At 43.9% G+C, this 72,089-nt stretch overlaps 3 protein-coding genes across 3 annotated transcripts; 2 read left to right on the forward strand and 1 right to left on the reverse strand.

The window, feature by feature from the left end:
* The first annotated feature begins 330 nt into the window (after positions 1–330).
* On the forward strand, positions 331–20,952 carry chpt1 (choline phosphotransferase 1). The gene is made up of 8 exons (XM_024377207.2): positions 331–802; positions 14,075–14,222; positions 16,288–16,429; positions 16,590–16,674; positions 17,221–17,352; positions 18,609–18,767; positions 19,038–19,163; positions 19,358–20,952. Exons 1-8 carry the CDS (start codon positions 563–565, stop codon positions 19,472–19,474), a joined length of 1,149 nt encoding a protein of 382 aa, XP_024232975.1. The 5' UTR covers positions 331–562; the 3' UTR covers positions 19,475–20,952.
* LOC112217000 (N-acetylglucosamine-1-phosphotransferase subunits alpha/beta-like) lies at positions 20,677–42,781 on the reverse strand. The gene is made up of 21 exons (XM_042300341.1): positions 42,468–42,781; positions 42,279–42,364; positions 42,013–42,132; positions 41,579–41,629; positions 40,912–41,114; positions 40,680–40,744; positions 40,343–40,477; positions 31,719–31,880; positions 31,235–31,414; positions 30,918–31,088; positions 29,181–29,304; positions 28,857–29,054; positions 27,162–28,342; positions 26,703–26,902; positions 26,233–26,452; positions 25,917–26,030; positions 25,732–25,817; positions 25,374–25,472; positions 24,837–25,004; positions 23,510–23,600; positions 20,677–22,802 (listed from the first exon to the last, which is right to left on the reverse strand). Exons 1-21 carry the CDS (start codon positions 42,597–42,599, stop codon positions 22,731–22,733), a joined length of 3,858 nt encoding a protein of 1,285 aa, XP_042156275.1. The 5' UTR covers positions 42,600–42,781; the 3' UTR covers positions 20,677–22,730.
* An 8,728-nt stretch (positions 42,782–51,509) lies between these two features.
* On the forward strand, positions 51,510–55,532 carry LOC112217002 (DNA damage-regulated autophagy modulator protein 1). The gene is made up of 7 exons (XM_024377209.2): positions 51,510–51,848; positions 52,587–52,654; positions 53,433–53,575; positions 54,353–54,530; positions 54,623–54,681; positions 54,827–54,919; positions 55,014–55,532. The coding sequence occupies exons 1-7, from the start codon at positions 51,718–51,720 to the stop codon at positions 55,056–55,058; spliced, it is 717 nt and encodes a 238-aa protein (XP_024232977.1). The 5' UTR covers positions 51,510–51,717; the 3' UTR covers positions 55,059–55,532.
* The last annotated feature ends 16,557 nt before the right edge of the window (positions 55,533–72,089 follow it).

The following is a 72,089-nucleotide window of genomic DNA, read 5'->3' on the forward strand; positions in this document are numbered from 1 at the left end:
GACTCTTACGATCTTCTTCTGTTAAAGATTGATAGTCTTCGCTCTCTCTTTTACTTTCTCTCTTTACCTCCTAACAACAAATTGAGTGTCTCTCCTTTCTCCCCCGGGAGGCTTTACCTTCTCTGAGCTTATGCAGCGTGAAATTACAGTATTAAGATGCTTAAAGAACACGCCATATTAACTTCAGAGTGCACTCAAATGTTGCAACTACAGAATAAAATTGTACAATGTTACGTTCAATGGAGCTATGAAGCTGCAGTAACCTACTGCAGTTGTAGTTCACTGCTCCTAGTGGTCAAATGACTACATTTCATTTGAAATTCCCGGCCTCATTCCCTTCCGGAGACTTGCTTCCTGCTGAAACGCAATTCTCAATCACAAACGGAAAAAAATATCGACATTCATGGTTCCGCTCTAGAAAAATTACTATTCACACGTAACTGCCAAATGAGCAAGTATTTTCTGGGCGATCGCGAGAAGATATCAGTGCCTGAAACCCACAGGAACGTCAAGAGTATCGCTGGGTGATTGGCTACTTTTCGTAGCGCCGAAGCTGAAAACAATGCCACATTTCTTGTGGCCGGAGCCGCTATCAGCCGCACAACTCAAGCGGCTAGAGGAGCACAAATATAGCGCGTCGGGTCGATCCCTTTTCGAACCTCCTTGTCAGATATATTGGAATTGGCTGGTCCAACAAATTCCAACTTGGGTAGCGCCCAATACTCTGACTATAATTGGACTGGTAATAAATATAGTCACAACTGTAGTGTTGGTGTTTTACTGCCCAACGGCAACAGAGGAGGTAAGTGTTTTGCGACCTTGGGGGGGGAGAAACTTTCGAGTAGACATGTAGCAACACCCCATGACAGCATTGTAACGCTCTGAGATCATGTGTAACATTGTTGCAACTCGAATCCATTTACAGCACTTTTGTTATTTTACAACTGCTCAAAGCGTCGGAATAGTTGGTGGACAATGTGCACAGTCCACTATCTAATGTTTTGTTCCTCGGGAAGTTTGTCTAATAGCCTATGGTTGTTGACTTAATTTATTTGCTTGATTAAAATGCCAAATAAGAGTTAGTGTCAAAGTTGCCACCATGTTTGCTCATCCACTCACAAATCAAGTGAATAGTAATTTTAAGGTAACTGGGAGAAAGTCTGGCTGAATGTTTGTTCAAGGAAAACTAAAGTAATATTAACTTTACCTATTGCAAGTTTAAACTTTGATTGGATCATGTAAAATAAGCAAATCGATAACAATAGGTATGCAACTTCAACCATAGTCAGCAAACCAATAACAGGGCGAATACGTAGGTTTTAACAATGCCACGTGTTCATTCTATGACCTGTCATCCCCTTGGTTCGATTCTCTGAAGAGAGAGAGAGAGGGTGTGGGTGAACCTACCCTTTGCCTGTTTGGCTTCTTTTCTGTCCTTTGTATGGTGTGCGTTCAGGCGCGTGTCTCGGGTATTCAGAGACTAGTTACAATATGTTTATGAGTACTATACCTTTGTCCACCCATCCCACAGTACAGATTGGAATCTCACCACGAACACAAAGTCCAGATTCCATCAAGCTCCAGGCAGGTTTGTGCAGCAGACAATTCAACAAGGGCATTTTATGTGCAGCACAAGCTGTTGTGCCAATGCAGCCATGGACTCACATGTAACCTGTCGCCATCTGCATTCTGTACATTCAGTACAGCTTTGAATAACTAGATAAAAGGGCTACCTGGCCTTGACATAAACTGCAGCATACACCACTGTCACTGACCAACTAAAAATATGTCAAGGGTCATCCTGTACGCCTATACTCAATACCGAACTTGCCTGAGAGCCATGCGACTAAGATGACTACCTGTGTACAGAAAGGGCTTTTTTGGGGGGGGGCAGGGGTTACTGAAGAGCAGTTTGTTGTTGGTAGAGGAAGGGACTGGAAAACAGCAGGATATCTAGAAAGAGAAAAAAACTGTCAAAATAGTTGTGGTGGACAAACACAGGCCAATACAGTAGTGTTGTGTTGAGAGAACACAGGCAAGTACAGTGCAGAGAGAAGTTAGACCAGTACAGTACATTGCAACCGCGTGGGCCCGGGCCCACCTACTGGAAAGCCAGGCCCATCAAATCAGATTGGGCAATAAAAAAATACCAATTTCTCTTTGCCCCATGGTAAACATTTTGTAGAATTTCAGAAAGCCGTTTTCATATATATATATATATATATATATATATATATATATATATATATATATATATATATATATATATATATATATATATATATATATAATGGGAAAAAAAATGTCCCACCCAAATTTCTTGAGGCCCACCCACCAACACATTTCTGGCTACACTACTTGTACATTGTTGTATAGAGATGATAAACACTGATTGTTAGCTCACCCTAATGTCCAGATGGCTGGGAATACTTCAAGTCCCAGTGGTAGGAACTCACACAGTTAGGTCATCTACTTTCCTTTACCATACTTTCACTTTTTGTTTCTTACACTGTGTTTGTGGGGGTGTGGGAGGGTCATTCAAATGAATAAGTTATTGAAATGTCTTTATTGAGGTATCAGGGAATGCTGTGTGCAAAGAGATCATCGCTGTCTTGAAAGACTACAACTTGTCCCGACACTTCCAGACGAAGCATGCAGAAAAATATAGGAATATGTCTTCTTGCCAGCATACTTGGGGTCCAACATGCACGCTGCGGAAGTCTTCACGCTTTTTGATGTATTTCAGAATGGCAGTTTTCCTCAGTGAAGTGGGCAGGGCATTATGGATTTCTTATTTTACATCTGCAAGTAGAGTCTGAACTCGAGGTCGACCGATTAAGATTTTTCAACGCCAATACCGATTTATTGGAGGACAAAAAAAGCCGATAGCGATTAATCGGCTTTTAAATTTTTTTAAATGTGTGTATATATTTCTATATATATAAACATTTTTGTAATAATGACAATTGCAACAATACTGAATGAACACTTTAATTTTAACTTAATATAATACATATTATGGGCTTTTGGATGGGTGTTCTTAAGGTGATTCCACAGGTTGGTGGTATTTTTTGATTTAGCCGTTGCTGACCCCATGCTTACATCTTTATCACAAATAAGACACCTTGCTTTCCCTGGTGCCAATTCCATGTCATTGTCCTACACTGCTTTTCTCTGCCATCTGTAAAACACACAAACAGCTCTTAAGTGACAATGATACTGAAGAGTCTGCTTAGGAGACACTTAAACTCTATTTTTATTCAAACAGTTGAGAGTAAGTTACCTGTGATGAATGTTGAAAACAAAAACTGTAACACAGACCTTATTTGAAGTAGATCAAGACATTCTCTATGGAAGACATGAACGGCAAAATAACGAAGGAACCCCTCAAGTTCAGCCGCAACTTATTACAGGAGTCGACTATTTCTCTCTAAACCATATACCTTTAACTATTACGAGCCTGCTGCTGCCTACCACCCCTCAGTCAGACTGCTCTATCAAATATCAAATCATAGACTTAACTATAATAAACACACAGAAATACGAGCCTTAGGTCAAATGGAAACTATCACCTCAAACAAAACATTTATTCTGTTCCGTATTTTATCTAACGGGTGGCATCCATGAGTCTAAATATTCCTGTTACATTGCACAACCTTCAATGTTGTGTCATAATTATGTAAAATTCTGGCAAATTAGTTCGTGGTCCAAACTGTTGCATATACCCTGACTCTGTGTGCAATGAACGCAAGAGAAGTGACACAATTTTACCTGGTTAATATTGCCTGCTAACCTGGATTTCTGTTAGCTAAATATGCAGGTTTAAAAATATATACTTGTGTATTGATTTTTAAGAAAGGCATTGATGTTTATGGTTAAGTACACATTGGAGCAACGACAGTCGTTGATTGATTGTTTTTTTTATAAGATAAGTTTAATGCTAGCTAGCAACTTACCTTGGCTTACTGCATTCGTGTAACAGGCAGGCTCCTCGTGAGGCAGGTGGTTAGAGCGTTGGACTAGTTAACTGTAAGGTTGCAAGATTGAATCCCCCGAGCTGACAAGGTAAAAATCTGTCGTTCCTAGGCCGTCATTGAAAATAAGAATGTGTTCTTAACTGACTTGCCTAGTTAAATAAAGATTAAATAAAGGTGTACAAAATAAATACATTTTAAAAATCTGCAAAATTGGTGCCCAAAAATACCGATTATCGATTTGTTATGAAAACTTGAAATCGACCCTAATTAATCGGCCATTCCGATTAATTGGTCAACTTCTAGTCTGAACATCAGACAGAATGGCATTGTCTCCCTCAATCTGTGCAATGGCTACTGCTATAGGTTTCAGGTGTTTCAGGCTGCTTGCCACTCTCTCCCGAAATACATCATCCATGAGGATCCTCTTGATGCGGCTGTCCATATCGCCAGACTGTGATATGGCCATTTCTTGGAGACTCCTTCCCCTCAAGGAGACTGTCAAACATGATGACAACATCACCCCAACAGGTGTTGCTAGGCAGCTTCAATGTGGTGCTCCTTGTTCTTCTCACTTTGCTTGGTGAGGTAGATTGCTGCTATAACTTGATGACCCTTCACATACCTAACCATTTCCTTGGCTCTCTTGTAGAGTGTATCCATTGTTTTCAGTGCCATGATGTCCTCGAGGAGCAGATTCAATGCATGAGCAGCACAGCCAATGGGTGTAATGTGAGGATAGGACTCCTCCACTTTAGACCAAGCAGCCTTCATGTTCGCAGCATTGTCTGTCACCAGTGCAAATACCTTCTGTGGTCCAAGGTCATTGATGACTGCCTTCAGCTCATCTGCAATGTAGAGACCGGTATTTATGTTGTCCCTTGTGTCTGTGCTCTTCTAGAGTACTGGTTGAGGGGTGGAGATGTAGTTAATTATTCCTTCCCCACGAACATTTGACCACCCATCAGAGATGATTGCAATACAATCTGCTTTCTCTGTGATTTGCTTGACCTTCACTTAAACTCTGTTGAACTCTGCATCCAGAAAATGAGTAGATAAAGTATGTCTGGTTGAAGGGGAGTATGCTGGGCAAAGAGCATTCAGAAATCTCTTCCAATACACATTGCATGTGAGCATCAGAGGTGAACCAGTTGTATACACAGCTCGAGCAAGACATTCATCAGCACTTCTCTAACTACGTTCCTCCATTGAGTCAAAAAAAGTTCTGATTCCAGGAGGACAATTAGCTGTTGCTATCGATAAGATTCATCATCATTTTCACCTCGAATAGAAGTAGAGGGACTTTTGTCAGAGGTTGCTTGTGAGCGCTGAGGGAACTTCATGCACTTGGCCAGATGCTTCTGCATCTTTGTTGCATTCTTCATGCATGATTTGGCACAGTATTTGTAAATGTACACAGCTTTTCCTTCTATATTAGCAGCAGTGAAAGATAGTGCCCGTGGCTTTTTTCTGTAATGATTAGGAAAAAATGAGTTAAATCCAAATACAATTCCATGTACAGATAAATAGTTAAGCAGTTAGATTAAACAACTCCTTTGTAAGATGAATGTTTTAAAATGAAACATGTATGGAAACCGGTGAACACTCCTCAGTTAGCAGGCTCAAGCAAGCTAAAACCCACATGGTAGCAAAAACTAACTAGCAGAAGTTGTTAGCAATGATTTAAACACACTTTGATGTAGGCTACTATTTACTAGTTAACAAAAAATCATGTATGTCATATTAAATATATTCTTCCCACCCAGTATTGTAATCAAAACTTACCAGAAAGCATGTAGTCCTTGGCTCAGACAGTGTAGTAGTGTGGGCTCAATAGTATCTCATTAGTGTGCAAGATCTTGAGAATCAGCTGTACATGTGATGGAAGAATGCACTGTGCATGTAGAGGGTTGCAATTCCATTGAATTTGGGATAGTTTAACCAAAATATGCCACAATACCTAGAATTGCCTTGTGTATCCCACAAAAAAGGTTCACTGTTATAAACAAACTTTTTTTTAAATGAATTTAAGCAAAATACCCCAAATTCAAACCCTTTGCAACCTTAGACATAGTGTGTTGAGGACATCGCAGAGAATATGGAACAACAGTTGAAAGACAAGGTAAAGGATTTCACCTATTTCTCCTTGGCCCTGGATAAGAGCAGTGATGAACGCGACACAGGGCGCAGTTGTTGATATTCTTACCAGGCATAACCCCAGACATTGAAATTACAGAGGAGCTTGCTTCAGCGCAGTCAATGAAGACGACAACCACAGGGAAATATTTATTGAAGGAGGTTAATAAGTGTGTGGCCAAGCTGGGACTGAGTTTTGAAATGTTATCCAGCGTGACCACTGATGGGTGCCCAAACTTGACAGGAAAAAAAGTTGGCCTTTTGGAGAGGACACAAGATCAAGTAGCTGAGCTGAACCCAGATCAGAAAATAATTTTCTTGAATTGCATTATTCATCAGGAGGTGCTCTGTCAAAGTGTTCTGAAAATGAGCCATGTTGTGGATGCATTCACTAAAGTGGTAAACTTCATAAGAGCAAAATCTTTAAACTACATGCAGTTTGTCTCCCTGTTGGAAGAGACCAAGTCGGGTCATGCAGATCTCCACTACCACACAAACGTGAGATGGCTGAGTTTGGGGAAGGTGCTTAACTTCTTATGGCTGCAGGGGCAGTATTGAGTAGCTTGGATGAAAGGTGCCCAGAGTAAACAACCTGCTCCTCAGTCTCAGTTGCTAATATATGCATATTAGTATTGGATAGAAAACCCTCTGAAGTTTCTAAAACTTTGAATGATGTCTGTGAGTATAACATAACTCATATGGCAGGCAAAAGCCTGAGATGAAATCCAAACAGGAAGTGAGAAATCTGAGGTTGGTATATTTTCAACGCAGGCCCTATTGAATTCACATTGGGATATGAATGAGGTTGCACTTCCTAGGGCTTCCACTAGATGTCAACCGTCTTTAGAAACTTGAATGAGGCTTCTGCTGTGCTGTGGGACTGAATAAGAGCTGAATGAGTCAGCTTACTGGAAGTGAGCCATTTTCTGGTCACGTGCATTCCACATGATATCGACTTGCGTTCCATTGCTTCTGTAGACACAAAGGAATTCTCCGGTTGGAACTTTATTGAAGATTTATGATAAAAACATCCTAATGATTGATTCTATACTTAGTTTGAAATGTTTCTTCGACCTGTAATATAACTTTTTGAAGTTTTTATCCAAACGCATGGGCGTTTGGATATGTGTACCTAATGCTAACAAAAGTAGATACTTGGACATAAATAACGGACATTATCGAACAAATCAAGCATTTATTGTGGAACTGCGATTCCTGGGAGTGCATTCTGATGAAGATCATCAAAGGTAAGGGAATATTTAATGTGATTTCTGGTTTCTGTTGACTCTAACATGGCGGCTAATTTGATTCATTTTCTGAGCGCCGTCTCAGATTATTGCATGGTTTGCTTTTTCCGTAAAGTTGTTTTGAGTTCTGACATAATGGTTGCATTAAGGAGAGATATCTATAATTCCATGTGTATAACTTGTATTTCTGTTGAATCGATGTGGCTATGCAAAATCACTGGATGTTTTTGGAACTAGTGAACGTAACGCGCCAATGTAAACTCAGATTTTTTTTATATAAATAGGAACTTTATCAAACAACATACATATATTGTGTAACATGAAGTCCTATGAGTGTCATCTGATGAAGATCATCAAAGGTTAATGATTCATTTATCTCTTGTGTGTTTTGTGACTCCTCTTTGGCTGGAAAAATGGCTGTGTTTTTCTGTGGCTTGGTGGTGACCTAACATAATCGTTTGTGGTGCTTTCGCCGTAAAGCCTATTTGAAATCGGACACTGTGGTGGGATTAACGGTATAAGATATATGTATGTTTGAGGAATTTTAATTATGAGATTTTTGTTTTGAATTTGGCACCCTGCACTTTCACTGGCTGTTGTCATATCATCCCGTTAATGGGATTTCAGCCCTAAGAAGTGTTAAAAGGGTGTAGGACCTGAAGTAGAGTGCTGAGTTTTTGCAAATGAAAGGAAAATATTATGTGGATTTCCCTCAACTGCAAGATAAAGAATGGTTGGCTGACTTTGCCTTCACCGTGGACATCATGGCCTTCCATGAATGAACTGAATTCCAAACTACAAGGGAAGGGCCTTTTTGATGTACAGATGTACAGCCTTGTCAAAGCCTTCAAGGGAAAATTACTCCTCCTGACCCACCAAGTACTCCAAGGTGGCATAGCAGTTCAGACGTCTTTTGTCCTTGTCTTGTCGTGTCCTGTGTATGTATGTATGTATGTATGTATGTATGTATATGTGTATATGTATGTGTGTATGTATATATATATATATATATATATATATATCTCATTTTTCACATTTTCTTTTTATTTTCCATCAACTCATCTTCAAAACACTCTCCTGCAACCCGCCTCACCAATTTATATTTATAAAAAAGTATTATTTACCTCAAATCTGTAATCCTCCAAGAAGCTAGCCTGAAACTAGCCAGAAGCTAATCAGAAGCTAGTTCAGAAGCTAGTTAGCTTCTTTACTGGCAAATCGTTAGTATTCAGCTAACCACGGTTTGTGGTCATCAGCTATCCTTTAGCTCAAATCTATCGCCAGTTCTGTACGGCGCAGGGCGGCTCGGAACGGAACATACCGGACCAATTTTTCTCTCCATGTCCCTGGATTTCGACTGCTCTCTGGACATTCATACCCGGATCTCACAGCTAGCTAGCTGCTATCCGTGTGACTATCGGCCTTCGTCGATTCCGGAGCAAACATCAATTATTCCGGAGCTAGCCAGCTCCGTCAATCACTCCTGAGTTCCATCAATCACTCCTGGGCTGCAGTCACCTATCCGGACCCGTTTTACTGCCTACGCGGAGCCCCACCGGGCCTTCACAACTGGACTGCCAACGTTATCTACCCGAAGGAGATCCGGCTGGCTCCTTCCGTCGCGACGTTACCTGAACGTCTAACCGTTAGCTGTCTTACCGGCTGCTATCTGAATAGACAATCGGACAATTTATTTATTTTTATTATTATTATGTTTTCTTCTTGGGCCTCTAACTATATCTATTGTTTTTATTTTTGTTGTTGTTGTGTGATTTGGATTAATCCCCTCTACCACACGGAACCCCACTAATCTACTGAGAGGTGGCTAACAACAGACCTCCATCCTATGCTAGCTTGCTACCGATGGCCTGGCTAGCTGTCTAAATCGCCGTGACCCCCAACCAACCTCTCCACTCACTGGACCCTTTTGATCACTCGACTAAGCATGCCTCTCCTTAATGTCAATATGTCTTGTCCATTGCTGTTCTGGTTAGTGTTTATTGGCTTATTTCACTGTAGAGCCTCTAGTCCTGCTCACTATACCTTATCCAACCTATTAGTTCCACCACCCACACATGCAATGACATCTCCTGGTTTCAATGATGTTTCTAGAGACAATATCTATCTCTTCATCACTCAATACCTAGGTTTACCTCCACTGTATTCACATACTACCATACCTTTGTCTGTACATTATACCTTGATGCTATTTTACCGCCCCCAGAAACCTCCTTTTACTCTATGTTCCAGACGTTCTAGACGACCAATTCTCATAGCTTTTAGCCGTACCCTTATTCTACTCCTCCTATGTTCCTCTGGCGATGTAGAGGTGAATCCAGGCCCTGCAGTGCCTAGCTCCACTCCTATTCCCCAGGCGCTCTCTTTTGACGACTTCTGTAACCGTAATATCCTTGGTTTCATGCATGTTAACATTAGAAGCCTCCTCCCTAAGTTTGTTCTATTCACTGCTTTAGCACACTCTGCCAACCCGGATGTTCTAGCTGTGTCTGAATCCTGGCTTAGGAAGACCACCTAAAATTCAGAAATTTTAATTCCAAACTACAACATATTCAGACAAGATAGAACTGCCAAAGGGGGCGGTGTTGCAATCTACTGCAAAGATAGCCTGCAGAGTTCTGTCCTACTATCCAGGTCTGTACCCAAACAATTTGAACTTCTACTTTTAAAAATCCACCTCTAAAAACAAGTCTCTCACCGTTGCCGCCTGCTATAGACCACCCTCTGCCCCCAGCTGTGCTCTGGACACCATATGTGAACTGATTGCCCCCCATCTATCTTCAGAGTTCGTGCTGCTAGGCGACCTAAACTGGAACATGCTTAACACCCCAGCCATCCTACAATCTAAACTTGATGCCCTCAATCTCACACAAATTATCAATGAACCTACCAGGTACCTCCCCAAAGCCTTAAACACGGGCACCCTCATAGATATCATCCTAACCAACTTCCCCTCTAAATACACCTCTGCTGTCTTCAACCAAGATCTCAGCGATCACTGCCTCATTGCCTGCATCTGTAATGGGTCAGCGGTCAAACGACCTCCACTCATCACTGTAAAACGCTCCCTGAAACACTTCTGCGAGCAGGCCTTTCTAATCGACCTGGCCGGGGTATCCTGGAAGGATATTGATCTCATCCCGTCAGTAGAGGATGCCTGGATATTTTTTTAAATGCCTTCCTAACCATCTTAAATAAACATGCCCCATTCAAGAAATGTAGAACCAGGAACAGATATAGCCCTTGGTTCTCCCCAGACCTGACTGCCCTTAACCAACACAAAAACATCCTATGGCGTTCTGCATTAGCATCGAACAGCCCCTGTGATATGCAGCTGTTCAGGGAAGCTAGAAACCATTATACACAGGCAGTTAGAAAAGCCAAGGCTAGCTTTTTCAAGCAGAAATTTGCTTCCTGCAACACTAACTCAAAGTTCTGGGACACTGTAAAGTCCATGGAGAATAAGAACACCTCCCAGCTGCCCACTGCACTGAAGATAGGAAACACTGTCACCACTGATAAATCCACCATAATTGAGAATTTCAATAAGCATTTTTCTACGGCTGGCCATGCTTTCCACCTGGCTACTCCTACCCCGGTCAACAGCACTGCACCCCCAACAGCAACTCGCCCAAGCCTTCCCCATTTCTCCTTCTCCCAAATCCATTCAGCTGATGTTCTGAAAGAGCTGCAAAATCTGGACCCCTACAAATCAGCCGGGCTAGACAATCTGGACCCTTTCTTTCTAAAATTATCTGCCGAAATTGTTGCCACCCCTATTACTAGCCTGTTCAACCTCTCTTTCGTGTCGTCTGAGATTCCCAAAGATTGGAAAGCAGCTGCGGTCATCCCCCTCTTCAAAGGGGGGGATACTCTTGACCCAAACTGCTACAGACTTATATCTATCCTACCCTGTCTTTCTAAGGTCTTCGAAAGCCAAGTCAACAAACAGATTACCGACCATTTCGAATCTCACCATACCTTCTCTGCTTTGCAATCTGGTTTCAGAGCTGGTCATGGGTGCACCTCAGCCACGCTCAAGGTCCTAAACGATATCTTAACCGCCATCGATAAGAAACATTACTGTGCAGCCGTATTCATTGATCTGGCCAAGGCTTTCGACTCTGTCAATCACCACATCCTCATCGGCAGACTCGACAGCCTTGGTTTCTCAAATGATTGCCTCGCCTGGTTCACCAACTACTTCTCTGATAGAGTTCAGTGTATCAAATCGGAGGGTCTGCTGTCCGGACCTCTGGCAGTCTCTATGGGGGTGCCACAGGGTTCAATTCTTGGACCCGACTCTCTTCTCTGTATACATCAATGAGGTCGCTCTTGCTGCTGGTGAGTCTCTGATCCACCTCTACGCAGACGACACCATTCTGTATACTTCCGGCCCTTCTTTGGACACTGTGTTAACAACCCTCCAGGCAAGCTTCAATGCCATACAACTCTCCTTCCGTGGCCTCCAATTGCTCTTAAATACAAGTAAAACTAAATGCATGCTCTTCAACCGATCGCTACCTGCACCTACCCGCCTGTCCAACATCACTACTCTGGACGGCTCTGACTTAGAATACATGGACAACTACAAATACTTAGGTGTCTGGTTAGACTGTAAACTCTCCTTCCAGACCCATATCAAACATCTCCAATCCAAAGTTAAATCTAGAATTGGCTTCCTATTTCGCAACAAAGCATCCTTCACTCATGCTGCCAAACATACCCTTGTAAAACTGACCATCCTACCAATCCTTGACTTTGGCGATGTCATTTACAAAATAGCCTCCAATACCCTACTCAACAAATTGGTTGCAGTCTATCACAGTGCAATCCGTTTTGTCACCAAAGCCCCATATACTACCCACCATTGCGATCTGTACGCTCTCGTTGGCTGACCCTCGCTTCATACTCATCGCCAAACCCACTGGCTCCATGTCATCTACAAGACCCTGCTAGGTAAAGTCCCACCTTATCTCAGCTCGCTGGTCACCATAGCATCTCCCACCTGTAGCACACGCTCCAGCAGGTATATCTCTCTAGTCACCCCCAAAACCAATTCTTTCTTTGGCCGCCTCTCCTTCCAGTTCTCTGCTGCCAATGACTGGAACGAACTACAAAAATCTCTGAAACTGGAAACACTTATCTCCCTCACTAGCTTTAAGCACCAACTGTCAGAGCAGCTCACAGATTACTGCACCTGTACATAGCCCACCTATAATTTAGCCCAAACAACTACCTCTTTCCCAACTGTATTTAATTTTAATTTATTTATTTTGCTCCTTTGCACCCCATTATTTTTATTTCTACTTTGCACATTCTTCCATTGCAAAACTACCATTCCAGTGTTTTACTTGCTATATTGTATTTACTTTGCCACCATGGCCTTTTTTGCCTTCCTTCTCACCTCATTTGCTCACATTGTATATAGACTTGTTTATACTGTATTATTGACTGTATGTTTGTTTTACTCTGTGTAACTCTGTGTCGTTGTATCTGTCGCACTGCTTTGCTTTATCTTGGCCAATTGTAAATGAGAACTTGTTCTCAACTTGCCTACCTGGTTAAATAAAGGTAAAATAAACGGTGAGTTCTCGTCATTTTGAGGATTTCAAAGTGTTGGAAAATGACATGGTGTTGGTTTCCTCTCCTTTCACCTTCAATGTGGATAACGCTACCACTGACCTGCAACTTGAGCTTATCGATCTTCAGTCTGATGCAGTGATTGGAGAAATATTGAAAACGATGTCACTGACGAGGTTCTATGCATCTTTCGATGAACAACACTTTCCAAAGGTTAGGAGTCATGCTGAGAATATGTTTGTACTGTTTGGGTCAACATATGAATGTAAACAGACATTTTCAGTGATTAAATATAACAAGTCAAGGCACAGATCATCTCTTAGTGACTCTCACCTCTCAGCAACCCTGCACATAGCAACGTCAGAAACTATACCTGACTTCACTGCTCTTGTCAATGCCCATCAGACTTCACTCCTCACACTGAGTAGTTTTTAAATGTAATTTTGAGCTCTCTCTCTTGTGTTAACAAGAGTTCTGTCCGTGGTGCTGAATGCACAGTATTTCTCCCTCCGTGTAGTTCATTGCATGTTTAATAATGAACATACCTAACAAAATAAGAACATGGATGTGGTTTATTTCTGTGAATGTTAAAAAAAGTCAAATAAGAGGCATATCTGGATGTGATTTTACAGTAGATACATCTGTCAAAATAATTGCCCAAGCCTGCAATATGCTGTTTTGCCTTTCAAATCATTTTGTAGAAAACAGCTGTAGTAAGCATACGTTTTAGGAAATGTTAGAACGTGTCTGTTAGAGAAACCCGTGTTGAAGGAAACTTGTCCAACACAAGCAACTCTCAGTTTTGCAAGAAGTGACTCAAAATAAGATAAACAACTTTCCCCGATGTGTGTCATGGCTTTCTTCAATCTTCACTGATTTGGTAATACACCCTGCATCTCATGTAAACAAGTCTGTTTGTCTTCTGACTTGGAGTTAACAAAGACCGAGATCTTTCTCTTCAACGGGGGATGGTGGAGGAAAAGTTTGTCCTATTTGAAATTGAAACCAGGTCATTCCATCGTCTTGTTTAATCAAATTTCTCTCACTCCCTTTCTCGCTCTCCCTCCTTCCCCGCTCTCCCTCCTTCCCTCCCTCTGTCTTCCTACCTCTTTCCAGGCTCCAGCATGGGCCTTCATTCTGAGTGCGTTGGGCCTGTTCATCTATCAGTCGCTGGATGCCATCGATGGGAAGCAGGCCCGGAGGACAAACAGCAGCTCTGCGCTGGGGGAGCTCTTTGACCACGGCTGTGATGCTGTCTCCACAGGTACGGGCAAAATCATTTTTGTTGTTGCCTGTTTTAATTTGTGGTGCTTTACAGTACCTGACCAAGTGTGTTTCAAGCAGTGGGGCTCCCCTGTACTTTTGTCTAGAGTCTGGACTAGACTGAATTTAGTGTTTAGCTTCATAGCAACCAGTGTGTCATATTGAATGACAACATACATTGTTCTATGCGTCAGAAGTACAGTGCCTTGCAAAGGTATTCATCCCCCTTGGTGTTTTTCCTATTTTGTTGCATTACAACCTGTAATTTAAATGGATATTTATTTGTATTTCAGGTAATGGATATACACAAAATATTCCAAATTGATGAAGTGAAATGTAAAAAAATAACTTGTTTAAAAAAAAAAAAAAACTGAAAAGTGGTGCGTGCATATACAGTGGGGCAAAAAAGTATTTAGTCAGCCACCAATTGTGCAAGTTCTCCCACTTAAAAAGATGAGAGAGGCCTGTAATTTTCATCATAGGTACACTTCAACTATGACAGACAAAATGAGAAAAAAAATCCAGAAAATCACATTGTAGGATTTGTTAATGAATTTTATTTGCAAATTATGGTGGAAAATAAGTATTTGGTCACCTACCTGAAACATTTGACCCAAGTTAAACAATTTAAAGGCAATGCTACCAAATACTAATTGAGTGTATGTAAACTTCTGACCCACTGGGAATGTGATGACAGAAATAAAAGATGAAATAAATAATTCTCTCTACTATTATTCTGATATTTCACTTTCTTAAAATAACGTAGGGATCCTAACTGACCTAAAACTGAATTTTTACTAGGATTAAATGTCAGGAATTGTTGAAATGTATTCAGCAAAGGTGTATGTAAACTTCTGACTTCAACTGTATACACCTGTTCTGAAAGACCACAGAGTCTGCAACACCACTAAGCAAGGGGCACCATCAAGCAAGCGGCACCATGAAGACCAAGGAGCTCTCCAAACAGGTCAGGGACAAAGTTGTGGAGAAGTACAGATCAGGATTGAGTTCTTTTTATGTCTGAAACTTTGAACATCCCACAGAGCACCATTAAATCCATTATTTTTTTTAAAATTCGAAAGAATATGGCACCACAACAAACCTGCCAAGAGAGGGCTGCCCACCAAAACTCAGACCAGGCAAGGAGGGCATTAATCAGAGGCAACAAAGAGACCAAAGATAACCCTGAAGGAGCTGCAAAGCTCCACAGCGGAGATTGGAGTGTCTGTCCATAGAACCATTAAGCCGTACACTCCACAGAGCTGAGCTTTACAGAAGAGTGGCCTGAAAAAAAGCCATTAATTAAAGAAAAATAAGCAAACATGTTTGGTGTTCACCAAAAGGCATGTGGGAGAGTCCTCAAATGTATGAAAGAAGGTACTCTGTTCAGAAATTGAGCTTTTTGGCCATCAAGGAAAACGCTGTTTGGCACAAACCCAACATCTCTCATCACCCCGAGGACACCATCCCCACAGTGAAGTATGGTGGTGGCAGATGTTTTTCATCGGCATTGACTGGGAAACTGGTCAGGATTGAAGGATGGTGCTAAATACAGGGACATTCTTGAAGGAAACCTGTTTCAGTCTTCCAGAGATTTGAGACTGGGACGGAGGTTCACCTTCCAGGAGGACAATGACCCAAAGCATATTGCTAAAGCAACACTTGAGGGATTTAAGGGGAAACATTTAAATGTCTTGGAGTGGCCTAGTCAAAGCCCAGACCTCAACCCAATTTGAGAATCTGTGGTATGACTTAAAGATTGCTGTACACCTGTAGAACCCATTCAACTTGAAGGTGCTGGAGCAGTTTTGCCTTGAATAATGGGCAAACATTGCAGTGACTAGATGTGCCATACCGCAAGAGACTTGCAGCTGTAATTGCTGCAAAAGGGGGCTCTACATCTTCAAAGTAGGCATGTTGTATCAATCAAATGATACAAACCCCTCAAATCTATTTTAATTCCAGGTTGTAAGGCAACAAAATAGGAAAAATGCCAAGGGGGTGAATACTTTCTCAATCCACTGTATGACACATTGTTGCTCATTTAGTTCTCTGTCTCTCTCTAGTTTTTGTTTCCGTGGGAACATGTATGTCCTGTGGGATAGGAAGCTACCCTGATTGGATGTTCTTCTGTGGCTTTGTGGGGATGTTCATGTTCTTCTGTGCACACTGGCAAACCTATGTTTCCGGAACGCTGCGCTTTGGCCTGTAAGTAGAAATGATGCCCAATTATATTATTTGTTTACATGTTGCTGGACAGATAACAACTTTTTTGTTTTTGACATAGTACTTAAGTCTCGTCCATTGTGCTTCATAAAATATACAGTCTTGTTCTGATCTATGAGTTCTATAAATTCTCTCCACCCAGGGTTGATGTGACAGAGGTCCAGATTGCCATCGTTGTCATGTATGTGATGTCAGCTTTTGGTGGCGTGGCCCTTTGGGACTACAGGGTATGGCTTCAATACATTTATCTATCCATGCACACAAACCTAACACACACTCCCATACCCACTCATACACTCTCTTTCTTTCCTTTTCTGTCAACTAAGCCGTAGGATTTGGAGACTTGGACATTTGGCACGATATGACGACAAATTTTACCCCAACATTTGGCACTTTAAGGCAACATAACCAATCCTTAACATGTACTGTATAACCACTCAACCAACCCCACAACAACAATCTACTAGTTATTAAATAGTCCTTTTTGTTTCACTTTCACTCTGTGCAGCCTGTGGAGGCTTAACGACTAAACGTCACAATCAGAAGTAAGAAGGTAATTATGGGTAGCTAATCCATCGTGGCGTAGACATGATCACATGATCTGGCTAGCAAACAGCTGATGTCACCACGCAATATTATTGGCTTCTCCTCCCATCTTGGCCTCAGCAGCATGCCCCGCCCACCCACAGCTTACTGGTGTAAACAACGCTAGCTGCTGTGACAGAAGTTAAGTTCTATTAATTGAAACTCTTGGTTGTTTTACCCTCTTGTAGTTGCCCGTCCTTGGGGTGAAGCTGTATGCCTTCCCCATCATGGGCATCATTGGGGGAGCCGTGTACTCCTGCTATAACTACTTCCACGTCATCCTCAACGGGGGCGTCGGCAAGAACGGCTCCACCGTGGCTGTAAGTATTATTATGTAATGACGTGTTTAGCTAAATATTTGGGTTGATTAGTGTTTTTCTATTACGCTTAAGCCTTAACATCCGACCTGGTAGGAAAACGTTGCATATACAGTGCCTTAAGAAAGTATTCATACCCCTTGACTTATTCCACATTTTGTGTTTTTTTTAAATGAATTTAAAAAAAATGTTTTCCCATTTTTTTTTTTTGCTAATGTATTGAAAATGAAATGCAGAAATCTCATTTACATAAGTATTCACGCCCCTGAGTCAAGTACTTTGTAGAAGCACCTTTTAAAAGAGCTTTCCAAACCTGGATTGTGCAACATTTGCCCATTTTTATTATTTTCTAAATTCTTCAAGCTCTACCAAATTCGTTGTTTTTCATTGCTAGACAACCATTTTCAGGTGTTGCTATGGATTTTCATGTAGATATAAGTCAAAACTGTAACTCGGCCACTCGGGAACATTCACGGTCTTCTTGGTAAGCAAGTCCAGTGTATTATGTTCTTCTGAAATAGACTACATTTTCTTCATATCATGTTTCTTTAGACCTGTCTAAAATAAATAATGGATTTATTGTGAATGTGTAGGCTATATTACATGGATTTATTAGAATATTTAAAATGTAGATGTTCCAAAGGTCTGCATCAGTGGCTTGTTTGGGAAGCCAGAAGATGCTAAATGTGTTTGTTAATTAACAGTCAATTTCCGTGAGGCCTGCAGTTATTTGCTTGACAATCACCGGCTGATGAAATTTCGTAGCGACTAAATGTGGAAAAATTCAAGCGGTGTCAATTTCTTCTGGGTGCTTTTAAGTTATGTACCCAGTAGGTCCCTCAGGTCCTCTGGTACTGGCCTTTCAACTATCCTAAAGCCTAGGACCAAGAGGCATGGAGAGGCAGACTTGAGGTATTATGCACCCAGCCTCTGGAATAGCCTGCCAGAGAACCTGAGGGAGGCCGAAACTGTGGACATATTTAAGAGGTCTTAAAACATATATTTTTAGCTTTGCTTTTCCTTATGGTGCTTTTTAGTTGTTCAGTTTCTGTTTGTTATGAAGTAAATATTTCAGCATTTTATTTTCATGTTTTTTTCTGTAAAACGCATTGCGTTGCATTCCATGTCTGAAATGTGCTGTATAAATAAAACTGGATTTCATGTGAAGGCACTGTACATTTTAGGACAAACACTTTTTTGGGCTTATATTCTAGGTTAACAATTCAAAGTTATTCACTATTTTGCTGTGTGTTCCTTAGGACACCAGTGTGCTGGCACCAGGTATGCACATCGGCCTCATCCTCACACTGGCCTTCATCATCTTTAAGAAGTCATCCAACCAGCTTTTTGAGCTGCACCCCTGCCTCTACATCCTGACTTTCGGCATGGTCGTCGCCAAGATCGCCAACAAGCTAGTTGTGAGCGCTCCATTTAATATAATAGTCTTCACTTTCTTACTTTGCTGTCATCTGTCATCAATCTATTAATATCTCTAGTGTACTGTCTGATGGGAAATTCATGTGTCTTCAATGTCTTTCTGGAGTCTTATCAAGCCAAGCAATGAATACTTTTCCTCCCATAAATGGGACCTCCATATGTAACAGTGAAAGCCGTACCAGTATTTACCTTACATCATTCATTAGCTCTGCTCCTCCTCTAATATCTCTATGTTCCTCTGTCCTTGTCAGGTGGCCCACATGACCAAGAGTGAGCTTTATCTCCCAGACACGGCTTTCATCGGGCCTGGCCTCCTCTTCCTCAACCAGTACTTCAACAGCTTCATCGACGAGCACATAGTCCTCTGGATCGCAATGGTGAGTTCTCACATTCACTATTCCGTAGTTCTGTCATCAAACTGTTTTCGTACAGGTCTGGTGTCATTTTCAACCCACTTCAGTTGATATTTCCACATAGATAGGACCAGAAGTTTCCCACAAACTGCCCGGGAACACCTGCCCTATGTGCATCAAGTCCATTTATCATGCCGGTCCTTGTATTTCCTCCACAGGTCCTATCGTTGATTGACTTGACGCGCTACTGCACAGGCGTGTGCATCCAGATCGCCTCTCACCTGCGCATTCACGTGTTCAGCATCACGGCGCAAGCTGCCCTCAAACGCAACTGACGTTTTGCCCGGCGGAAGGAGGCGGAGGACGCCGCCCCGCTCTTGAAAGCAGACTATGATGAAGAGGTCCCCTCCACCCCAAACCTCAGCAGCCTTGACACAGTGACCACCTCTGACTAAAGGTTGCCTGTAATAACACTAGAGTAATGACAGGAACGACGTAACCACCCCTGATTAGATCCATTGTCAAGGGTAACACACTCTCGTCTATCTCACTGGATGAGTGCAGAGTAGCTGGCATGGAAATAAGTTGGTTGGTTTTTCTTTGTCTCCGTATAGGAAGTAATCACTACCTGAGGTAATCTGAGACTCAGATTTGATAAATATCATCAGACCGGTTTTAACATCCTCCATTATTTTCATTTCATTTAGACTACATCATTACACTATGGGTAAAAGCTACAATAAATTTTTTTGGCAAAGATCAAATGTTTTTCAGTGATCAGATAAAGGAGTTGCTTGGTGTTTTTCCCCCCTTGAATTTGGTTTCTCTCAATTATTGTTTTAACTTACAATTGATACATATTCCTATCTAATTGACCTATATTCAATGCTGTAAAGTTAGAGGCTACAGTACTAGACACATCTGTCTTTACTTAACAGCCTCTTGTTAAACAATGTGATATCATTGTTCAAATTGATATTGTAGCTCTTAATCATTCACTAGTCATGTTTATTTAATGAATGAGACCCAATCTGACATGAAATGAACTCGATCAGGGCTAGGAAATACAAAATAAATCAACCTTTCAACCTCGGAAAACTTCCAAAAGTAGAATGAGACATTCCTAATGAGGTATGGTACGTTAATTGTCAAGGACTGCAGGTGAAGGGGCAAGGGTCTGGGTTAACGCTGAAAAGTGACATTTCTTCTACAAGGGCTTCCATCTGACTGTGAATCCCCAGTGTATCCAGCACCACTTACCCTCTGTAACCTCAACTCTACTCCAGTTGAAGTCCTTGTAGTCATGTTGATGTGTTAACACCAGAGTCCCATCTGCTTTCAACGTTCTTCTCCGTAAAGGGCTAATTCTTTGATTGTACAGAATTCTGTTTGGCGCCTTAAATGTTTTTGAATCCTTTGTTTTCATTTTAAAAATTTGAAGCAGTTTAGGAACAAGTACTAAAATGTTTGTCTTTTCTGCATCACTATGAAACCAGTATTTATGGTTGAAGTATCAGACAATATACGTAACACTGAGAACGTTGTACTGGAACTTATTTTACTGTTTACTATAATTCTGTACTGGAATCCATCTTTTTTTCCCATCACATTTAGGAAATGCATTTGGTACATTGTGATTTATCGTTGAACGGTATGATTCTGAACTGTTTCAGGCCATAGCTGAATGCATTGTTTGACAACTTTAGGATAGACAGACAAAGGGATGCAACGGTACAGATGTATTGCCTCTGCGGTCATGTAACTATTGGAACATGCCCCTAAAAAGGACGTTTTGACTCGCAGATATTTCTGGGTAGAATTCCAATGAGAGCGTTCAGATTACGTAACATTTCAATAACTTTGTCTGGAAATAACAGCCAACCTTAAGTTAGCCACCTGTTTTTGTTCAATCAGGGTGTGAACTCAAACTATGCATTGAAAATGCCACATGCTCAATTTTAACATGGTATTGCACTATTCAATACAAGTAAAACATCTTTATACTAAAGTTGAAAATGATTGTAATAAAGAAATATTTTCCATTCAAGAAATTCATGATTCATGATTCATGATTTAAAGCACAACCAAGTGATTCAGGATTATTTGATTTTGGGATGAGCCAAAGTGTTGACTAAACTAAAATTGTGAATGTGACACTCCATTCAAATGTACATTAACTCAATGTCCATGCATACCACCCATTGTTGTAATTCAACCTAACCATTTTGTTATTCTGTACATAAATCCATGGCACGCCATATGTTACAAATTCCAATTTGCCAAGTATTTAAAAATGAGTTAGTTGCCAAAGAGCCAAACACGCAACCTTTGGGTTACTAATGTTTGCATTATACGCCCACCCCCATTTTCTTCCTTAAGTAACCTTGCTACATGTCCCAGATTTACGCTTGCTGTGTAAATCTGGCACACTGCATACCACAGTTCAGCAATACTAAGGCAGCAAAACATCATGGTTCTACTGCTGCTGGCAATCATTCACATCAATGCACCGCTTGTAAGCGGAGAGGAGAGCTACCAAATGCAGGCAACAAAGGCTCAACAGAGAGACCATAGAATTGAGGGTCAGTAGTAGAACACTTGTGGAGCTAAATTAACAATCAAGTTTCATTCATTAGGAACACATTCACTGAACAATACAATCAGATGCTGCGAATTTCAGACACTAACAGAGCTATATGTACAGTATCCCACAGAGACACATTCTGTGTGGTCTACTGTGTGAAACATTCATGATTTTTTTAAAACAACCGGTGTGCCATTTTTCACCCACAACCCCATGCCTTTGAAAGAAATCACTTATGACATGTAAATACCAAATCCAACCAAGACATTTAAAAAAGGCAAGCAGGGACAATGGGTAAACAAGGTCATACAGTCTGATACTTCAGGTAACACTCTTTAAAATAAGGCACTTGTGTTGAATGTAGACAGTGACATGGTGAAACAGGTCAAATGGCATAATTCCTGTTATTCTGATCAACCCCTTTTTTCCTTCTGTGGAATATAGGTTCAATTAAAAAAAGTGTCCAACCTCGAACGCTTCGGAAGGTTACAGCTCTCATGGTTAAAGGTGCTGTAAACCCACACCAGAGATGGTGTCTCCCGTCAATCGCTTCCAGATCATGCTTTTAACAGTACATCAACCACACTGACTGGACTGGAGCAGTTTAGCACATAGTTGGCTCAGTCAGTGTCCTTCTCCACAGCCTGGCGTGTGGGCGATAAGTCCCTCTGGCGCCCCTGGTGAAAGGGAAGAGAAGTTTCTGGCTTTACAGGCTTTGTCCGCTGGCACAGCATCTCCCAGCCAGGTGATGCCTGTCAATCATCTTATCCACCACACATGATTTACGTTGTTTACCAGAGTCCCCCTCTCCTTGACCCATGCTGACGCAATCCCAGGTGAGGACGTTTCGAGATTTAGGGATAGCCCTCCTCACTCTCCACCTACCTACCCCTGCATGGCCCTCACTTTGAACTCAGCGAGAGGTTGAGGGTGGAGGGAGAGGACAGGTAGCAGGGTGGAGAGAGGGAGGATGCAGAGGGGTGGATAAGGACGTTTTCCCTCGTTCTTCACACACGCTCTGGGTTGACATCGTTGCTGACCCTGCGTCTGGGAAACAGCTTGCGCTTCAGTAGAATCAGCTGAGGGAAGAAGAAAATACCGCAAAAGAACGGTCACAAAAACAAGAGTAAAAAGGAGAAAGTGACATTACTCTGTCAGCATGTGGCTCTGAGCGGAAGCTTTTAGCTGTATTTTTTTTTTACTTTTTACAGATCAGGGCAACAGCATTTCGGGAGAGTCAACTTAAGTCCTGTAAAGTCACCAAAAGTTGGTTTATTGGTCCAAGCTTGAGCCAATAAACCAGAGATGTAAACAGCTCTCCAACTTCAAGAGGCAGTTTACAAACAAAGCACCTGATGCCTATGAAAAAAAAGGAGGAGCGTAGCCTTAGGCCTGAGGAGAGGGGTGATTCTTTTGGACAAAGACAAGACAGCGCCATCAGATTCCTCCATGGCCCAGTGTGGATTGCCCGTTCCTCCACGGTCGCTCTGGTGATTAACCTTTATTAGGACCGCTGAAGGAGAAACTTTACCCTGACCCCCTCGGATCTAATGGGCGTCATGATCAACAAAGAAACCATGCAACCACAATCCACTACTCACGGTCCAAAGAGGGACAGGTTTCAGTCTCATTTCAGTCATTCCAAAGCTCAAGCGATAGTGAGGGATACGTGCCCCTGTAGAGCCCTGGGGCTAACTAAGTGCTAAATAGCACATCATCAAGCTACAAGTGTGCCGTTTATATTAGCGAGGCGGAAATATACATGACAGTGTAAAGTCCTACTGACCTGCTCGGCAAAGAAGGAGACGACAGTAAAGATCACCAGGGTCACCAATACACAGTGGGTCCAGAACTTCAGCTTGTCCCGATATACTCGCCTGTAAGACAGAGACAAGACAGTAAGACAGCAAAAATAAACAAACTATTTTTGGGCCATCAATGAATTCCTGACAAAGCAGATAACTCGCTGAAAGTCATCACTCTCATATTCTGATCCCAGTCTCCAATATGACATTTGATTGGGTGATGGACAGAGTGAAATGTTTTTGGGGAGTATCAATGAAAACAAAAACAGAAACTCAACAAAAGTCACTACTATCATATTCAGAGTCCAGTCTCAATTATGAAATATTTTAGGCTTGGATAACAGGGTTAAAGGTCATGATGAAATGTATGTGGTTCTAGGGGAAAGGACGACATGGTAAAGGGGTGACAATGTGACCAGACACCAGGGGACCTCTGCCACCACCCACCTGTCACTTCACTAACACCCTTGTGACTCTTGGAGTGTCGTGTGTGTGGATCATATGAGTCTAATTTTAAAGTATCGGTATCTGGGAAGATTCCTCCAGCTCAGGCCTGGCGCTATAAGAGCAGGATCCCACTCTAACCCCCTGGGATTCCCAGCGATCATTCATGGCAGTGCTGAACACTCGGAGGTGCTGACAGATAGGATCCTTCATTCTTCTCTTAGAGAAATGGGGAGAGACCTCTGTCTCACATGGCCCTGATACAGTAGGATAATGTATCTGTCCATCTATCATTTAGGACAGATACTACAATTGACAAAGCATCTGTACAGGCATCTTGTATTGTGTGCACATTGTGCTTCTGCACTGCCACCAATGAATGGTATAATGAAAAAATAATGTACTAAATGCAGATCACATATTCAACTGATACACTCCAATATATAATACCATTCCCCTCTCTAGTATAAACCACCCTGGTCCTACCATTCCCCCTCTCTAGTATAAACCTCCCCGGTCCTACCATTCCCCTCTCTAGTATAAACCACCCCAGTCCTACCATTCCCCATTCTCTCTAGTATAAACCACCCCGGTCTTACCATTCCCCTCTCTCTAGTATAAACCACCCCGGTCCTACCATTCCCCTCTCTCTAGTATAAACCACCCCGGTCCTACCATTCTCCTCTCTAGTATAAAACTACCCCGGTCCTACCATTCCCCTCTCTCTAGTATAAACCACCCCGGTCCTACCATTCCCCTCTCTCTAGTATAAACCACCCCAGTCCTACCATTCCCCTCTCTCTAGTATAAACCACCCCGATCCTACCATTCCCCTCTCTCTAGTATAAACCACCCCAGTCCTACCATTCCTGGAGCTCTCCCATGTGGAGGAAGCGGTTGCGGTATTCTCTGGGCAGCTCGAACTGGGAGGTCAGGGGGAACATGGACTCATAGAAGTCCCTCAGCACCGCCTTGACAGTCCCTGCGTCCTTATGGCTGTGGTCAATGTTGTCGTTTAGACATATGAACTTCCTGTTAGGAAACACAGTGATGTGGTCAAATCATAAATCCACATCATGGTCATATGGAAAGGTAGTATGACAATAAAACAGGAAGAAGTAGTACATATTAATTAGGCAGGCACTAGGCTAGACACCTACAGAAAGCACAGAGACAATGATAATCATTTGGGGGGTGCTTATCTTTGTCCTGTTACACACAGGTATGTAATGGAAATGTGTCTTTCGTATCCCAACTCCCCGAGACACCGGCAGGGAGTGGGGTCACAGCTAGGGTCACTAAGTACCTTGCTCAAGGTCACAACAACAGATCTTTCACCTTGTCCGCTCCAGTATTTGAACCAGTGACCTTTCGGTTACTGGCCCAATGCTCTAACCTCACCTGGGGTTCTTTCTGATGTCATCCAGCTGGCCCACCACATGGGACACGTTGGTCCGCACCATCTTAAAGGCGATCTCCTCCTCGCCCATTATCTCAAACCTGTCAAAGGAGAGGTTTCCATGTTTACTGTGATCTTAAATAGGGTCAGGATATTCAGAGAAAATGTAGGATGGGTGATATATATATCGATTAAGGACAGTGGCTGATGGTAGAGAACAGGACTTTTATTTATTTATTGTATTTTGATAGACCCAACCACCCCCTCTTCAGGAGGACAAAAATAAACGTTTTTACAGCATTTTCTTTTATTGTTACACACATTTGACATACATTTTATTTTTTTGAGAACAGGACTTACTTGTACTTGTTCTGGTCTTTGAAGGCCTTGTGGATACGCTCTGTGACGGCTTTACAGTGGACCACCAGACCTTTAGTGACGGGAGGCTGTGGATTCAAACACATGAATCAGTCTCTGCACCTCAAGTCTACCACAGCTTATAAATGTTGTTGGGCCACAGGACAGAGGCCGTGTAGAGTAGTCACCATGCTGGCTTCGTAGTATGCCTCCTGTGTAGGGCTAACGATATGCAGCTGGGTCAGGTTGGTGGGCAGAGTCTTAGAACAGTTGATCAGCAGCTGCTCCAGACCTGTCAGATCCTGCAACACGCCACACGCTAACACATTAACCTCACTCTACCACTGGTTTGAGATCAGCTTTTAAAACAGGAGTTAAACCAGGGTCGGTATTCATAAAGTGTCTCAGAGTAGACGTGCCGATCTATGATCAGTTTGGCCTTCGATGATAGACAACATGGACACGCAGGGACCTGATCTTCTACACCCAGACTTCCCAACTGACCTGTAGGTTGAGGGGGAGCTCATGGATGCGAGTGGCCAGCGTTCGGATCTCGCGGTCAGACAGAACGCCGGAGTGGTCCGTGTCGATCTCGTCGAACACCTGCGAAACATTGAGGGGCTGCAGGGCCGACATCAGGAAGTAGAAGTAGGAGAATGAAAACTGCATGTCCTCCGGGTGACGCACGCGGTGAGACGACGTCAGGTCAAACGCCTGTGGGAATCTGAAAGATGGACACATTCACATATCAGTTTGTTCAGCAACGGCAGGTCAAACGCCTGTGGGAATCTGAAAGATGGACACATTCACATATCAGTTTGTTTAGCATTAGTATTAGTAGTGAATTAGTATTCACTTTAACGAGGTAAACAAATGAGTGCTCCGGTTGTTAGACAAGCACTCACAACAGCTACTTCGGTCTTCTATATTACTAACCCAGTATTTCCCGTATGACGACATTTCCTGCTACTCACATGTCCTGGAGCTCCTGCATGATGAGCCTGTCGATCATGTGGGGCATGTGGGCGGGGACCTTGCGGGAGGTGAAGCCAAACTGGCCGTTGAGCAGCTTGTTGACGTAGCGAAGGGAGTCGGCGAAGGTGTCCTGCAGCCTCCGGCCAGCGGCGGCGCTGTCTGCCTGGTACGCCAGCTCTCCCTCCAGACGCTCCTCCTCCTATAGGAGCCATAGAAAGAGCCAGAAAGCAGCAAGAGAATACACAATTAACATTCTGATCAAATTCAGATAACATTCAGATACACATTCAGATTCCCATTTACATTTGGAACACTAAAAGTTTAACATACAGTTTCTGAGTAAAGTGTTTCGATTCAATCCAATGCACAGTTGTTCTCGATTCTATGTTCTTCATCTCAAGAGCCAGGATTCTTCCTGACTGACCTTGTAACATTATTACAACCCAACCCCAGCTCACCTCCAGCAGGTCCTGGAAGTACTTCCGTCTCTCCCAGGGCAGGAAGCCTCTATCTGAGGAGATGTAGTGCTGCAGCTTCCTGCCCAAAGGAACCCCCCGGGCTCCCTCTGCTCCTTCCTCTGGTCCCTTCTCGGCCCCTGCCTGCTGCTGCTGTGATTGGTCCTCTGATCCCCTGGCTTTGGACATGCTGCCCACCAGGGTGCTCAGCAGCTTGGAGGACGGTGGAGGTTTCTCTGTGGGGGGGGTGTCCTGGGCTTTAGCGGCTTTCGGAAACTCCCCATCCACTAGAACTGGGATAGGGGTTGCTGGAGTCTTTTGTGCTTTCTGTTTCTCTTTCTCACCAACGATGCTCGACTTGGGCACCTCCTCTGGTGCCTCGGTTCCCTCTGGCTCTTTGGTCTTCTCTGCTCCGTTTCTTTCTGGAGTGTGTTGTTCTTCTGGGTTAGCCTCCACTAGCTGTGGTGCGTCTACCTCTCTCCTCACCACATGTCCTACTAGGTCTTTAAAAGGCTTGTCCTGGGGTTTGATCTGGTCAGCTGGTGTTAACCTGGGACCCCGATTGGCCAGAGCTTTGTACGGCCCCAGCAGTATAGCCTTGGTGAGGTAATAACCCTTTATAGTGATGTCACCAACCAGGAGCTTTCCATGCAGCCTCTGAAGCTCACTCTGCAAGACCACCGGTAGCAGGGACACGTTCAGCGCAGGCACCTCCACGATCACCTCATTTTCCCCAGGTGACCTCTTCAGGACTCGGGGACCTTGTTTCTCCAGAGGGACATCCTCAAAAGGGACCTCAGGCTCTGCGGTGGCGGTGGTGGGCTTGGCCTCTTTGGATCCATCTTTGTGGAGTGGGTCGGACACAGACACGTTGGGCTGGGGGAGCTGGCGGGTGTCCACAGCCACGCTGAAGGTCAGGGAGAACTCCTTGTCGTCATCCCCTTGGACAGTGAGGTTGTAGTGGACCAGTGAGGCATTGTGGCCCGAGTGGAGGAGCAAGTGGACAGTCTTCCACTTGTTGGCCACCGAGGTATGGCGCACGGCCGGGTTGTCGCTGACCTGGGCCTCGGTCACCCGGCGAGCCACGCCTGCAAAGCTGAAGTACGGCCTGGTCTCACCCACCGGTAGGGTGTACAGGGTCCTGCTCTTCAGCAGGGTGACACTGTAGAGCTGGTTAAAGTGATCTACAACACACACACACACACACACAATTATCACTGCTCTTCCACCTCACTGGATGAGCTAATGTGACCAGACCAGGAAACACACTTGGCTGACATTCTGCGCATTTTCTCATCAATGAAACATTCTCAGTCTTCTCTTCACAAAAGTAGAATCTGTTACGAACAAATTGCAGTAAGATTTGGAGACTTGAACCTGTGCCAAAGTTTCAAAAAGAATTACGTTTAAAAGGAGCTCAAGGGCGAATTGAGTTATTGTACATGCGCACTTCACAGAGTAGGCGTTCCCTCACGTAAAATATGTAAATACATGTTAAAAGGCGCAAATAGGATCTGGCTAGCTCGTGCTTGGCACTGCCCACCTCTTTGCTTGTTCTGCCCACTGTGGTCATTTGCTCCAATTGTAAACGGCACATCACATATCTTGGGTTAGTTATCAATATTTTAGCTATAAATAAAGCTTTTCCAGGTCAGGTGATTAAGAAAAACTCCTGGCCCTACTTCAGATCACACTCACCTTGTCCACAGTCGCCCACGTCGAAGCCACAGGAGAGCACGTTGCAGGCCTGGTCGCAGAACTTGTCTGCCAGCCAGGAGTTGGCACAGCCTTGGTTACAGCTGGACACGCCTCCGATGCCACCTAGACCTCCTGCAAACTGCCAGGGCTGATTACCCACTCCGCCCACAGCGGTCCCAAACCGGCTGCCCCCAGCTCCTGTGTGGTGGGATGGAGAAGAGGAAGAATAGAAAGCTCAGTGAACGACGAGTTGTGACGGAGGAGAGAAGGGAAGAAGGAGAAGAGGCAGACTGGTACAGGGAGGGATAAAGGAGAGATTGTCACCCAGGCAGTCGCCACCATCCCAGTCACAGGCGGAGTTGTTGCAGGCCTTGTCACAGTAGCCATCTTTGATCCAGGAGCCTGGACAACCTTCAGCACAGTTAGGGACCGGCCACGTGAGGTACACCTGTAGGGAGAGAGGACAGGTGAGGTACAGTAGGGATGTTAAGACAATATTACAATATACAAAATAACAGAACTTTTCCTCAAAACATAACCGAATCTCATGCTAGTGAGATACAGTTGAAGTCGGAAGTTTACATACACTTAGGTTGGAGTCATTAAAACTCGTTTTTCAACCACTCCACACATTTCTTGTTAATAAACTATAGTTTTGGGAAGTCGGTTAGGACATCTACTTTGTGCATGACACAAGTCATTTTTCCAACAATTGTTTACAGACAGATTACTTCACTTATAATTCACTGTATCACAATTCCAGTGGGTCAGAAGTTTACATACACTAAGTTGACTGAGCCTTTAAACAGCTTGGAAAATTCCAGAAAATTATGTCATGGCTTTAGAAGCTTCTGATAGGCTAATTGACATCATTTGAATCAATTGGAGGTGTACCTGTGGAGACGTCTTCTGTCTCCTAGAGATGAACGTACTTTGGTGCGAAAAGTGAAAATCAATCCCTGAACAACAGCAAAGGACCTTGTGAAGATGCTGGAGGAAACAGGTACAAAAGTATCTATATCCACAGTAAAACGAGTCCTATATCGACATTACCTGAAAGGCCGCTCAGCAAGGAAGAAGCCACTGCTCCAAAACCACCATAAAAAAAGCCAGACTACAGTTTGCAACTGATCGTACTATTTAGAGAAATATCCTCTGGTCTGATGAAACAAAAATGAAACTGTTTGGCCATAATGACCATCATTATGTTTGGAGGAAAAGGGGGAGGCTTACAAGCTGAAGAACACCATCCCAAACGTAAAGCACGGGGGTGGCAGCATTGTGGGGGTGCTTTGCTATAGGAGGGACTGGTGCACTTCACAAAATAGATGGCATCATGAGGTAGGGAAATTATGTGAATATATTGAAGCAACATCTCAAGACATCAGTCAGGAAGGTAAAGCTATGTCGCAAATGGGTCTTCGAAATGGACAATGAACCCAAGCATACTTCCAAAGTTGTGGCAAAATGGCTTAAGGACAACAAAGTCAAGGTATTGGAGTGGCCACCACAAAGCCCTGACCTCAATCCTATAGAAAATTTGTGGGCAGAACTGACAAAGCATGTGCGAGCAAGGAGGCCTACAAACCTGACTCGGTTACACCAGCTCTGTCAGGAGGAATGGGCCAAAATTCACCCAACCTATTGTGGGAAGCTTGTGGAAGGCTCCCCAAAACATTTGACCCAAGTTCAACAATTTAAAGGCAATGCTACCAAATACTAATTGAGTGTATGTAAACTTCTGACCCACTGGGAATGTGCTGAAAGAAATAAAAGCTGAAATAAATAATTCTCTCTACTATTATTCTGACATTTCACATTCTTAAAATAAAGTGGTGATTCTAACTGACCTAAGACAGGGAATTTTTACTAGGATTGAATGTCAGGAATTGTGAAAAACTGAGTTTAAATGTATTTGGCTAAGGTGTAAACTTCCGACTTCAACTGTATGTTATATTTATATGAAATGATAAAGAGTCTACATTAGCACAAACTTGAGCTAGTGAGCTAAATTCAAGACCATGGATCTAGTAACACTTGAATTTCAGTCTAGACACGGACCTTCTGTCCTTTGGAGTGACTGAAGAAGTCGTCAGGCCACACGTCCTTCCCGAACATGACGTCGTCGTTGAGGTAGATGAACTTCTGAGACAGGCCTGGGATTCGGTGGATGTGGGTCTCAATGGCAGGGGAACTGAAGGTGGGCAGGTGGGTGTGGTTCTGGAAGACATCCTACACAGGAGAGACAATCATATGGCAACTTGGATTTTTTTTCTTAACTAAAGGCCCAGAATTCTTCCTGCTCCGGTCACAACATACCTTATTTTCTGTTATTGTCAACAATCATGTGAGAGTAGTACTGTAGGTCTCAGGTGTACCTGGTGTGTTACCACGGTGACGCGGGGGTTGTCCAGGTTCAGCCAGGAGGGGATCTGCCCATTGGTCACGATGAAGATGTGCCGCACCCAGGGGGCGTGTCTCTCCACCGAGCGCAGCGAATAACGCAGCTCCTCGTTGTCCTCGAATCGACTGGCCGAGACGTCCTCGTCCTGCTTGGACTAGTGGGGGCAGAGAGCAGAGCAGAGGGGTCTGAGACATGCTTTCACCGTGCTATGAAAAGAGACAAATCTAAAATGTTTGCACTACATGTCATTGTATTTAATCCTCACGGTCATATAGGTAGAGAACAATGGAAGTTCTCAGTCTAGCAGTTTAGTTCCACTCAGTGATACTTACTACACCATGAATGGACAGTGGAACTGCATTAGGAGCGCTAAGTCTCGTCTCTTTATCCTGAACATACACCGTTGATCTTCCCTGATAGATAGTGGGTGACGGGACAGAGGCAGAGCGAGGTCCTACCTGTGTGATGGCAGTCAGGTCCCAGAAAAGATAAGCAGCGCTGATGGTCAGCTCTTTCCCGTCCAGGGTCAGGTTCTTTTTGGCCTGCTGGGTCAGATCAGTAAAGTCCTGAGGGCCGTTCAGATGGAGCAGGGCGATACTGGCCTCCGTATACAGCTGGAACTATGGGAAAGAGCGAGACAGAAACACAAACATGTCAGTGTGGCACCAGAGACAGCAGATGCTACTCAGCATAGCCATGAGAAAACAACTTAAATATCACAGCCTTTATTTGGAGCCAAGGACACAACAAAACAGAGATATTTTATGAACCACTTTAGCTGTAGTGGCCATGTCAAAGGTTATATGGCGCTGGGCCTAAAATCCATTATTGTGACTTTGGTTACCGCTCCTGTCCCAGGGAAGAATTCCGTGTGACAGAGATGACAGAGCCACCACATGACGGGTGCATACACAGACTACTAGGCTGAACGTGAGCTGGGTTCATCAAAATCAAATTGCTTTGTTGACCTATAACCTCTGACCCGTGGCCAGTTTAATAAAGGATGGACCACATCAAAGCAGAGGAATCGTCACCACCAACCACAACTACTGTACCCTTCAAGAAAGAATACCCCACATTCATGCCACTGGGGATATGGGAACATGAGTGAGTGAGTGAGGCAGGGTTCAAAGGAAGGAAAGAGTGGGGCGGGCTCTTGGAAAATTCTGTGATGTAATTTCTGTGTGGGGGAGCTGGTATTGATCTCATGGTTGAAATGGAAGGCTTGGCTCGGTATCCTTGCATGGGTCATCTCAGTCTTTGTGTGCGTGGGTCATCTCAGTCGTTGTGTGCGTGGGTCATCTCAGTCGTTGTGTGCGTGGGTCATCTCAGTCGTTGTGTGCGTGGGTCATCTCAGTCGTTGTGTGCGTGGGTCATCTCAGTCGTTGTGTGCGTGGGTCATCTCAGTCGTTGTGTGCGTCTCATCTCAGTCATTGTGTGCGTGTCTCATCTCAGTCATTGGCTCTCATAACCATCTGTCCCGACTCCCTCATCTCTTTAGTCCCTAGCCTTCCAGACAACCCACAAACCACTGAGCCAGAACCCAAACACCTTACTGCTGCTGATCTCCCTCTCAGCCTTTGCGTTTTTTTCTCTGCTCCTGTTGTTATATAAATCCCGAAGATGAGGCAAGGACAGCCAACTGGAGATCACACTTCCATTTTTATTATCCCCTTTTATAGGATCTGTTAACACACAGCTCCATGTGTCTGTACAAGTGCACAAACACACACACCTCCATGTCACGGTAACACAAAGACAATAGTAAACACGGCTTTATATAGCTTTACTAGGAAAGGCATTGGCAGTATCAACATTCTCGTCCACATCTGCCTGTCAGCAGCCCGTCAAAAGATGCAGGCGTTTACTTGAAGTATTTAGGGTCTCGTCGTACCCGTTATCATGAGCCAATGTCAATAGTGACCAGAGGATCCAAACATCAGCTGCTGTTCCTACTCCTGACATTTAAACTATTACATTACTTTTAAAAACGTCATTAGTCAGTTGAGACAAAGATGTGTATACATACAAACCACAAATACAGTAAAACCTTCAACCACATGCTCCGGAAGCAAAAAACTGAAGCCTAAATATACCTAACCTGGGTAGCCCAAACCAAATCTTGCGTGTATCACGAGAGTCTATCACACACCAGAGTCCAGTAAATATTTTAGCACAACTAAAATGAGTCAGGCTTGATAACGTCATACGATCGTCGATCCATCATCCCTCCACGTCTCAAACTCAGCAGGGATCATCAACTAGATTCAGCTGACTTTGTTCGAGAGGATGGCTAGCGGCCCGGGAACAGAGTGACAAATCATTTGTAGACTGCAAGTTGATCGCAAGAAGCCCAAACAGATAATATTTGACTAAAACATTATTATAAATCTTGCCTACGTTTGTATACGATCACATGTCTCTATTAAGAGTGGGACTGCTTGGGAACAGGTTTCCCCAAATTAAAATCACAAGGAGTTCATTTCCTGCTGTTTTAACAGTATTTTCTGTCCAACAATAAATAAATCAAAATATATATAATATTTTGCGGGCCGCCAGTTGGGAAACGCTGGTCTACAATATAACCAGGGGTCATTCCAGTCATATGATGAAGGCCAGTGAGGTGAACGGGGAAATGATGCGTCTTGGTGGAATCTATGAATTCCCCGTGGGGTGGCTCGTCCAGCGATAATGTGGCAGCTTCTGGCGCACGTCTTCAATATCAGCAGCCTACTTCCCTTTGATACAATCTCTCTCCATCTTTCCCCATGGTCATTATCTCGTACTGACTGTTCAATACAAATCTGAAATACCTAAAAATGATACACATAAAACAACAAAATAGTACGACTGTGTGACTATCATGGCTTTCAATGTCGTTATACTTTACTGCTTCTGTTGATTTACTATTTGAGTACATTCTCTACATACACACTAGCTGCACATTCTAACCTCGAGTACATAAACATGGCTTTAAATGTCGTTATACTTTACTGCTTCTGTTGATTTACTATTTGAGTACATTCTCTACATACACACTAGCTGCACATTCTAACCTCGAGTACATAAACATGGCTTTAAATGTCGTTATACTTTACTGCTTCTGTTGATTTACTATTTGAGTACATTCTCTACATACACACTAGCTGCACATTCTAACCTCGAGTACATAAACATGGCTTTAAATGTCGTTATACTTTACTGCTTCTGTTGATTTACTATTTGAGTACATTCTCTACATACACACTAGCTGCACATTCTAACCTCGAGTACATAAACATGGCTTTAAATGTCGTTATACTTTACTGCTTCTGTTGATTTACTATTTGAGTACATTCTCTACATACACACTAGCTGCACATTCTAACCTCGAGTACATAAACATGGCTTTAAATGTCGTTATACTTTACTGCTTCTGTTGATTTACTATTTGAGTACATTCTCTACATACACACTAGCTGCACATTCTAACCTCGAGTACATAAACATGGCTTTAAATGTCGTTATACTTTACTGCTTCTGTTGATTTACTATTTGAATACATTCTCTACATACACACTAGCTGCACATTCTAACCTCGAGTACATAAACATGGCTTTAAATGTCGTTATACTTTACTGCTTCTATTGATTTACTATTTGAGTACATTCTCTACATACACACTAGCTGCACATTCTAACCTCGAGTACATAAACATGGCTTTAAATGTCGTTATACTTTACTGCTTCTATTGATTTACTATTTGAGTACATTCTCTACATACACACTAGCTGCACATTCTAACCTCGAGTACATAAACAATAGGCTACCCTATACAAGTTAGCTATACATTAATAACAACATGTCAGTTAGAGGAACACACAAACAGAGGGCAGTATTTTCTCGGTGACAGTGTGAGCAGATGGGGGTTGTGGGGCCTCTCCCTCTCTCCCCCCCTCCGTGTCTCTCTGCATTCTATCCCTCACCCGCCGTGTGTCTCTCTCTCTCTGTCTAAATTCCCCCACCCCGTCTCTTCATTCTCCCTTCCCCCTCCGTGTCTCCGCATTCTCCCCCTCCGTGTCTCTGCATTCTCCCCCCCTCCGTGTCTCTGCATTCTCCCCCTCCGTGTCTCCGCATTCTCCCCCCTCTCCATAGTCTCCCCCCCTCCGTGTCTCTGCATTCTCTCCCCCCTCCGTCTCTGCATTCTCCCCCCTCAGTGTCTCTGCATTCTCCCTCCCTCCATAGTCTCTCCCCCCTCCGTGTCTCCGCATTCTCCCCCCCTTCCTCCGCATTCTCCCTCCCTCCGTGTCTCTGCATTCTCCCTCCCTCCGTGTCTCTGCATTCTCCCTCCCTCCGTGTCTCTGCATTCTCCCTCCCTCCGTGTCTCTGCATTCTCCCTCCCTCCGTGTCTCCGCATTCTCCCTCCCTCCGTGTATCCGCATTCTCCCTCCCTCCATAGTCTCTCCCCCTCCGTGTCTCTGCATTCTCCCCCTCAGTGTCTCTGCATTCTCCCCCTCTGTGTCTCTGCATTCTACCTCCCTCCGTGTCTCCGCATTCTCCTCCCTCCGTGTCTCCGCATTCCCCCTCCCTCCGTGTCTCTGCATTCTCCCTCACCCCGTGTCTCTGCATTCTCCACCCCGTGTCTCTGCATCCCCCCCCTCGGTGTCTCTGCATTCTCCCCCCTCGGTGTCTCTGCATTCTCCCCCCTCGGTGTCTCTGCATTCTCCCCCCCCTTCCGTGTCTCTGCATTCCCCCCTCCGTGTCTCTGCATTCTCCCCCTCAGTGTCTCTGCATTCTCCCCCTCAGTGTCTCTGCATTCTCCCCCTCCGTGTCTCTGCATTCTCCCCCCCTCCGTGTCTCTGCATTCTCCCCCTCCGTGTCTCTGCATTCTCCCCCTCCGTGTCTCTGCATTCTCCCCCTCCGTGTCTCTGCATTCTCCCCCTCCGTGTCTCTGCATTCTCCCCCCTCCGTGTCTCTGCATTCTCCCCCCTCCGTGTCTCTGCATTCTCCCTCCCTCCGTGTCTCCGCATTCTCCCTCCCTCCATAGTCTCCCCCTCCGTGTCTCTGCATTCTCCCTCCTCCGTGTCTCTGCATTCTCCCCCCCTCCGTGTCTCTGCATTCTCCCCCTCCGTGTCTCTGCATTCTCCCTCCCTCCGTGTCTCCGCATTCTCCCTCCCTCCATAGTCTCCCCCTCCGTGTCTCTGCATACACCCTCCATCGGTGTCTCTGCATTCTCCCCCCTCCGTGTCTCTGCATTCTCCCCCCTCCGTGTCTCTGCATTCTCCCCCCTCCGTGTCTCCGCATTCTCCCCCCTCCATGTCTCTGCATTCTCCCCCTCCGTGTCTCTGCATACACCCCCATCGGTGTCTCTGCATTCTCCCCCTCCGTGTCTCTGCATTCTCCCCCTCCGTGTCTCTGCATTCTCCCCCTCCGTGTCTCTGCATTCTCCCCCTCCGTGTCTCTGCATTCTCCCCCTCCGTGTCTCTGCATTCTCCCCCCTCCGTGTCTCTGCATTCTCCCCCTCCGTGTCTCTGCATTCTCCCTCCCTCCGTGTCTCCGCATTCTCCCTCCCTCCGTGTCTCCGCATTCTCCCTCCCTCCGTGTCTCCCCCCTCCGTTCTCCATTCTCCCTCCATAGTCTCTGCCCCCTCCGTGTCTCTGCATTCTCCCCCTCCGTGTCTCTGCATTCTCCCCCTCCGTGTCTCTGCATTCTCCCCCCTCCGTGTCTCTGCATTCTCCCCCCCTCCGTGTCTCTGCATTCTCCCCCTCCGTGTCTCTGCATTCTCCCCCCCGTGTCTCTGCATTCTCCCTCCCTCTGTGTCTCCGCATTCTCCCTCCCTCCGTGTCTCCGCATTCTCCCTCCCTCCGTGTCTCCGCATTCTCCCTCCCTCCATAGTCTCCCCCCTCCGTGTCTCTGCATTCTCCCCCTCCGTGTCTCTGCATTCTCCCCCTCCGTGTCTCTGCATTCTCCCCCTCCCCCTCCGTGTCTCTGCATTCTCCCCCTCCGTGTCTCCCTCCCCCTCCGTGTCTCTGCATTCTCCCCCTCCGTGTCTCTGCATTCTCCCCCCTCCGTGTCTCTGCATTCTCCCCCCTCTGTGTCTCTGCATTCTCCCCCCTCCGTGTCTCCGCATTCTCCCCCCTCCGTGTCTCTGCATTCTCCCTCCCTCCATAGTCTCTGCCCCCCTCCGTGTCTCTGCATTCTCCCCCTCCGTGTCTCTGCATTCTCCCCCTCCGTGTCTCTGCATTCTCCCCCCTCCGTGTCTCTGCATTCTCCCCCCCTCCGTGTCTCTGCATTCTCCCCCCTCCGTGTCTCTGCATTCTCCCTCCCTCCTCCGCATTCTCCCTCTGCAGTCTCCCCCTCCGTGTCTCTGCATTCTCCCCCTCCGTGTCTCTGCATTCTCCCCCCTCCGTGTCTCCGCATTCTCCCTCCCTCCGTGTCTCCGCATTCTCCCTCCCTCCATAGTCTCCCCCCTCCGTGTCTCTGCATACACCCTCCATCGGTGTCTCTGCATTCTCTCTGCATTCTCCCCCTTCGTGTCTCCGCATTCCCCCTCCCTCCGTGTCTCTGCATACACCCTCCATCGGTGTCTCTGCATTCTCCCCCTCGTGTCTCCTGCATTCCCCCCCCCTCCGTGTCTCTGCATTCTCCCCCCTCCGTGTCTCTGCATTCTCCCCCCTCCGTGTCTCTGCATTCTCCCCCCTCCGTGTCTCTGCATTCTCCCTCCCTCCCTCCATAGTCTCCCCCCCCTCCGTGTCTCTGCATACACCCTCCATCGGTGTCTCTGCATTCTCCCCCCCTTCGTGTCTCTGCATTCTCCCCCTCCCTCGTGTCTCTCTCTGCATTCTCCCCCCTCTGTGTCTCTGCATTCTCCCCCCCCGGTGTCTCTGCATTCTCCCCCCCGGTGTCTCTGCATTCTCCCCCTCCGTGTCTCTGCATTCTCCCCCCTCCGTGTCTCTGCATTCTCCCCCCTCCGTGTCTCTGCATTCTCCCTCCCTCCATAGTCTCCCCCCTCCGTGTCTCTGCATACACCCTCCATCGGTGTCTCTGCATTCTCCCTCCCTTCGTGTCTCCGCATTCCCCCTCCCTCCGTGTCTCCGCATTCTCCCTCCCTCTGTGTCTCCGCATTCTCCCTCCCTTCGTGTCTCCGCATTCTCGCCCCCTCAGTGTCTCCGCATTCTTCCCCCTCAGTGTCTCTGCATTCTCTCCCCGTCCCACCGTGTCTCTCCCCCCATCGCCGTCTCTCTGCTCTCCACCCCCTCTCTCTGTATTCTCTCCCTCTTTCCCTGTGTCTCTCCACCCCCTCGCAGTCTCTATCCCCCTCGCCGCCTCTGCATTCTCTCCCCTTCCCTGTGTCTCCCCCTCACCGCCTCTCCCCCTCTGCATTCCCCCCCGCCTCTCCCCCCTCTGCATTCTTCCCCCTTCCCCCGTGTCTCCCCCCTCGCCGCCTCTCTCCCCCTCTGCATTCTCTCCCCCTTCCCCCGTGTCTCCCCCTCGCCATCTCTCTCTCTACATTCTCTCTCCCCCTCCCACCGTATCTCTGCATTCTTTCTCCCTCGTCTCTCTGCATTCTCTCTCCCCCTCTCCGCATTCTCTGCGCCTCTCTCTCTGCCCCTCTCTGAAACTGGATCCCTGCATTGTGCTACTGACAGATGGATGGACCCCCCCTGCCCCTGCCTTCCTGAACCCCCTGTCCCCATACCCTCTGCTTATAAAGGCTACCTCACCTGTGGGGCTGTAGAAAGGTCTATGTGAGACAGAGGGGGTGAGTGGGTAGAATAGAAAGATAAAACGGAGGAGGGGGGAAATAGAGAAGGGAAGGTCAGTAAAATCCTGGTGACCTTTCAGTGTGCTGTCTGGAACCACCCCATGGCCGCTCCCCAAGATAGGGTTTCACCCTAATACCCCTCTGTTATCACATGACCCCCGACGAGAGAGACAGAGACAGAGAAGGAGAGCCAGTAGGATGATAAGGAGGGCTCACTGTAGTCAGGAGTCTGCAGATCACAGACACTTTCTATTGTAGTGGAGATGAATGGGAGAAGACAGTTTAAAGAAGGATTTTTAAGCCTTGAGACAATTGAGATATTGAATAGGCAAGACAAAATATTTAAGTGCCTATGAACAGGGTATGGTAGCAGGTACCGGGCACACCGGTTTGAGTGTGTCAAGTAATGCAATGCTGCTGCGTGTTTCACGCTCAACAGTTTCCCGTTTGTATCAACAATAGTCCACCACCCAAAGGACATCCATCCAACTTGAGTCCATGTGGAGTCCATGCCCTGACTAATAGGCTGTTCTGAGGGCAACACAATATTTGGAAGGTGTTCCTAATGTTTTGTACACTCTGTGTAGCTTTGTAATAGCCTGTCTCAATGCCTGCGGTGAGACAGAACTACAGTACAGTTATTTATTTTACAGTAAACTATGACTGGATTCTTTTCTTTGATTATCTCAAGAGTAATCTGGCTTGTTACTGGCATTCGCCCTCCCGAAACATTTCAGTTCTGATTAGAGAAAATGATTAGATAGACAACCCGTGGCCAAACTAAACCTGGGCTCTTTACTACCATAATAACTTCAAATAGATGGAGACCTCGTCTGCTGAAGTGTTATTACTTATTTAATCCGGTATAATTATATTTAAGGTCTGTGTTTATGGCAGACAGACAGTGTCCGTGTTCAGTTTGAACACAATAGATTCTGTCTGGATCCTGTCTGATATACCAACGGTTGGAGCACGGCAATGACTAGCCCATCTTTCCCGTCATGATTCTGAGGTACAGCAAGGGTGACATCTTGTGGCTATATGAATATAGTTACATATTATGTTCATTTGTCCTGGAATTGTATATTTTTTCCTAAAAATCTGCATTTGTCATTAAATGTACATAAAATACATTGTGGCATATCTGTGCCTGGTTAAGAAAACAACGAACGTGTTCATATGATAAAATGGCATACTGTATCATGTCAAACACTGCCCTCTAGTGAAATAACAGATACCTTCTCCCTGTCTAAAATAAATACAGTATTTGACTTAGCACTGTGTTTTCCTGCTAGATTATTTCATTCGTTTTCCTTTTTCCATCCAGGTTAGTCTTACCTGCTTGATCTTGCCTGTGACAACAGATGGCAGTTTGACTCTGAGCTGCTCGGTCTCTTTGAAGGATGCTGGGAAGCCACTGAGGTAGGCCAGGCTCTGCATGCGGACCAGACCCGGTGCTTCCTTATCTGTGGTCTACAGGAGGAACAACAGCACAGTAGCTTATCGTTACCACATGATCGTGTGTCCATTTGCTTATTCATCCTTCAGGACCAGTGTATCCAATTGGGGTAAATGCTCAATCATATAATTGTGCTGGAATCAGAAAGGTCTCGGAAGTGTTGATTGCGCCTGGTGCAACAGAACTTCTAATAGCATACAGAGTCAGGTAACTCACCAGGTAACATCTAGAGACCGAGCGCTTCAGAGCCTCACGGGGAGCGTCTGTGTAGGCCTTGTCCGCTATGGGAGGGAGGGGGAAGAAGAGACAGAGAAAGTGAGAGACAGCGAGAGATTTTGCTGTGGTGACATGATTGGTGCTCTCGTACTGAGTGGGTAGCAGAACTGTGAACTGAAATAGCATGTGTGTCGAGTGCCAGTTAGGAGTGTTCGTTTCAATGACTCTTTACCATCAGCCTGGGAGTGAAAGACGACCACAGACACCGTGGTGGAGGGGTGGAGGGGCTTGGCCACCTGCAGCAGCAGCTTGGCGGCGGAGAAGGAGGGAGAGAGCGACGGCAGCTCCTTCAGAGTGATGTTGCCTGGCAGAGCCGGGTCCAGGGCTAGCATGGGCGCTATGATACAATGGGACAGCAGACATTCTAGCTTCACGCTGCAAACAGAAACACAGACGTATAAGGAGAAAGAGGGAGATAAAACAGTCACAAAAAGGTCACAAAACACCAAGATGGTGTCAACAACGCCAATCCAACGTCTCTACTTCTACCAAACCACTATGGCTTGTGAAAAACCCTGCTCCGTCTTGCTGCAATTTGCACCCCTTGCACAAGGCTTCCTTTGTGCTGTGGTTGCATCTCACGCCTTAATGTCTGTGGTCAGAAGCCAACTGTTGTTGCAGATTGGTCGACTACACCGAGACCCTCTCTCCCAAACACTTAGTTGAACGAGAAACAGGAAATGTCAAAACCCTTGATCTAAGACGACCGCAGTTTGTGTCTCAATAACTCCCTGCCCTTAGAGTTTGGAAGCATCCATATTGAGCTAGATATGTAAAGAATGTGTGAAAACCACAGTAAATCTACAGTAAAGTACAGGTGTTTCTATCTTGTCACTCACCTGTCCTTTGGCAATTCAGTCGGATCACTTGCATTCTTCCCCAGCCGTTCCCTATGGTGAGAAACAGTCCAGAAAGTCAACGCACTGATCCATTAATGCATGGAATGTGTTGTTGGGGAATGTTCTAGTATTGTGATTGACAATCGACCTTTGAGCTAACACAATCTCCCACTGGCAATATGAGTTAACTACTTATTTGGTGTCCCCTAGTCTTCACAACAGGATGAATGGGAATGATTCAATCACAGTAATCATGTAATGTGAAGAAGTACCCGCTTCCTCAACGGGCTAATGACCGCCTCTCAGAACACTCAGCGGACCACAGTAACCCCTCTCGCCGTCCAAAACAAATATGTTCAGCGTGCATTCACCTAATACTATTTGCGTAGCCTAACGTGACGTGTAACTGAAGTCTCTGTGACCATGTGCAGTACCTCAGTGTTCTCTGCTCTTCCTCCAGCTGCTCTCTCACACCACGTAGCTGCTTCATCAGGTCTGTGTCCGTGCCATTCACCCAGGTGTACACCACATCTATGGGCATGGGTTGGCACAGCCTACAGCGGCACAACACCATAGAGAAGATACACATCCATTTCAAATCAGTAGACAGACAAAAGCACCATTTGGAATAGTGAATTGAGACAGTTTAACACTGGTTATCCCTGTAGTGGATAGCACTTGGGCAGGGAGGGTTTCTCACCGAGTCTGGAATGATTTCCCAGCTACATTGTCTCTATACGAGTCAAACAGTACATGGTACTGATCCCTACTCCACTCTACCACCACCTACACAGAGAGAGAGAGAGAGAGAGAGAGAGAGAGGGATAAGTTAACTGCTGCATCATTGCGTTTGACAAGGGTTAGCTTGTTAGCTAACTAGGCTACTTACTTCTCCAAACTGGAAGGCAGAGATGATCATGAGGACTATCCCTCCAAAGCAGAGGTACAGTCCATAGCGATGGGACAGACAGGTGTAGGTCTGTCTCTGCAAGAGTTTCAGTACTGAATTGATTATCACCATGGTTCTCCTTTGCAATCCATATCTCTTCAGTCATTCACCGAAGACGCAGGAGCATATCGGATGTTAATATAAAATAAACACTACAAAACGAACGACGTCTTCTTTGTCACATGACAACTAGCAAAAACTGTCAAAACATATGACCAACCATTGCACTTCCTTTATGGTGATGTTCGCCTTGTCTCAAATGTTCCGGGTGCTGCTTTAAGAAAACAACTCAGTACCGCCCTCTATCGACTAGGAGGAGTTGTGCTCCACATTTAGCGTGGTGTGTCCTATACAGGGGAGAGGAGGGGGGTATGAATGAGCCAATTGAAAATGATTAGGTGGCCATGATGGTATGAGGGCTAGAGAGGAGAATTTAGCGACCACAGAGAGCCAGGACACCTGGCATTGGAATATTTTTTTAGACAAAGGAAAGAGTGCATCCTACTGGCCCTCCAACACCACTTCAAGCAGCATTTGGTCTCCCATTCAGGACCAACCCTGCTTCGCTTCAGAGGCAAGCCAGCTGTGGGATGCAGGATGGTATGCTGCTGATTCTATGTCAACAACACAAAGGCCAAGAAGATCATTAAGGACCTCAGCCACCCAAGCCATGGCCTGTACACCCCGTTATCATCCAGCGAGTTCAGTACAGGTGCATCAAAGCTGGGACTGAGAGAATGAAACACAGCTTCTATCTCAAGGCCATCAGACTGTTAAATAACCATCACAAGCTGGCCTCCACCCACTACCCTGGCCTGAACTTAGTCACGGTTACTAGCTGGTTCCCACCAGTTACTCAACTCTGCACCTTAGAGGTTGCGGCCCTATGTACATAGACATGGAATACTGTTCACTTTAATAATGGAACACTGTTCACTTTAATAATGGAACACTGTTCACTTTAATAATGGAATACTGTTCACTTTAATAATGGAATACTGTTCACTTTAATAATGGAACACTGTTCACTTTAATAATGGAACACTGTTCACTTTAATAATGGACTACTGTTCACTTTAATAATGGACTACTGTTCACTTTAATAATGGACTACTGTTCACTTTAATAATGGACTACTGTTCACTTTAATAATGGACTACTGTTCACTTTAATAATGGACTACTGTTCACTTTAATAATGGACTACTGTTCACTTTAATAATGGACTACTGTTCACTTTAATAATGGACTACTGTTCACTTTAATAATGGACTACTGTTCACTTTAATAATAGAATACTGTTCACTTTAATAATGGAACACTGTTCACTTTAATAATGGAACACTGTTCACTTTATTAATGGACTACTGTTCACTTTAATAATAGAATACTGTTCACTTTATAATGGAATACTGTTCACTTTAATAATGGAATACTGTTCACTTTAATAATGGAATACTGTTCACTTTAATAATGGAATACTGTTCACTTTAATAATGGAATACTGTTCACTTTAATAATGGAACACTGTTCACTTTAATAATGGAATACTGTTCACTTTAATAATGGAATACTGTTCACTTTAATAATGGAATACTGTTCACTTTAATAATGGAACACTGTTCACTTTAATAATGGACTACTGTTCACTTTAATAATAGAATACTGTTCTCTTTAATAATGGAATACTGTTCACTTTAATAATGGAATACTGTTCACTTTAATAATGGAACACTGTTCACTTTAATAATGGACTACTGTTCACTTTAATAATGGACTACTGTTCACTTTAATAATAGAATACTGTTCTCTTTAATAATGGAATACTGTTCACTTTAATAATGGAATACTGTTCACTTTAATAATAGAATACTGTTCACTTTAATAATGGAATACTGTTCACTTTAATAATGGAACACTGTTCACTTTAATAATGGAATACTGTTCACTTTAATAATGGAATACTGTTCACTTTAATAATGGAATACTGTTCACTTTAATAATGGAATACTGTTCACTTTAATAATGGAATACTGTTCACTTTAATAATGGAATACTGTTCACTTTAATAATGGAACACTGTTCACTTTAATAATGGAATACTGTTCACTTTAATAATGGAATACTGTTCACTTTAATAATGGAATACTGTTCACTTTAATAATGGAACACTGTTCACTTTAATAATGGAATACTGTTCACTTTAATAATGTTTACATACTGTTCACTTTAATAATGGAATACTGTTCACTTTAATAATGTTTACATACTGTTCACTTTAATAATGGAATACTGTTCACTTTAATAATGGAACACTGTTCACTTTAATAATGTTTACATACTGTTCACTTTAATAATGGAATACTGTTCACTTTAATAATGTTTACATACTGTTCACTTTAATAATGGAATACTGTTCACTTTAATAATGGAATACTGTTCACTTTAATAATGTTTACATACTGTTCACTTTAATAATGGAATACTGTTCACTTTAATAATGTTTACATACTGTTCACTTTAATAATGGAATACTGTTCACTTTAATAATGGAATACTGTTCACTTTAATAATGTTTACATACTGTTCACTTTAATAATGGAACACTGTTCACTTTAATAATGTTTACATACTGTTCACTTTAATAATGGAATACTGTTCACTTTAATAATGGAATACTGTTCACTTTAATAATGTTTACACACTGTTCACTTTAATAATGTTTACATACTGTTCTACCCATTTCATATGTACTGTATTCTAGTCAAGGCCATCCTATTCAACTAGTGCTGTACAGATACTATTCTATCCACATATTCTTCAGATATACTACATATTCTCTCCACATACTGTCCATAATGTCTATACTCCGGACTCCGACATTGCTCGTCCTAATATTTCAACATTTCGTAATTCCATTCTTTTACTTGTAGATTTGTCTGTATTGTTGTGTATAGTTAGATATTACTGCACTGTTGGAGCTAGGAACACAAGCATTTTGCTACACCCATAATAACATCTGCTAAATATGTATATGTGACCAATACAATTTGATTTGATTTGACAAGGTGATGAAAGCGTTCCACAGGGATGTTGGCCCATTTTGACTCCATTGCTTCCCACAGTTGTGTCAAGTCGGCTGGATGTCCTTTGGGTGGTGGACCATTCTTGACACACACAGAAAACTGTCACGGTTCATGAATCCACTGCCTCCCTCCCTCTCTCTCTTTCTCTTTCTCTTTCCCTCTCTCTCTCTCTCTCTCTCTCTCTCTCTCTCCCGTGTTTGTGTGGGCGTGGTCCCCAATCTCGGCCTGATTGTCTGTGCCAGCTGGAATCACTTATCTTCCCTTTATATGTTCTGTAACCAGTGTTTCTTGTTGTCAGATCGTTGTTACTTCTCTGAGGTTGTGTCGTGTGTCCGTGCTCATCTCTCACCGCCCTTGTGTGGATTATCTGCTGTGCTTCCTCCTACCCATCCGGACACACTCCCCTGGATTTCTCAGCACGCTATCATCGGAAGATGCGCCCTAGTCCCTGGGTCGGATTCCGTCTGAGTACAGTCTGTCTGTCCTGTTGCTGCTGTAAACTGTATTCATTAAACCACCGTTGCTTGCATCTTGCATCCGCCTCTGTATTGTCACAGAACGATCTGACCCGACCATGGATGCAGCGAGTTCAACGAGTCTGACCGAATTCATTTCCCGCAGTATCACGAGAATGGATCAACAAGAGGAGAACATCTCCAGCACAGGTCGGGCAGTACAAGCCCTTGCGACGCAGGTATCCCAGCTGACCCAACAATTACAACATCTGAGGGGTCTCGATGCGCCACCTACACCGGCAGTTCAACCCGCCCCGCCAGAGCCGGATTCCCAGCTAGAGCCACGGCTACCGACACCAGAGGGTTATTCAGGTGATCCTGACTATTGCAGAGCTTTTCTTACGAGATGTTCCATGCAATTCTCGTTGCAGCCACGGACCTTCAACCGTGAACAGTCTAAGGTAGCATTCATACTCACACTGCTATCAGGCAAAGCGGCTCTTTGGGGAACGGCGGTGTGGGCGAACCAGGACCCATGCTGCACCTCTTTCCAGACACTCTCCGAGGAGATGAGAAGGGTCTTCGATCGGGCCGTGGCGGGTAGGGAGGCGGCCAGACTACTCGCTGACCTTCGCCAAGGAGACAGTTCAGTATCGGAATACTCCATCCAATTCCGCACTCTGGCCGCAGAGTGTCAGTGGAACGAGGAGGCGCAGTGGGACATGTTCCTGCATGGGCTGGAGGACCGGATCCAGAAGGAGATTTATGTTCTGGACCTTCCCAGGAATTTAAATGGACTAGTGGAACTAGCCTTGAGGGTCGACGCTCGTCTGAGTCGTAGTGGCCGCCGAGCATGCCCTAACAGACCGTATAACGACACGGAGGGCTGGCATGCCAGCGGCGGGAACACGGCCAGTTCAGCCTCCGCTCACGAACCCATGCAGCTGGGGAGAGCTCGCCTCTCCCGGGAAGAGAGGGAGAGGCGGAGATCCCAAGGACTCTGTCTCTACTGTGGTAGAGCGGGCCACTTTATCCACTCCTGCCCGGTAAAAGATCAGGCCCGGTAGTAAGCATGAGGCTACTATCGGGTGGTGTCACCACAGAGAAGACCTCATCATCTACTCTCCTCCCGGTAAGACTAAGATGGGCCACCCACACGCACGACACCCAAGCCTTACTGGACTCAGGAGCAGAGGGTAATTTCATGGACTTCAAGCTCGCTCACAAACTCCAGATTCCTATCACCTCACTCTCGCACAAGATATCCGTCAACGCTCTCAATGGTCAAGAACTCCCCAACATTTCTCACACCACTGAACCTATCACACTCATCACTTCTGGCAATCACACTGAGACACTATCATTTCTACTCATGGACTCACCCCTTGCACCATTAGTTCTCGGCCACCCTTGGCTCACCCAACACAACCCCAGAGTTGACTGGGGTCATAACTCTATATCCATGTGGAGTAACAAGTGCCTTGAGTCCTGTTTGGTGTCTGCTTGTTCGTCTGTGTCTGATTCTGTGTTTCTAGAGGAGGCAGTGGATTTGTCTAACGTGCCCGTTGAATACCTCGACCTGAAGGAGGTGTTCAGTAAGTCCCGTGCTGCTTCTCTTCCTCCGCATCGTCCCTATGATTGTGCAATAGAATTATTGCCAGGTGAGTCTCCGCCTAAAGGCAAGTTATATTCACTCTCTGTTCCTGAGAGGGAGGCTATGGAGAGATACATCTCTGATTCTCTGGCATCTGGATTCATTCGTCCTTCCTCTTCTCCAGCGGGGGCGGGGTTCTTCTTTGTGGGGAAGAAGGACGGTTCTCTGCGTCCTTGCATTGATTACCGTGGGTTGAATAACATCACAGTGAAGAATACCTTTCCCTTACCGTTGATGTCCTCAGCCTTTGAAAGGTTACAGGGAGCATCCGTGTTCACTAAGTTGGATTTACGGAATGCATATCATTTGGTTCGCATAAGGGGGGGGGCGAATGGAAGACCGCGTTTAACACCTCCAGAGGGCACTTCGAATATTTGGTCATGCCTTTTGGGCTATCCAACTCCCCAGCGGTTTTCCAGGCACTCGTCAATGACGTGCTGAGAGATATGATTGATCAGTTCATATATGTTTACCTGGATGACATACTGATTTTTTCTTCTTCTCTCCAGGAACACGTTCAGCACGTCAGACGAGTACTTCAGAGGTTGTTGGAGAATGGACTTTTTGTCAAGGCGGAGAAATGCATTTTTCATGCACAATCCGTTCCATTCCTAGGTTACATCGTCTCGACTGAAGGTATTCGCATGGATCCTGACAAGGTTAAGGCTGTGGTGGATTGGCCAAGCCCAGATTCCCGTAAGGCCCTACAGAGGTTTCTGGGATTCGCCAATTTCTACCGGCGTTTCGTTCGCAACTTTAGCCAGATAGTCGCTCCTCTTACCGCCTTAACCTCCCCCAGAGTGACGTTCAGGTGGTCCGATACAGCCGAGGCTGTATTCGCCAAACTCAAGAGCCGCTTTGTTTCGGCTCCCATCCTCATAGCTCCCGATCCCTCGCGTCAGTTCGTGGTGGAGGTGGACGCTTCAGAGGTGGGGGTAGGTGCGGTACTTTCCCAACGTTCCTCTTCTGACGACAAGATGCACCCTTGCGCGTTCCTTTCCCATCGGTTATCACCTGCGGAACGCAACTACGACATTGGCAACAGAGAGTTGTTGGCAGTGAAGTTAGCACTGGAGGAGTGGCGCCATTGGTTAGAGGGTTCGGGGTACCTTTTATAGTTTGGACCGATCACAAAAATTTAGAATATATCAGAACCGCCAAGCGACTCAACTCCAGGCAGGCGCGGTGGGCACTCTTTTCGGACGTTTTGACTTCTCTCTCTCGTATCGCCCGGGTTCCAAGAATGTCAAACCCGATTCCCTTTCTCGCATTTTTGACCATTCCGAACGCCCATCCACTCCCGAGTGCATCCTACCCGGGACCCTAGTGGTCTCCACACTCACATGGGAGGTTGAATCGAGGGTCAAAACGGCCTTAGAAGGGGTAACGCCTCCGCCCGGTTGCCCGCCTAATCGGTTGTTTGTGCCGGAGGGGTGTCGGTCCGATGTTATTCGGTGGGGGCATTGCTCCAACGTAGCGTGTCATCCAGGAGTCAGCCGCACTAGCTTTTTGGTTAAGCAACGCTTTTGGTGGCCACTGATGGCTCGTGACATTCACAGTTTTGTCTTGGCTTGCTCGGTTTGTGCCACTGGGAAGACTTCTAATCGACCCCCAGATGGGTTACTCCAACCGCTGTCGGCCCCTTCGAGACCCTGGTCCCACATCGCGCTAGATTTTGTTACCGCCCTCCCGCCCTCCCAGGGCAAGACGGTTGTTTTGACCGTGGTGGACCGGTTCTCGAAGGCGGCTCATTTTATTCCCTTGCCTAAATTACCATCTGCCAAGGAGACAGCGGTAACTGTCGTGGATCACGTCTTTCGCTTACATGGCCTGCCGATGGACGTAGTTTCTGACAGGGGGCCCCAATTTGTGTCCAAGTTTTGGCAAGAGTTTTGTAGGTTACTGGGAGCGAGTGTCAGCCTGTCTTCAGGGTTTCATCCCCAGAGCAACGGTCAAACGGAGAGGGCCAACCAAGATTTGGAGAGAGTGTTGCGATGTTTGGTTTCTAAGAATCCCTCTTCCTGGAGTCAACAACTCTCTATGGTTGAGTATGCTCACAATTCGTTGCCAGTGGCAGCCACGGGTCTCTCTCCGTTTGAGTGTAGTTTAGGTTACCAGCCACCTATCTTTCCCAGTACGGAGTCCGAGGTCACTGTTCCCTCCGCTCACGCTTTCATCCAGAGGTGCCGTCACGCATGGAGCAGAGCCCGTGAGACTCTTCTCCGGGTGGGGGCGCGCACCAAGGCTAAGGCCGATCGCCACCGGTCGAAGCCTCCGGTATACGTCGTTGGCCAAAGAGTGTGGCTTTCTACTAAGAACATTCCACTCCGATCCGTTTCGAACAAGCTTGCCCCCAAATTTATCGGCCCGTTCAAAGTCACCAGGATCATTAGTCCGGTGGCGGTCCGGCTCAAGCTTCCTCCGGCGTATAGGAGAATTCATCCTACCTTTCATGTGTCTAAGATAAAACCTGTGTTTCAGGCACGCATTAACCTGCCGGTCCCGGTTCCCCCGCCGCCACGACTTGTTGATGGGGAACCCACCTTTTCTGTCAATCGTATTTTGGACTCTAGAAGGAGGGGACGCGGATTCCAGTACCTGGTGGACTGGGAGGGTTACGGCCCGGAGGAGAGAAGTTGGGTACCTGCTAGGGACATTCTGGATCACTCCCTTATCGATGATTTCAATCGACAGGTAAATTCGCCTGGGAACGCCAAGAGGCGTTCCTAGGGGGGGGGGTATTGTCACGGTTCATGAATCCACTGCCTCCCTCTCTCTCTCTCTTTCTCTTTCTCTTTCTCTCTCTCTCTCTCTCTCTCTCTCTCTCTCTCTCTCTCTCTCTCTCTCTCTCTCTCTCTCTCTCTCTCTCCCGTGTTTGTGTGGGCGTGGTCCCCAATCTCGGTCTGATTGTCTGTGCCAGCTGGAATCACTTATCTTCCCTTTATATGTTCTGTAACCAGTGTTTCTTGTTGTCAGATCGTTGTTACTTCTCTGAGGTTGTGTCGTGTGTCCATGCTCATCTCTCACCACCCTTGTGTGGATTATCTGCTGTGCTTCCTCCTACCCATCCGGACACACTCCCCTGGATTTCTCAGCACGCTATCATCGGAAGATGCGCCCTAGTCCCTGGGTCGGATTCCGTCTGAGTACAGTCTGTCTGTCCTGTTGCTGCTGTAAACTGTATTCATTAAACCACCGTTGCTTGCATCTTGCATCCGCCTCTGTATTGTCACAAAAACTGTTGAGCGTGAAACACCCAGCAGCGTTGCAGTTCTTGACTCAAACTGGTGCGCCTGCCACCTACTACTATATCCAGTTCAAAGACACAATCTTTTGTCTTGCCCATTCACCCTCTGAATGGTACCCAAACACAATTGATGCCTCAATCGTCTAAATGCTAAAACATCCATCTTTAACCCGTGTCCTCCCCATCATATACACTTATTGAAGTGGATTTAACAAGTGACATCAATAGGGGATCATAGCTTTCACCTGGATTCACCTGGTCAGTCAATGTCATGGAAACAGCAGGTGTCCTTAATGTTTTGTATACTCAGTGTAGAATGGTTGCATCCCTCTGCAGGCCTACAACACAGATTAGAATGAATAATAAACAATGAAGTTAGAAATAAAGACATACATTTAGGTTCAGAAGAGGATGTGTAGCCATTTTATGTAAAGCTTTGCGTCTTAGTTTCTGTTACATACGGAAATGATGGGACGAGGTACCGAAGTCAGCCCACACTCAACATGACTGAAATTCAATACTGTCTGTACCACGTGACTGCCAAATATAAATTTAAGGTATAGTTTTCAGTGAGGGATGTCACTTTTTAGGTGGCCGATTAGCCAAATTATAATCCTACTTCAAATCTCAACTCTATTATATATTGACAGAGGGATTTTACCTGACAGTATTCTGCAACGTATTTATTCTTTATTAATTGCACTTAGGTCGGTCTGTCTGCGTGGTAACTTTTCCTTATTGCTGACAAAATGCTTTGGTTCATGGAGGGAATATGCTTTTTACCAATTTCTTTGGTAATCATGTCATCTAGCACGTTTATTGTTTCATACCTAATTGCATTGTTCGAGCATGATGTGGATGTTATCTTCCCGTATATAAGGTAAGATTATAAAAATTGATCAGCAGCCTGAGCATTTTTATTTTCCACGAACTTGCCGTTCTTCATTAAACCGTGATAATAACATTTACTTCTTATTATTTAAATCAGTGTGGGTAATGGAAATAATGTTTCTTTACTTCTACTCATCAAAACCGGCGATATTAACGTAAATCATATCGCGTTCTTGCAACAAAAATAAATCAGTTTCGTTTTCCCCACCACAGTTGAACGCTGTACTTGGCTGGTTCCCAGTTCCCAGTTGTGTAGTCTACAGCGTAGGGGCCTGTGAACTACTTAATGTCCGGTGTGTGACCTCACTTGACATTTAAACAGCTTATTTATTGAGCAGATAGATATTTAACACATATGCAAACTCAACATTAATAGGCATAGATAAGTAATAAGGGTTTAACTAATTAGTGCTCTATTCAAACAATTAAAGCCCTCTATTCAGTAATATGTTCCGTAGATTATTTATTTGTCATCAAATGGTATGATTTATATTTGAAATGCAATTATCTTTTTGGTTAATAGATTATGCCAATGGTATGATTTTGCTTTGATTACATTTTTTGATTTCATTAAATAACAAATTGTATCACTTTCTGTTCTGTTATACTTTAATGTGTATAATAATTTTTAATATAATGTATTGTTTAAATTAAATCCAGATGATTTAAAATGACTTCCAGACATGGCATTAATACACACATTAACCCTGAACTATTCTTTCTTTAGTGACACTGGGGCTGAACCCCCAGAGAGCTGTGTCTTTGGCTTGATGACGGTCATCACTGCATTTGCAGGTGAGCACAGAAAGACACTAAAACCATGAAAGAGCTTTTTGTCTTAGTGTAAAGGGATAGTTCACCCAAATTGTATATTTGGTTTCCTTACCCTTTAAGCAGTCTATGAACCATATATGACAGCAATCCATGCTTTGGTTTAGTTTCCCTGGCAATGTTTCTACATGCTAATGTCATGGGATGATGTTAGCATTTTTTCATGCATCATGTTCAAATCATCTATTTGACTTTGTTGAGCTTCACACTTAATTTGAGATACTTTTGGATGATTTGGACAAAAAAAAATTTGATATTGGTCTCATGATTTAAATGGGATTTGTGCCACAAATGCTAAAATGTTAGCATGTGGAAACCGTGCTAGGGAAACTAAACCAAAGCATAATTTGCTGTCATAGCTTGTCCATAGACTGCTTACAGGGTTATTTTGTTATTTTGTAATTTGGGTGAACTATTTCTGTAAGAAACTCCATGGGTTTTTCCAGGTCAGAGACAGTGCCAAGAGCTTTATTCACACTTCCCATTTTTTAGAAAATGAAAGCTAAAATGCATGGTTAGACAGGGCTGCGATAAATAATATGATATTGCATTTGACTGAGTATTACATTTCACTCCACTATATTTGTCTTTCTTTGTTACCTCTGTTTTAAGGTGCAAATAAATAAATATTGCAGCAGGTTTCACATAGGCCTACAATAGCCTACTGTGAGCGTATACTGTTTAAATGTGAAAAGTGCAAATAAAAACATTCACTCCATGTGCCATACCAAATCCTCTACAGGTATGGCCACCATGTATGCCAGATACAAGTTTGTGGAGAAGCTCAATGAGAAGGTGGGTGGTGTATCCCCAGCACTGAACCAGGGTGCTTTCTGGATTGGAATGCTTTCTTGTTTGGGGATGTGTTTTGTCGCTACTTTCCAGGTAGGTTGCCACGAAGGCACAAACATCAGTTCAACAACTAATTTTGATTCACATTTGGCTGAGTTGTCAATTAACGTCAATTCAACAAAAAATGTCACGGCACAGACGTCAATTCAATTAGCCTATTCAACTTTGATTGTAATGGTTTTCTTCATCTGAAGGAGAGGCAGACCAAAGCGCAGCGTGGTGGTTATTCATATTCTTTAATTTATAAAGAAACTACACATGAGATAACAAAAACAACAAATGTGAGAAAACCTAAAACAGTCCCATCTGGTGCAAAACACAAAGACAGGAACAATCACCCACAAACACAGTGACACCCAGGCTACCTAAGTATGATTCTCAATCAGAGACAACTAATGACACCTGCCTCTGATTGAGAACCATACTAGGCCGAAACATAGAAAACCCCAAATCATAGAAAATCAAACATAGACTGCCCACCCAACTCACGCCCTGACCATACTAACTAAATACAAAACACAGGAAATAAAGGTCAGAACGTGACATTGATTCAACCAGTGTGTGCCCAGTAGGATGTAATTGGATTTAAGATAAAAGTTGGGTGAAATCCAATCAGTTTTCCATGTTTATTCAATATCATCACATTGAATTTCATTATTTAAAATGATATGGAAACAACATTGATTAAACCAGTTTTTGCCCAGTGGGTTGTCACCCCTTTAGTGAGAAGATGGAGGGGTTTTGTACCATTAACCTCTTGACAGTGTGATATTCCATACATGATCTCTCTGGCGTGTTCTTTTTCCCCAGGAGACAACGATTACGGCAGTTCATGATGCAGGTGCATTACTCTTCTTCGTTTCTGGTGTTCTGTACACCATCCTCCAGTCCATTATATCCTATAAGGCCTTCCCCTATGGATGTTCCTTGGCCTTGTGTCGTGTGCGCACAGGAATGGCAACCATAGCCTTCCTGGCAGTTTTCCCCAGTATCCTTGAAAACAATAGTAACCCTGAATGATTTTAATCATGAATGATCATTGTTTTATCAAAGAAAATATCTCCTTCATTTACCATTCAGCTGTTGTCTGTGCTGTCTTTGTGACACAAACCACACTGCATAGAAAAACAGAAGACGAGGTACAGTATGAGCACATCTTTACCAAGAAGACCACTTACATAAACAACAAAGATGGACGACATTCTGGATCCATATAGGCTTCATAGGCCAGAGAAGCTATACGTGACAATATCAGTCTCTATCCGACCCTTCCTGTTATTACAGGACAATGTGTTCCATCTGGTGAGTGCTGTGAGTGAGTGGATCGTGGCCTTCAGCTTCATCTTCTTCTTCTTCACCTACATCCATGACTTTAAAGTGAGTTTTCAGTCACCGCTCTGTCATTGTGGTGGGAATGATTCTCCTTTTCTTCTCCTTTATGAGTTATTCCTCTTTGTCTTGTTTCTTACAGAAGTTTACTCTGAAGCTGAGAATACAGTTTGTGGACTATTCCTGATGAAGCATTGATTTGAACCTTTTAATCTGAATATTTACAAAATAGTGTATTTTTTCCCCTACTTTTATAAAGCAAATGTATATGAGATTATCTGAATGGTATGATGTATTTCTTTATACTGTATCCATTGCAACATAACCCCAGCCTTAACGGTTAACCACAAAACAAAACACATCCTGTGACCAGTTGTTGGGTTAATGAAAGAGTTAACCCATTGTTCATCATCTGGTGGGACAAAGGTCAGTATTGCGCAAGAACATCACAAGATCAAGTTAATATAGAAAATACATTTCACTCATCACCAGTAAATGGATAAGAGGCTGTACGCACACTTACCTACTCTAAGGTTAATCGTTTGATATTACTATGTAAATATTGTTCTAGTTAGGTATTTTGCTCAAGAAGAACTCTTGTTTCTTAGGGTATTGAGGCATATCTATGGTATACCATTGTAATAAAGTAACTCAGAATACATACAGGGCTATGTGTGACATATTTCTGTTCCAAACACAAAACCCAAACAGTGTTTGAATAAAATGACGACCACATATCTTTAGGCAAAATATGTTATTTATTTTTCAGGCTAAACTGCATAAACACTACAGGCCATACTTGTGAACATTAGAAAAAGTTGAAGTTCAAGGTTAAGTTGAAGCATCAGCCAATTAAAATCTCTGACATGGCAAGTGAACAAAGGCTACATATTAACTGTTCCCATTACATACAGTAACTTTGCACATTTTGCACTATGCTAACCTCACCAGGTCGTCGTGATAATTACCTGTAGGACATTCCCTATCAGACAATTCAAATCATTGATGTAGTTGGACGTGTTCCAACACTTGTTCATGGAAGCACACTTGACAGAAGTACAACAGCGCTTACTGATAATCAAAGAAACTACATCACGAGTGTTTGACTGACTGGTCAAATTGCTCTCTGTGTAGATTTGTGGCAAGGGTTCAAATCTCACTCGAGTTTTTGTCCGCCGTTGAAATGTAGCTATACATTTACTGTGTTAGTGTGTTGAGAACAGACGTAGCCTACAGCTTGAAAAGGAATATTGTTCATTCATTTAATATGGAGATACCTCTTTCTTCAGCCTTGCAGACAAACATACTGCTATGGCCTAATAATCATATTACATAAGCTATATTACATGGACTATATTACATGGACTATATTACATGGACTATATTAGGACTATATTACATGGACTATATTACATGGACTATATTACATGGAATATATTAGGACTATATTACATGGACTATATTAGGACTATATTACATGGACTATATTACATGGACTATATTAGGACTATATTACATGGACTATATTACATGGACTATATTACATGGACTATATTACATGGAATATATTACATGGACTATATTAGGACTATATTACATGGACTATATTACATGGACTATATTACATGGACTATATTACATGGACTATATTACATGGACTATATTACGTGGACTATATTACATAGACTATATTACGTGGACTATATTACATGGACTATATTACATGGACTATATTACATGGACTATATTACGTGGACTATATTAGGACTATATTACATGGACTATATTACATGGACTATATTACATGGACTATATTAGGACTATATTACATGGACTATATTACATGGACTATATTACATGGACTATATTACGTGAACTATATTAGGACTATATTACATGGACTATATTACATGGACTATATTACATGGACTATATTACGTGGACTATATTACATGGACTATATTACGTGGACTATATTACATAGACTATATTACGTGGACTATATTACATGGACTATATTACATGGACTATATTACATGGACTATATTACGTGGACTATATTACGTGGACTATATTACGTGGACTATATTACATAGACTATATTACGTGGACTATATTACATGGACTATATTACATGGACTATATTACATGGACTATATTACGTGGACTATATTACGTGGACTATATTACATAGACTATATTACGTGAACTATATTACATGGACTATATTACGTGGACTATATTATGTGGACTATATTACGTGGACTATATTACATGGACTATATTACGTGGACTATATTACATGGACTATATTACATGGACTATATTACATGGACTATATTACGTGGACTATATTACATGGACTATATTAGGACTATATTACATGGACTATATTACATGGACGTGTACACATATTACAATATTTTATATGTATTTTTATAATCATCAACTTTGTCACATATGTGTTATTTGATTGGAGGAAGAAGAACATAAAGTGTACAGTAGGATTGTAGTTTGCACTCTCGTCATCCTACAGATGTCAGTATTGCAGTTATTTTAAATAAGTTTATCATGAGTCCAGACTTGACACCACGCTACAGTCTTAAATTAACGTAGGAAGACACTTGACTGTATCAGTATCAGATTGTGATTTATTTATATTTGAAAAAGTCATCTAACTCTCTGGTTAGCATTTTATGTACTACAGGAACTCAATAATATAGCTATAGCCTACATTCATTCACATCAGATAGTGTTCTCCTTATGCTATATAACCTATTAATGCATATGTAACTTTGTATGGTATACTTCAATCCGACAATGTTTGCGGTAGGCTATTTGTGAAAACTATGTATTCAATGTAAAAATGCAGACCGCCACATAGGACACTGGCACTGCTACATACATAATCATCACTAATTTAGTATAGGCCAGTGGCACAACTTTCACTGGGGACGGGGACGGGAGACATGTCTCCCCCACATTCTGAAATTGCATTTTTGTCCCCCCCAGTTTTGTAATTGGAATGTGATACAAAACGAGGCAACGGTGTGCTTTAGGACCATGCGGACGCCTCCGTGCGGGCGGCTAAGGTGTTTGGAGTGTTCATCCTAGTGGATAAGAAACTATTTATAATTATGTCCCCCTCCACTTCTAAAACCAAAGTTGCGCCCCTGGTATAGGCTATATTAGATACATATGTAGCAGTGGAGGCTCCCCAGAGGAGGACCATTTAAAAAGTTATCATTTTTAGATAAAACTATACTAGATATAATCACGTCACCAAATAATTTATTAAAACACACTATTTTGCCAAGAAGGTCTACAGTATCCTCAACAGCACTCTGTAGGGTAGCACCATGGTGTAACCGGAGGACAGCTAGCTTCCGTCCTCCTCTGGGTATATTGACTTCAATACAAAACCTAGGGGGTTCATGGTTCTCCCTCCCTTCCATAGACTTACACATGAATTATGACAACTTCCGGAGGACGTCCTCCAACCTATCAGAGTTCTTGGAGCATGAACTGACATGTTGTCCACCCAATCGAAGGATCACATAATGAATCTAGTACTGAAAGCATAAGCTACAGCTAGCATTGCAATGCATAAAATGTGGTGCGTACTTGACTCAAAGAGAGAGAAAGACAATATTTGAACAGATTTTAACAAATGTATTTCTTCCCAAATGAAGGAGAAGCCAGAGAGAAATAGAGAAAGTGATTTCATTTTTTTTTTTTATGTTTAAGTTTCACTTACTTAGCTAGCAAATGCAGCTAGATAGTTTAATCTACTGAAACACCCTGCTCAAACAGCTAGCTGGCTATAACACTGGAACTCTTCCAAGGCAAGGTAAGCTTTTGGTTTTCACAAATGTATTGCCACCAGGGCCCGTCGGTGTAATTGCTTACTGACTGTACAATGTAACGTTACTGCATGATTGTAGCGGGTTTACTAAGGCATTAGTTATGCTTACTATGATGTTACTTAAACTAATATGGTGACAATCATTCCACCGATTTTATTGAAAAATTCTTCTTAAACGTAAGCAAATGGAACAAAACGGAGCAGTAATTTACCAACTAGCCTACTGCTAGCCTAGAGAGGTTGCAGTGATCCACTAAAGTGGTCTACCCCACGGTGTTAGAGGTCGGCTGGATTCGAATCTCATTCAGGGCTAGATCCTTTTTTATCTTTGATCTACTCCACTGATGGTTCTCGAGTGAAATAGCTTAATGTGACAAGGTAGACGATTATAAAATATTGTACAATTAAGTACATTGAACAAAAATATAAATGCAACATGGAACATGGAACAATTTCAACAGTTCATATAAGGAAATCATTCAATTGAAATAAATTCATTAGGCCCTAATCTATGGATTTGACATAACTGGGCAGGAGCAAAGCCATGGGTGGACCTGGGAGGGCATAGGCCCACCCACTGGGGAGTCAGGCCCAGCCAATCAGAATAGTTTTTCCCCACATAAGGGCTTTATTAGAGACAGAAATACTCCTCATTTTCATCAGATGTCTGGGTGGCTGGTCTCAGATGATCCCACAGGTGAAGAAGCCGGATGTGGAGGGCTGGTGTGGTTACTCGTGGTCTGTGGTTGTGAGGCCAAATTCTCTAAAACTATGTTAGAGGCTGCTTATGGTAGAGAAATGAACATTTAATTATCTGGCAACAGATCTGGTGGACATTCCTGCAGTCAGCATGCCAATTGCACGCTCCCTCAAAACTTGAGACATCTGTGGCATTGTGTTGAGTGACAAAACTGCACATTTTAGAGTGACCTTTTATTGTCCCCAGCACAAGGTGCACCTGTGTAATGATCATGCTGTTTAATCAGCTTCTTGATATGCCACACCTGTCAGGTGGATGGATTATCTTGGCAAAGGACAAAGTGCTCACTAACAGGGATGTAAACAAATTTGTGCCAAAAATTTGAGAGAAATAAGCTTTTCGTGTGTATGGAAAATTACAGGGATCTTTTATTTCATCCCAAGAAACATGGGACCGACACTTTACATGTTTGCGTTTATATTTTTGTTCAGTATAATTTTGCCTATATTCATTGTAGTGACTAATATTTCTGTATAGAGCTCGCCAGTTTGTAGTCCTAAAAACCGCAAATTAATTACCTCTGTTTCGTTCAGTCATTCCTATGGGGAAAATTAATGGGGAAAGAATATGGTTGTGGGATAAACGCCCCAAAATAATAAAATAAATGTTCTATGAGATAATATCAGTCAGTTAACATGACCTTTATGATATATGAAGCCTTTCATGTTTTTTTTTTAGATAAATGCCTAGCAATTCACAAAAGGCGTGTTAGTTGAACAAAATATCTCCTTTTACCACAGACCTTGTTTCCTATGTTTATCCAAAAACCCTAGAAAACTATGATTCCTTTTCACACAGACTTTGTCCAAAGAACCATGGTGGAGTTAGTGCCTACAAAAAGACGCCATTACTATTGCTCTCTATTAGGCCTCTCCTAATAGTCTGTGTTTAGGTCTGACTAACTCCAAGAAGCTCCTTTCATATTATTAATTTACTACATGTTGCCTTTTCTTCAATTCACAACAAAACTACAATTAGAGTAGGCCTAATAAATATTTGAAGTGTATGCTACACTAAAGTTCCATAAGGATAGGGTTAAGTTTAGGAGTTAGGTTAAATAGTTAAGGTTAGGGTAAGGGTTAGCTAAACTTGTTAAGATTAGGGTTAGGGCATGGTTAGCTAACATGCTAAGTGGTTGAAAAATAGCTAAAGTTGTCCGTGATGAGATTTGAACTCGCAACCTTTGGGTTGCTAGACTGTTGCGGTATACGCCTGACCAACCACCCTACTTTCATTATTGCCTTAAGTAACCATATTATGCAACCATACGAAACATATCATATCATACTAAATGGAGTGTCTCGGAGTCTAGGAAATGCTCTGAGACCAGGTTGAAAATGGTGTTGATATAAGCTAGCCCATGACAATGAAAATATCTCTATGGTTGACCTGAATGTATCTATAGGCTAGGCCTAGCATGTGTTACAGAATTGACAGGAAATGAAGATCAGATTAAGGGCTCTAGTCAATCGGGTCCGCTTTAGCCAACATCCACATTTAGGCTGTTTTGGTGGTGTCTGAGGTAGAACTGCATTAGAGCTGTCAAATCCACAAGTGGCTCCCAGCATTATACCTACAGTGGACATCGCCATTGGTTGCACAGAGTCACGTTAACAGAAATGCCATGCAGCCTTGTTTAGGCTACAAATTCAAACGCTGGAATGTGAGATGTAATTTACACCTCGATTAAGATAATGGAAATCCTCATTATTTAGTTGAATGTTTATACAATTTCAGACAAATTATTTCTATATAGCCTACACTTTCTCGCTCTAACCTGTTAATGCCAGTTTACATCACAACATATTTTATTAAGCAATAGGTCATCTTCACAGTCTGCAACAAAATGTCAAATGTCAAATCCACCTCAGTGGATTCCTGGAATAGCGGCGCCCTCTACTGGACACTTGGTGAACCTAGCCAGACTAGTCAATTACACCTGTTACAAGGTAGGCTAGACAATGATTATAAAAAAACGCATATAAAACGTTCCAGTGATTACCTATACTACCAGTCAAAAGTTTGGACACACCTACTCATTCAAGGGTTTTAATTTATTTTTACTATTTTCTACATTGTAGAATAATAGTGAAGACATCAGAACTATGAAATAACACATATGGAATCATGTAGTAACCAAAAAAGTATTAAACAAATCAAAATATATATTTTATATTTGAGATTCTTCAAAGTAGCCACCCTTTGCCTTGATGACAGCTTTGCACACTCTTGGCATTCCCTCAACCAGCTTCATGAGGTATTACCTGGAATGCATTTCAATTAACATGTGTGCCTTGTTAAAAGTTCATTTGTGGAATTTCTTTCCTTCTTAATGTGTTTGAGCCAATGAATTGTATTGTGACAAGGTAGGGTGGTATACAGAAGATGACCCTATTTGGTAAAAGACCAAGTCCATATTATGCTCAAATAAGCAAAGAGAAATGACAGTCCATCACTACTTTAAGAGATGAAGGTCAGTCTATCCGGATAATTTCAAGAACTTTGAAAGTTTCTTCAAGTGCAGTCGCAAAAAACATCAAGCGCCATAATGAAACTGGCTCTCATGAGGACTGCCACAGGAAGGAAGACCCACAGTTACCTCTGCTGCAGAGGATAAGTTCATTAGAGTTAACTGTACCTCGGGATTGCAGCCCAAATAATTGCTTCACAGAGTTCAAGTAACAGACACATCTCAACATCAACTGTTCAGAGGAGACTGCATGAATCTGGTCTTCATGGTCAAATTGCTGCAAAGAAACCACTACTAAAGGACACCAATAAGAAGAAGAGACTTGCTTGGGCCAAGAAACACGAGCAATGGACATTAGACCGGTGGAAATCTGTCCTTTGGTCTAATGAGTCCAAATTTTAGATTTTTGGTTCCAACCGCCATGTCTTTGTGAGACACTGTCTGTGTTTTATTTAGAATTCTGAGCACACTTAACCAGCATGACTACCACAGCATTCTGCAGCGATACGCCATCCGATCTGGTTTGTGCTTAGTGAAACTATCATTTACTTCCAAGATGGCGTAACAGTCGGAAGTGTGTTTTGCCTTGTCCCATCCCGTGTAACTATCGTTTTTTCCCCTCGTTTTTTAATATATATTTTAATCTCACTTTCCATCTACGGACTGAATATACTCTCCTGCAACCCGCCCCACCCAATGTGGTACGGATCGGTAGGAATCTCCAGATTTCTACCACAAGCTCTGAACCTTTACACCAGATCATCTTTCGAGTGGCTGACTAATGTCTCTGTCCTGAAGCAAGAACCAGTTAGCCTTGAGCTAGCCTCAAACTAGACCCATCTCCCGGCTAGCCGAAGAGGTCCACCAGCCAATTCTTGGGATACAATACCTCTTTTGTCAATTGGCCTGGACCATTTACTGCTGACACGGAGCCCCGCGGATCCATCACGACTGGTCTGCCGACGTAATCGTCCGAGGTGGTTTCAACAGGCTCTTCCATTGCGACGTCGCCGGAGGCCCATCTGCTAGCCCTGGCCCACTAGCTGTCTGAATCGCAGTGTCTCCAGCTCGCCTAGCGTAGTAGCGACTACTGAATCGGCTCCCTGACTCATCTATTGCTACTCATTGGACCCATTGTAGAATAATAGTGAAGACACTCGGCTACACATGCCTCTCCCTAATGTAAATATGCCTTGTCTATTGCTGCTTTGGTTAGTGATTATTGTCTTATTTCACTGTATAGCCCGCAGCCCTGCCCAATAGGCCTTGGACAGCCCTTTTGTTCCACCAACCACACATGTGGTGACCTCAGCTAGGTAAATGGTGCCCTAGAGACAAAACCTCTCTCATTGTCACACAATGCCTAGGTTTACCTCCACTGTACTCTCATCCTACCATACCCTTGTCTGTACATTATGCCTTGAATCTATTCTTCCATGCCCAGAAATCTGCTCCTTTTGCTCTCTGTTCCAAATGCACTAGATGACCAGTTCTTATAGCCTTTAGCCGTACCCGTATCCTACTTCTCCTCTGTTCCTCTGGTAATGTAGAGGTTAACCCAGGCCCTGCAGCCCCCAGCACCACTCTCATTCCCCGTAAAAGCCTTGGATTCATTCATGTCAACATGAGAAGCCTCCTCCCTAAGTTTGCTTTATTCACTGCTTTAGCACACTCAGCCAATCCGGATGTCCTAGCCGTGTCTGAATCCTGGCTTAGGAAGGCCACCAAAAATCCTGAAATTTCCATCCCCAACTACAACATTTTCCGGGCGGAGTTGCAATCTACTGCAGAGATAGCCTGCAGAGTTCTGTCATACTATCCAGGTCTGTGCCCAAACAATTTGAGCTTTTACTTTTAAAAACCCACCTTTCCAGAAACAAGTCTCTCACCGTTGCCGCTTGCTATAAACCCCCCTCAGCCCCCAGCTGTGCCCTGGACACCATATGTGAATTGATTGCCCCCCATCTATCTTCAGAGTTTGTACTGTTAGGTGACCTAAACTGGGATATGCTTAACACCCCGGCCTTCCTACAATCTAAACTAGATGCCCTCAATCTCACACAAATGATCAAGGAACCTACCAGGTACAACCCTAAATCCATAACCATGGGCACCCTCTTAGATATCATCCTGACCAACTTGCCCTCTAAATACACCTCTGCTGTCTTCAATCAGGATCTCAGCGATCACTGCCTCATTGCTTGCGTCCGTAATGGGTCCGCGGTCAAATGACCACCCCTCATCACTGTCAAACGCTCCCTAAAACACTTCTGCAAGCAGGCCTTTCTAATCGACCTGGCCCGGGTATCCTGGAAGGATATTGACCTTATCCCGTCAGTAGAGGATGCCTGGTTGCTCTTTAAAAGTGCTTTAAAAAAACATCCTGTGGCGTTCTGCATTAGCATCGAATAGCCCCCGCAATTTGCAACTTTTCAGGGAAGTCAGGAACCAATATACAGTCAGGAAAGCTAAGGCTAGCTTTTTCAAAAATAAATGTGCATCCTGTAGCACTAATTAAAAAATGTTTAGGGACACTGTAAAGTCCATGGAGAATAAGAGCACCTCCTCCCAGCTGCCCACTGCACTGAGGCTAGGAAACACTGTCACCACCGATAAATCTACGATAATCGATAATTTCAATAAATATTTTTCTATGGCTGGCCATGCTTTTCACCTGGCTACCCCTACCCTGGCCAACAGCTCTGCACCCCCTGCAGCAACTTGCCCAAGCCCCCCCCCTACACCCACATCCAGACAGCTGATGTTCTGAAAGAGCTGCAAAATCTGGTTCCCTACAAATCAGCTGGGCTAGACAATCTGGACCCTCTCTAAAATTATTAGCCAAAAATGTTGCAACCCCTATTACTAGCCTGTTCAACCTCTCTTTGTATAGACTGAGATCCCCAAAGATTGGAAAGCTGCTGCAGTCATCCCCCTCTTCAAAGGGGGAGACACTCTAGACCCAAACTCTTATAGACCTATATCCATCCTGCCCTGCCTTTCTAAAATCTTTGACAGCTAAGTTAACAAACAGATCACGGACCATTTAGATTCCCGCCGTACCTTCTCCACTACGCAATCTGATTTCCGAGCTGGTCATGTGTGCCCCTCAGCCACGCTCAAGGTCCTAAATGATCAATACCGCCATCGATAAAAGACAATCCTGTGCAGCCGTCTTCATCGACCTAGCCAAGGCTTTCGACTCTGTCAATCACCGCATTCTTATTGGCAGACTCAATAGCCTTGGTTTCTCAAATGACTGCCTCGCCTGGTTCACCAACTACTTCTCAGATAGAGTTCAGTGTGTCAAATCAGAGGGCCTGTTGTCCGGATCTCTGGCAGTCTCTATGGAGGTGTCTGGTTAGACTGTAAACTCTCCTTCCAAACTCATATTAAGCATCTCCAATCCAAAATTAAATCAAAAATTGGCTTGCTATTTTGCAACAAAGTTTCCTTCACTCATGCTGCCAAACATACCCTCGTAAAACTGACTATCCTACCAATCCTTGACTTCGGCGATGTCATTTACAAAATAGCCTCCAACACTCTACTCAGCAAACTGGATGTAGTCTATCACAGTGCCATCCGTTTTGTCACCAAAGCCCCATATACTACCCACCACTGCGACCTGTATGCTCTTGTTGGCTGGCCCTTGCTACATATTCGTCGCTAAACCCACTGGCTCCAGGTCATCTATAAGTCTTTGCTAGGTAAAACACCACCTTATCTCAGCTCACTGGTCACCATAGCAACACCCAACCTTAGCACGCGCTCCAGCAGGTATATTTCACTGGCCATCCCCAAAGCCAACACTTCCTTTGGCCGTCTCTCCTTACAGTTCTCTCCTGCCAATGACTGGAATGAATTGCAAAAATCACTGAAGCTGTAGACTTATATCTCCCTCTCTAACTTTAAGCATCAGCTGTCAGAGCAGCTTATCGATCACTGTACCTGTACACAGCCAATCTGTAAATAGCACACCCAACTACCTCCTCCCCATATTGTTATTTATTTTCTTGCTCTTTTGCACCCCAGTATCTCTACTTGCATATCATCATCTGCACATCTATCACTCCAGTGTTGATGCTAATTGTAATTATTTTGCCTCTATGGCCTATTTATTGCCTTACCTCTCTACTCTTCTACATTTGCACACACTGTACATAGATTTTTTATTTTGTGTTATTGACTGTACGTTTGTTTATGTATAACTTTGTGTTGTTGTTTTTGTCGCACTGCTTTGCTTTATCTTGGCCAGGTCGCAGTTGTAAAGGAGAACTTCTTCTCAACTGGCCTACCTGGTTAAATAAAGGTGAAATAAACCAATTTAAAAAATGTTTTTCAACAGGAGAATGACCCAAAACACACCTCCAGGCTGTGTAAGGGCTATTTGCCTGAGAAGGAGAGTGATGGAGTGCTGCATCAGATGAGCTGGCCTCCAAAATCACCTGACCTCAACCCAACTGAGATGGTTTGGTATTTGGATTGCAGAGTGAAGGAAAAGCAGCCAACAAGTGCTCAGCATATGTGGGAACTCCTTCAAGACTGTTGGAAAAGCATTCCTCATGAAGCTGGTTGAGAGAATGCCAAGAGTGTTCAAAGCTGTCATCAAGGCAATGGGTGAAGAATCTAAAATCTAAAATATATTTAGATTTGTTTAACACTTTTTTGGTTACTACATGATTCCATATGTGTTATTGCATAGTTTTGATGTCTTCACTATTATTCTACAATGTAGAAAATAGTACAAATAAAGAAAAACCCTTAAATGAGTAGGTGTGTCCAAACTTTTGACTGGTACTGTCCATGTAGCCTCATATAGTATTCGGCCCAACAGTGTGTTTGTGAAAATGGCTGAAAAAAGTTGTAGCCCTAGTTCCTTATGAAATTCCTTCTTACTCTTAATTTTGAAGATGATGACTGCACTTTACTTCTCAACACCATACTACAATGAATGTAAGTCCACATGTCAAAGGAAAATGATGACCTCATGGGGGATTGGAATACATCACTAGTGGTTAGAAGTAACCGTGTTGGTTATGTTTCCAACTGCCTCTAAAGAAATGTGTATTTCAATTTCAAGCACTCTTACTGGGTGATTCAATTCCAATGGCAATAAGGCATGTTGTTATTGGCCCCACAGATAGGGGGCGATCACCAACGTCACGTCTCCCCAGTATAAAAATGTGACGCAAGGCAAGGTCACGTTCTGAATACTGTATTCTATTTTTATATTGTACAATGTGTACATTCCTGATTTATACATGTGTGGATATTTGGTACCTGTTAGGGATTGAGGGGCTTCCTGGGATGTGCTTTGGTATATGATTGCTGTGTATAAGTGTGTTAGCTAGCATGCACCGATGTAATGGTCACATAAGCTCACTGCTAACACAGTTTACATGCTACAGATTTTACCATCAACATCATTAATAAGCCCTGCACAACTAACGTGCTGTTTCCTATTTAATCACATATAATAAATAACGTTCAATTGGGACCACTGGATGGGGTGATTTCTTTGAACTTAACACAACGCAAGGAGAGTATTATTAATCTCTGTTACACAAGTGCTAGGCATCTTATCATTGTGAGCTAATTGTCCAGACACATTTTTAATGTGGTGCAAGAGAGAGAGATTAAAGTAGACGGCACGCGTCAAAGTAATTGATTTATGACTCTGCGTCATGATGACGTGTGCATGTCCAAATATGGGCCTCCGGCCCGTCCCCCCTGTTCCTGTGGTCACGTGTTAGAGGGTGTGTGTTATTTTATATCTATATGGCATCCTTTGAAGTAGTCATGGTGATTGATGTCTAGGGGCCTGTTTGAACTGGGGGGTTGAGTGTTTGAACTTTTGGAACGTGTATGTCCCCCACCCCCAGTTTTATTGCCCTTATGTTTGTTTTCTATGAAGCAGGAATGTGTGTGTGTGTGTGTGTGTGTGTGTGTGTGTGTGTGTGTGTGTGTGTGTGTGTGTGTGTGTGTGTGTGTGTGTGTGTGTGTGTGTGTGTGTGTGTGTGTGTGTGTGTGTGTGTGTGTGTGTGTGTGTGTGTGTGGGTGTTGTGTGGGTGTTAGAAACAAGGAATGTGTGTGGGTGTGTGGGGGGTTGAGTGTTTGAACTTTTTAACGTGTATGGCCCCCACCCCCAGTTTTATTGTCCTTATGGCTGTTATCTATGAAGCAGGAATGTGTGTGTGTGCGTGTGTGGGGGGTTAGAAACAAGGTCCCTTGGCATTGTGTCCATTTCAGGCTTTAAACAACAATTAAACAGCCATCTAAATAATGTTTCTCAGCCTAGTTTCCTATTTAGTTCTCTTTATATGTACAGGCACAGAGCTTCCAGATGGCTCCAGCCTAAGGACTTTCAGTGCATGTACACCTGGGGAGATTAGACCCCCAAAGAAAAGATCCTAAAGGTAATTTCGGATTCAGGTTTATCATGACAGCCGCTTTATGAAAGGCCTTTAACTATGGCTAAACAGTTTTCTACACATCTTATTAATTAATGATGTGGGCATACCCAGGATTTACAGGCAGGACGTTTGATCTACACAGGGATGGAAAATTTACGGAGTTATGATGGAGCGGGCAAGCGTCTTTAAGTTGGTGAATTCGAAGCGGATAATGGTCAGGGCTAACCGGACCCTTTATCTGTAAGAAATAGTAAACATTTTGGAATTATAACGTGTTAAAATGTAGGTACTAAATATTTTGAATTAAATCACTGGTTTTAAAAATGTATCTCACGCTTTAACGATAGGGGAAGAGGTAATTTCATATTTCGGCCAACACATCAAGATCTAACAGGGTTGAGTGGGGATTCATAGTACAACAGGAGGCTTCTGTAACCGGCAATACGTGTTAAATATGTTTTACATACATCCACGACTGAAGGGTTTCACAAACTACCTTTAAAGGTTTTGTCAGAAAGTTGTAACAGGCCTCATTCAACAGTCTAGAGATGAACCTAGAGACACCAAAAACATCACCGCTTAGAGCAGCTTGGAGATTATTAGCCATGTAAGTGGGGAGCAAAAGAGCGGATTTAACCAACTCTGTACAAACCCCGACACGGGGTATGATAACTCTGACGCGTACCTCTAATGATTATTGTAGATGTTTACAACTGAGGGAGTTGACAGTAGGTCAATGAGATGTATAAAGGCAAATTGACATAACGGACCTCAAAGACCAACAGCCTACTTAATAATATAGAATGCAGGGTTGTGTACTGAACATGTAACCATTATGAAACAAAAAAAAAGAATGTATCGAAACACCCCCTAGTTAGGGACAGAACGTGGAGCGTATACTTTAACACTATGTTACCACAGCTTTAGCGCAAACACACAGCCCCGAATATTTAGCGGCCAGGACAGATTAAAAAAGAGATGTGAATAAGTGAATCCCTCCTAATAGATATTTCTGAAGGCTACTGGACATAGGTGATTGGGAAGTGACTGTTAGACATAGATTCTCAGAAACAATTTATAGTCTTTCCTACAATGGTATGTTATAAAGTTTGTAATAATGTACAACTGTAGACCTCCAATGTTTTCACATAAAAACACTAATGATGCATGTTTAAATAGTAGTACAATTGGGTAATTAATTCTAACATGTCTTTAAAAAGTTAGTACTATATATTTTGGTATTAAATCAATGGTTTTAAAACAGTATCTCACCCTTTAACGATGGGAAAATGTCCTTTCCAGACATCACCCCGGTCTGTCACGAAGAAAAAGACATGGAAAATCAGGGTGCGTGCATGAGTGTGCGTGTGACGGAGCAGCAGGAGTGTGTGTGTGTGTGTGCGTTTCAAAAACAAAGGGTGTGTGTGTGTGTGTGTGTGTGTTCAACAGGGGCCCAAGCATGTAGCCCCATTCTATCTGTAGAGAATCGTTTGAAACCAAGGTGTGCACTATCAGGCATAAGGCATGTCGAGATATCTGCCGACCACCCGGGGTTAAACATTGATATCTCTAAGCAGAGCCCGGTGCCCCCCACCCCGGTTGTAGACAGAATGTCTCGACATCCCCTCCTGTTGTTTGAATTCACAGCCATTGTTCTCTAAACCAAATATACAAGGTGTTGCATACAGGATATCTCCCGAAACTCATTCCGTACTTTCGATATGTAGGGACAGAACGTGGAGCATATACTTTAACACTATGTTACCACAGCTTTAGCGCAAACACACAGGCCCGAATATTTCACGGCCAGGACAGATTAAAGAAGAGATGTGAATAAGTGAATCCCTCCTAATGGATATTTCTGAAGGCTACTGGACATAAGTGATTGGGAAGCGACTGTACACGAGTTATTTGTGTTTTAAACAGGGGGGACAACGTTTTATTTTATTTTTTATTTTTTATTATTATTTTTTAGGTATGATGGACATCTGACACAACGGGTGACTTGGATGCATTAGTGACTCTGAACGACATCGGAGGAACCGATGAAACACTGACACAACGGGTGACTTGGATGCATTAGGGACTCTGAACGGCATCGGAGGAACCGATTAAAACACTGACACAACGGGTGACTTGGATGCATTAGGGACTCTGAACGACATCGGTGTCACGCCCTGGTCTTAGTATTTTGTGTTTTCTATATTTATTTGGTCAGGCCAGGGTGTGACATGGGTTTATTTTGTGTTGTGTTTATGTATGGGGGTTTTTCGTAGGTTTTGGGATTGTGGCTTAGTGGGGTGTTCTAGCAAAGTCTATGGTTGCCTGAGGCGTTCTCAATCAGAGGCAGGTGATTCTCGTTGTCTCTGATTGGAAACCATATTTAGGCAGCCATATTCTTTGAGTGTTTCGTGGGTGATTGTTCCTGTCTCAGTGTTTTGTATTCACCAGATAGGCTGTATAGGTTTTCACGTTCCGTTTGTTGTTTTGTATTGTTCGTGGTCATCTTCATTAAAGATGTATATTATCAACCACGCTGCATTTTGGTCCGACTCTCCTTCGACGGAGGAAACCGTAACAGAATCATCCACCACAACAGGACCAAGCAGCGTGATGACAGGCAGCGGCAGCAGGAGAAACACAGTTTGGAGTATACGACTTGGGAGGAAATAGACAGGTGGGCGGTCGACCCAGAGAGAGTGCCGGAGCCCGCCTGGGATTCGCTGGAGCAGTGCGAAGAGGGCTATAGGAGAATGGAGTCGAAGAGACAAGCACGGCGGCGCAGAAGGAAGCCCGAGAGTCAGCCCCAAAAATTTATTGGGGGGGGCTCAGGGAGAGTGTGGCAGAGTCAGGGTTCAGACCTGAGCCAACTCCCCCTGTTTATCGTGAGGAGCCAAGGAGGAGACCAGAACCAGAGCCGGTGTTGGAGGTGAGTGAAGCAGAGACTGTGAAGGAGTTCATGGGGAAAGTGGAGGAGAGAGTTATGAGGGAGTTGCTAGGTTGGTGCTTTAGGTACGATATTCGCCCGACGGAGCGTGTCGGGGATTTGATGGCACCTGGGTCAGCGCTCCATACTCGTCCTGAGGTGCGTGTTAGTCGGCTGGTGAAGATTGTGCCAGCCTCACGCACTAAGCCTCCTGTGTACCTACCTAGCCTTACACGTCCTGTGCCAGCCCTGCTCTCAGGCTCTCTAGTACACCTTCACGGTCCGGTCCTTCCTGTGCCACCTTCACACACCAGTCCTCCGGTGGCAGCTCCCCGCACCAGGCTTCCTGTGCGTGTCCTCGGCCCAGTACCACCAGTGCCAGCACCACGCACCAGGCCTTCAGTGCGCCTCGCCTGTTCAGCACTGCCAGAGCCTTTCTCCTCTCCAGCGCTGCCGGAGTCTCCCGCCTGTCTAGCGCTATCAGAGCCTTCCTCCTCTCCAGCGCTGCCGGAGTCTCCCGTCTGTTTAGCGCTGCCAGAGCTACCAGTCTGCATGGAGCAGCCAGAGCTGCCAGTCTGCATGGAGCAGCCAGAGCTGCCAGTCTGCATGGAGCAGCCAGAGCTGCCAGTCTGCATGGAGCAGCCAGAGCTGCCAGTCTGCATGGAGCAGCCAGAGCTGCCAGTCTGCATGGAGCAGCCAGAGCTGCCAGTCTGCATGGAGCAGCCAGAGCTGCCAGTCTGCATGGAGCAGCCAGAGCTGCCAGTCTGCATGGAGCAGCCAG

Source organism: Oncorhynchus tshawytscha, linkage group LG17 (genome assembly GCF_018296145.1).
Source record: "Oncorhynchus tshawytscha isolate Ot180627B linkage group LG17, Otsh_v2.0, whole genome shotgun sequence".
NCBI lineage: Eukaryota > Metazoa > Chordata > Actinopteri > Salmoniformes > Salmonidae > Oncorhynchus > Oncorhynchus tshawytscha.

Excerpts from the sequence above, each read along its gene's own strand:
- chpt1 (XM_024377207.2), top strand. The coding sequence starts at position 563 with ATGCCACATTTCTTGTGGCCGGAGCCGCTATCAGCCGCACAACTCAAG. Across the intron at positions 16,430-16,589 it reads GGAACGCTGCGCTTTGGCCT|GGTTGATGTGACAGAGGTCC; the intron begins GTAAGTAGAAAT and ends CTCTCCACCCAG. Across the intron at positions 19,164-19,357 it reads TAGTCCTCTGGATCGCAATG|GTCCTATCGTTGATTGACTT; the intron begins GTGAGTTCTCAC and ends TTTCCTCCACAG.
- LOC112217002 (XM_024377209.2), top strand. The coding sequence starts at position 51,718 with ATGCTTTGGTTCATGGAGGGAATATGCTTTTTACCAATTTCTTTGGTA. Across the intron at positions 51,849-52,586 it reads GTTATCTTCCCGTATATAAG|TGACACTGGGGCTGAACCCC; the intron begins GTAAGATTATAA and ends TTCTTTCTTTAG. Across the intron at positions 54,531-54,622 it reads CTTCCTGGCAGTTTTCCCCA|CTGTTGTCTGTGCTGTCTTT; the intron begins GTATCCTTGAAA and ends TTTACCATTCAG.
- LOC112217000 (XM_042300341.1), bottom strand. The coding sequence starts at position 42,599 with ATGGTGATAATCAATTCAGTACTGAAACTCTTGCAGAGACAGACCTAC. Across the intron at positions 31,881-40,342 it reads TCACAGGCAAGATCAAGCAG|TTCCAGCTGTATACGGAGGC; the intron begins GTAAGACTAACC and ends TCTTTCCCATAG. Across the intron at positions 31,089-31,234 it reads TCACCGTGGTAACACACCAG|GATGTCTTCCAGAACCACAC; the intron begins GTACACCTGAGA and ends TCTCCTGTGTAG.